Source organism: Canis lupus, chromosome 33 (assembly GCF_003254725.2).
Source record: "Canis lupus dingo isolate Sandy chromosome 33, ASM325472v2, whole genome shotgun sequence".
In the NCBI taxonomy this organism is placed as follows: domain Eukaryota; kingdom Metazoa; phylum Chordata; class Mammalia; order Carnivora; family Canidae; genus Canis; species Canis lupus.
The window spans coordinates 1,447,743-1,519,831 of NC_064275.1; the positions used below are offsets into that span (position 1 = coordinate 1,447,743).

At 38.2% G+C, this 72,089-nt stretch overlaps 1 long non-coding RNA gene and 1 pseudogene across 1 annotated transcript; both read right to left on the minus strand.

Moving 5' to 3' along the window:
• Nucleotides 1-15,359: 15,359 nt before the first annotated feature.
• On the minus strand, nucleotides 15,360-32,339 carry LOC118353230 (uncharacterized). The gene is made up of 3 exons (XR_004811780.2): nucleotides 32,301-32,339; nucleotides 28,931-28,996; nucleotides 15,360-15,545 (listed from the first exon to the last, which is right to left on the minus strand). It is a non-coding gene; the product is annotated as an uncharacterized LOC118353230 (long non-coding RNA).
• Nucleotides 32,340-35,140: 2,801 nt separating this feature from the next.
• LOC112641424 (60S ribosomal protein L21-like) lies at nucleotides 35,141-35,717 on the minus strand (annotated as a pseudogene).
• Between the last annotated feature and the right edge of the window lie 36,372 nt (nucleotides 35,718-72,089).

Genomic DNA, 72,089 nt, shown 5'->3' on the forward strand with positions numbered 1-72,089 from the left:
ATTAAACAATGCTATAACACATAAACTTAGAAATACATATTGCAGGAATGCAATGGATGTTTCCTTTCTAGGTAATACTCTAAGATGTTTATTTCTGGTTCGTAAGAGGTGCACTATTATTAATGTCAATATTCAATGACCCAGGCTCCTTATACCTTGTGGCTCTCCTCTAGCTGCTTCATCCAGCTATAGCAAAAGGGAAGAAAGAACATGGAGAAGACAAACATCCATCTTGAAAGCCTTGTCTCAAACGTGATTCACATCATGGCCTCTCTCATTCTATTGATAAGGTCTAGTCATCTGGACTCATTTACCTTTGAGAGAGCCTGGAAAACATGTTTAGCCATAATATCAGCTACAATCCTACTACTGTGGACGGGGAGGGTGGGTTTGCTGAGGGCCAGCAATCTCTGCTATAGGTCCTCACTGTCCTCTGACAGCAATTGGTGGAATTGTATGCAGTGATTTCACAGGACAGCCATACACCTCTGTCTTCTTGAACATATCATTAGAATGTAGATGTAGGTTTGGACAGTTGGGAAGCAAGCACCGGGAAATACTTGAAGATATGCAAAAAGATAAGGGTGGGTTAAACGTGTTAATGTATATAAATATATCGGTGTTCACCGTACTATCAAAATCTCACACTTGAATACATGGGATCAACAATGATTTGGCTTCGAAAAATTATACTGAAATTAAACTGCAAAATTTGCATTAGAATGTTTAGACATCAGTAAAAACCAGAAAAAAGTGTTGTTTTCTATAACTTTTAAAAGATTTTGTATTTCTGTACATTCTAATACATTGTCATGTAGCATCTCATTACTGCCAACAACAGGAGCAAATCCAAAGAAATCAATGATTTCTTATTACGTTAATGCACGTTAGAAACTCCAAAGGAAAAATGTTGATTATTTTCCACTTTGAATCCCACATATTCTAATAGTGGCATCTCAGGATGTTAGAATGGAGTAGAGGTAGTGATATTTCCAATGCCAAGAAAGCCATTATCTGAAAAACCACCTCACAGAAGCCCAGAAATAATTATAAATACATGGGTCACCGGGCATACATGGGAAGAAAAGGGCTGGAAAGCAACACAAGAGCAGCATATATGTTTTTCGGCATACAGAAAGCACCTGATAAACATCAATGACTGTTAAGTGTGGGAGACTATTTCTAAACATAGAATATATTCGTCTTTATTTTCAGAATCCTATGAGAAATGTAAAGGCAAATTCTAATATCTGCTCATGGAAGAGCAACCACTTCCGAGTGGTCCCCATATCTGTTTGCTGCACCAGCACCTCATCAGGAAATGAAACGCACACCCCCCTACGCTTAGCACGTGAGAACTCTGCCAGCACGGAACACATTAGGCCTCATCAAAATGCTTTTGGAGCCCATAAAATGCTCTGCTATACGGAAGCCACCAGAAGCAATTATTAAGTGACTGGGGAGATAAATGTAGCTATTAATACTGCACACCTGCCGCTCTCCCCTCTGCACTTTGATCTAACAGATGATGATTTGTAATGGCACAACCTCAACACCCACCCACCTGTAGTTTATTAGGAGACCAGCCAAGTAACAGTATTGCTTAGTTACCGGGAGCAGGGAGGTAGACACACACCGCGAATTTTTGTCGTTTCAGAGGTGATACCTTCCTCCAGAAGTCACCCTTAGCACCTGTGCTGCCCTTTGGTGAGCAATATGCAAATTAAGCATCCCGGTGGGCACATATGCCTCTTCCTATTCAAAAACTCAGGCTTTATGGATTATTCTATTGTTTTAAAATAGATGATAGTATATGTTATTTTTGCACAGTGTGTGTTTGCCCAGATTATGCCCCAGAAAAGTCAACCACATTATATATTTTTTCCTGGTTAGCGTTTTTTTACACACTCTTTAAGCTTCATCTACAGGTGGAGCCTTTAAAGATATTTGAAAATATTAGAATAACCACATAACTGCCTCTTTAGCTGTAGGAGAAAAGCTATTAAGTTATTTTTGCATTGAACAATATGGGAAACATCGTCACATGACAAAAAGTTCAGGTGTCATGGAGCCTTTGAAATGACTCTGCGGTTTCACCTTTTAGATTCTAGTTAGGCTTTATTTGCCTCAAAATACCCTCACCATAAACTAGCACTGCAGAAGCAGAGACATTTTTTTGTGGCTCCATCTTTAATATTTTGTTGTCATAGAATGAGCTTAAGAATCCAGGGACAATAGACAAAGAAACACCAGGAGCATCAGGAAACTGAGTCATTTCAAACCAAAAGACTTCAAAATCCAGGTATGCCTGCTAACATTTTGTGAAAATTTATCATATATACTTCATGTCTCAGTGATCAGCAAAATAGATATACACAGAATGATGCTTTTTGCAAAGCATCTAAGATATGTATGAATGTCTCCTCTTTTTAACATATCTTTTCATTTGTAGATAATATTTTCATCATTATCATTAAAATTCCAAAACTGTGAGGTAAGTTAATTTGTAGTGTGTGGGGGTATGTTTATTTAAAATAATCTTCTAGATTTATTGTCTATGTCACTTGGAAACTTTTAATACTTGTACATTTTTTCCCTCCTAGAGCCATTTAAATTTTTCCCATATGAAAAAAAAGGGGGATTAATTCTTTAATTCACTTTACAATGATTTATCTGGTCATTTCCCTTTTAGCTGTGAAATCACTGAAGTAACAAGTTCTTCATAAATTCATATTCAGATGCTTCCGTGGAAATTTCAGTAGTTTCTGGGGGGAGGGGGGGCAAGGGGAACGACTAAATACAGGGATTTGAGTGATTTAGTCTATTTGAGTCTGATAAACTTCACATAGGAAATAAACCTACATAGTCTAAGTTAAGTTTGTGAGAGGGACGCCTGGGTGGCTCCATGGTTGAGTATCTCCCTTTGGCTCAGAGCATGACCCCGGGGTCCTGGGATCAAGTCCTGCATTGAGCTCCCCACAGGGAGCCTGCTTCTCCCTCTACCTGTGTCTCTGCCTCTCGCTGTGCCTCTCATGAATAGATAAATAAAATATTTTTAAAAATTTTAAAAATAAGTTAAATTTCTGAGAGTAATCTTTGATACATAGTCATAAGCCTTAATCAGCAGAGTCTATTATATTACAGTGGCTGAAGTAACATAAAGATTTATTTTTGCATGTCCATCATAGGTCGGCTGAGGTCCTATACTGAGCAATGTTTTCGTCAAAGATCAAACCATCAGGGTAGGGACATGTAAAATTCCCTCAGGAAGAGTCTTATGAATGATGATAACCTTTAATGCCTGGACTCTGCTACAATTTCATAAGGAGCAAATGTTATGTATTTATAAGTAAATACATAGAAGAACATAAGTTATTCCTGTTTGAGAAGCTTGCTAGCTGATCATTTTAAAACTCATTTAAATTATCTATAGAAAATATTCTAAGAAAATACAGTGCTGATTTACTTGACTGCATGGAAACAATGTATTAAAAAGGCAGAGATATATGCATTAGAAATTTTGAAAAAAGCAAGATAGTTTATAAGTGTGAGGTAAATCAGTGAGAATAAATGTGTGAAATGATGGATTTAAATTAAAATAGTAGCAATGTTAACAGTAAATTCTTTTTTTTTTTTAAGATTTTATTTATTTATTCATGAGAGACACAGAGAGAGAGGCAGAGTCATAGACAGAGGGAGAAGCAGGCTCCATGCAGGGGCCAATGTGGGACTCGATCCCAGGACCCTGGGATCATGACCTGAGCCAAAGGCAGACACTCAACCGCTGAGCCACCCAGGTGCCCCAGATTTTTTCTTTTAAATGCAACAATCAGTAATCTCCAATCTAGTCTATAAGGAGGTTGGAAGTTGCCTCTCTGACCTAATAACAAATAAAAAGCTGAACAACTCAAACATCCAACAATTCTTCTTAGATTGTCAGAGCAGTGACCCGGCAAGGTGCTTCCCCCCAAACTGGAGAGACAGAAAAGCAGAGAGAGAGAAGCACAGTGAAAGCAGAACCTCCCACACAGAAACCACCACTGGCACCAACACTGAGGTAGCAAAACATGTACTATAACTGATGAATTGCTGCAGGTTTGGTGAGGACAAGATTGAGCGCTAAACACTCCATGGAGACCCAATCATAGGCGAGCCCTCACATTTTTTGTAAGTCTTACCTCCAGAATTTAGAACAGGTAATCAGTGAATTTCAGAGAAAAAAATTCCCCCCTGCTTTTGCCAGGGGGAGGAAAGAACCATTGTGAAGTGCCCTAGAACATTCTGCTTTTAAAAAGACCTGCCTTCAAGGACACCATTTGCCAGAGACTAAACTATTGGTGTCATCAGAGCCTAGCTGATCTGAGGAAGGAAAATACCAAACTCCAGCCCACTCTACCATCCTGTCTCACTCTAAGGTGGGAACAAGGAGAAGCACTTGCAAAGTTCACTGTTCAGAGGCATGGGTTCACTAGAAAACTAATCACAGGACTAGAGAACACTTTCCCTCCCTCCATCCTCACCACCAAGTCACTTAAGGACCATTATCACCTCCATGTGACCCAGCATATCATGTTGGCCATCAAGAAAAAAACTACAAGGCAAAAACAAGCAAACAAACAAACAAAAAACAGAGTAGGAAGAGACAGAGATGCATCAGGTCAGACATTGTAGGGATACAAGAATTTTAAGACTGGGAATTTAAGATAACTATGATGAATATGATAAGGGCTCCATGGAAGAATGCATATATTAGAAAAGAAGAAAGATATAAAGTCAATAATCTAAGTTTCCACCTTAGGAGACTAGAGAAAAAAAGAGCAAATTAAAGTATTTAACAAAAGGTAGGCAGAAGAAAAGAAATAATAAAAATTAGAGGAAAAAAATCAGTGAAATTCATTTCTAAATTGATTAGTAAAAAAAGTATATTTTTTTTAAAAAAGAATGATCACAATATGATCGTTTTCTAAAGAATTTGTAGATATTTCTAAAATTAAAGGCAAGATTCTCCTTATGTTTGATACAAACATTTAAAATCCAAAATTCTCATTTCAATAACAAACTTTCATGTGGAAATACTAAATTTAGTGATTAAATACTAAGGCAATATAAGATCTGTAAGCTTCTTTCCCAAGAAATGTGATTTATGACTAATTAGGTTTGGGCATCATTAATACTCAAAATTAGAACTTGGTACAATTACATGTAAATATACTTGATTTCATTTAGGTCTTGCTGCCTGACAAATCCCCCCTGTTAATTTACAAGCCCCTCTGGAGCTTCCCAAGCATAAGCTGAAACCAGCTCCCTGAGCCCATCATAGGAGGAGGGCAGAGAGAAACAGAAGACGCAGACCGGTCCCAATGCATCGGTGGCAGGTTTCTTAAGCAGGGGAACTTACCCCTAGGTTTGTTTTGGGGGCGACAACACGAGACGTTCTCTGCATGCACTTGTCAAACCTTAAAAGTTTACACAGAGGCCTTACGTGGGTTCATTCATATACACACTCCAGATGGTCTTGTCGCCACATTACTGTCTCAAGGCTGTATCCCTGCACAGCTTCCGGGAGGCAGGGGCAGGCAAGGGAAAGGCACGGTCCCAGGACAAAGGAAGCCTCCAGGAGCCCTGGTCCAGCTCTCAGGTCAACCAATAGTCATGTCCTCTCAATGACCATCCCCCAAATCCCAGTACTTTATTAGCTTTAACAATCAACATTTTCTTGCTGAATAGTTTGTGGGTGAAGAATTAGGGCAGGGCTCAGTGGGGACAACTTTCTTCTGTCCCATCTGTCCTCGGCTCTTACAGCTCCATTGGAGATTGAGAGCTCAAGGCCTCCTCCACATGGTTAGAACATTGATATTGGTTGTCAGTCTGGTTCCTCTATTTATTGCCACACGGCCTGTCTCTGTGCTGTCTCTCCAATAGGATAGTCCACGCGTCTCAACATGAGAGCTCAAAGCACCAAGTAAGAAAAGGTAGAAACCACTGGATCTCTCATTTGAGGCTGGCACACGGTCACTTCCACCAAATTTTATTGGCCAAAAGATGTCAAAAGCCCAGTTCAGAACAGATTAGAGGGAAAACTGTCCTCTTGACAGAGAAAGAGGCATGCACAAGCAGGAAGTGAAGTAACTGTCCACAGCCATTGCTTCAGAGGGAGTTCTCACACAGCTGAATTTAAGACTGTCTTTGCTTTACTCCAAGGACTCCTTAGACCTTGGACAAGAAAAAGACAAGTTGTGCAAGCAATGGACCTATCGTGTGCAGCTTAGATTGTGAATCTCCTCTAGCAGCACGTGGGTCTAACTGGTCTATACTGTTTAGGGATCTACAGGGGGATGGTTTACACCCAGTTAAACCTATTTCACCTGGTGTGGTTACCTGACCAGTAGGGTGTAACAAATCCCTGCTGGAACCGTTTGCCCAAGCTATCTCGAAACCAAGATTCCTCACGCATATCTCCGTGGCTCACAATCCAGAGACAAAGTACATCCTGTGTGACGGAGGAAGGAACCTGGGGAGCTGCACCTGGAAGTTTCTGGGGCCCCGGATACGTGCCTATGATTTCTTTCTCCTTCTTTACCATATTATTCATTTTTATTAAAGCTTTACATTAGTATACTCAGTGGAGTCCCCTGAGTTCATCCAACTATCTAACTCTGTGTAAATGACTCTACATTATTGTAGGCAATATATTAAAATGTACTCTAGAAAATTGAAACGATATATCCCTTCACTTAAATAAAGCAAATACACAGAGTCCCTAGGGAACCACTTATAATCTAACAACAAATTTTTGGTTTAAAATTAACTTTTCATTTTCTACTAGATGGAAAGTTCAGAAATACCTGCTTTCGAGTGAAAAGCAATTTTACTCTTTCTGATGATGATAGTAATAATAATGCCTAAAATTTAAGTATTTACTATAGGCCCAGCATTTAAATCCATTATATCAGTTACTTGTCATGAAAATATTGATATAAACAATACTGCCATTATTTATAAAGTGTGTGTATATTTATATATATTTATAAATACATATATTTTCCCCAAACACATTAATTCTGGAAATATATATTTCATTATAGCTATATACTTAGTATCTCTTCACTCTTCTTTGATAGCATTTGTATTTATCAGCCTAATAGATTTTATGAACTTTTTTTTCAAACCATGCTACCATGGGTTATTTCTGAAACATATTTCCTTCTAGAGAGTTTATAAGAATAATTAAATTGTTCCTTTAGGATCTACTTCTGCATAATTAATTTTGTTTTTCCAAGACATATTTCATCCTAAGTATTTTTTCCACATTTGTCATTATGGAGTCTTTATTAAAATATTAATATTAAGTTATCAACTGGTTGATGGAGCCCTAATTTTATGAACACAAAGTTTATATCATATTATGAACACAAAAATTACATTATGAACATAAATATTATATTATGAACACAAAAATTTCTAGAGGTCCATACCTCTAGAAAATCAAACTCCCTTAGTTACTATCCTTCTTTATCCAAGGCCTCTCTCTTTTACAGTGCCCTTAAACTGAAATCTTTATTTTCTTTCTTAATTATAAAAGGAATACTTTTATTACCCCATTTCTCAACACACTTTGAATTGAATCTGTGAAAAAAATTCACTCAGGGCTGCATATTTTTGCATCCCCTTGGATTTTCAGGCACTCCCTTTTTCATAACCTTATAGTTATGAGGGTTTCTTCTATGTTCCTGGGAGACATTTGCATATCCTGGATTGACAACAAAATCCCAAAGCAAAGGTATATCAGAGAAAGCAGATCAGGTCATACATTACAAACATTACGCAGAAAATGCATAAAACTGAGGACTAAATCCATCAACAATAGGAAGGACAAAAGGAACTAGAGCTTTTTGGAGAAATAGCTGGTTCTAGGACTAGGGCAAGAAGTATATAAGATGAGCCTGGACCACATTTTTGTGCCATAAAATAAGGAAGTTTTCAAAACACACAGACTTTCATGAGGGTATGTCATATGGACATAGGAACCTACAGAAAATACTCTCAATGACCAAAATTGGAACAATGTGAGCAACAAAACAAATAAATATGAATGTGTTTAAATAAATTATGAATAAATACATAAATAGAGAAAAGAGAAATCTCACATGCAGAAGAATTCCAAATAATTTATGTACATAGTCCATGCTCAAGGAGATTGAGCATAAACTTCCCACTTCTTAAATGTAGACTGTGCCAGAGTGCCATCTTTCAAAAGAATACAGTATGGAAATTTGGAGTGGAGGGTGATGAATAACTTTATAGTGGAGAAACCTGACAAATACCAGCTTAGGTAAGTGATGAAGGTTAAAATGATCAAGGGGAAGTTGTAAGTCATGCTGTTAACGTGCATCTTTGATAAAATGTGATAGAAATGACATTCTGTCTTCGTGGTCCTGCTCCCCCAAACCCATACCTCAATCTAAATATGAGAAAAATATCAGAAGAATCTCAATAGAGGAACATTTTTAAAAAATACCTGTTCAACACTCCTCAAAACTATTAATGTCATGAAAATCAAGGAAAGTCTAAGAAAATACTAATGGCCAAGGGTCATCTAAGACCTAATGATAGACAGCATGTAAACATACAGCATCCTGGGTGAGATCCTGAAACAGAGACGAACAGTAGGTAAAAACTAAGGAAATCTGAATAAAATATGAACTATAGCTAATTATAATGCATCAATGTTGGTTTGTTATTTGTGACAAATATACCATACTAATGTAAGATGTTAAAAGTAAGGGCAGCCTGATGTAAAGTCTGTACTGTTTCCATAATTTTTCTGTAAAATTTAAAACATTCTAAAAATGTAAGTTTATTAAAAAATCAAAGCCCCAACACAGACTGAAGTGCTTAGAACAGGGGAGAGAATCAATGTATACTCCTGAAGACTGGCTAAACAATGAATAAACTAAAAAATCAGAAGGTCAGTGAAAAATTAAGAAGATCTAAAAATATCTAATTATCTGTGTCTGTGAGTAAAACTTTGGAGACACTTCAATTGTCATAGTTCACGCCTTTATGAATGCTGCAATTCAAAGCTCTGCCAATTTTAATAGTTATAAAAAGTCAATAAACTTACATAGTTTATTGTTAATATTAACAATATTATATAACTTATAAAGAATTGTATTGTTGGTATTTTAAAACAGGGACATTTCAAAAGGACCCGGGAGCTAGGGTTAAGTACCTTTCACTAGATGCATTTGTAAAAAAAGTGATTGCTAAAAGAACATTAATGGCTTGAAAAAAAGAATAGTTTAAAAACACTGAATATATAAAAATTCTCAAATCCATAGTAATACCCTGAGCAATAAAAGGAGGCTAAAAAAGGAGGAAAGACATTGACATAAAAATCGTATTATACAAAGACATAAAGTTCATATTATACAAAGACATAAAAATCATATTTTATTAACAATGAAGCAATAAAGTATAGCTTATAAATTAAATGCAAAAAGGAAAATAAAATCCATTAAGCAAAAAAATAATTAAAATCTAAGGATGCAAGGGTAGCCCGGTGGCTCAGCGGTTTAGTGCTGCCTTCAGCCCGGGGCCTGGTCCTGGAGACCCGGGATCAAGTCCCATGTCGGGCTTCCTGCATGGAGCCTGCTTCTCCCTCTGCGTCTCTGCCTCCCTCTCTCTCTCTCTGTCTCTCGTGAATAAATAAATAAAATCTTTAAAAACAAAACAAAACAACAAAACCATATTACCTAATGACAGCTAGCCCCAGCATAAGTTGACTTAGCTATTTTTATTTTTATTTTTATTTTTATTTTTTTTATTTATTTATGATAGTCACAGAGAGAGAAAGAGAGAGAGGCAGAGACACAGGCAGAGGGAGAAGCAGGCTCCATGCACCGGGAACCTGATGTGGGATTCGATCCCGGGTCTCCAGGATCGCGCCCTGGGCCAAAGGCAGGCGCCAAACCGCTGCGCCACCCAGGGATCCCGACTTAGCTATTTTTAAAGTAATATTTTGAAACATGCTAAAACCTTAAAATAGTCTAACCATTAGTTAACTATAGTCTCAGTGAATCCATTTTAAACTATTGGTATTTGTCTGTAGAAAGTAATCCTTAGTAAAGCAGAAAAAATGCTTATGGTACATTCTCTTGATGAAATTTTAGTAATACAATATGTAACAATTAAATACTTTAAATAAGTATGTAATAATGAGGGGAAAAAACATAGTATCAAGAAGAAAACTAAGTCGAAAATTGCACTTTCAGGATGATTATAAGGATCTATTAACTAAGCATTTGAAAATGAAAGGCAACACCAGCAATTCAGTAATATTTTCTACTGAAATTTTCTGTTGGAGATTTTTTTAATGTGTTTTTTAATGTGTTAACTTGTTAAATTTAATTATTTATTATATTCATATAAGATAAGCAACCTTTAGAATCATCAGTATGATCTGATATTGTATATTTATGTATATTTATGAATATTTATGAATACAGCATAATACAGAAATTATTTAACTGACTTGCTCCAAAAAATGAAAATTTAAAGAAATTTAAAGAAAAGTAAAAGCCAAAATGAATAAATTAAAGAAAACAGATATTATTCTAATTAGAAAATATTCCTTTAGTTTTTGCTTTTTTCCCTCACATAAAATATAAAAATATGATGTGAGATTCTGGGGGAAAAAAAAACTACAAATGTTTCAAAGCACAAAATAATAAACCCATTTTTATTCCCCAAGTCATATTCCAAAGAAAGGAAAAGAATAATGAAGTAGATACTGATCATTAAAAAAAGGAATTAGCTAGACTGACATTATTCCAATATCCTGATAGAACATTAGACTCCTAGGAGATTCCTGCATTCAGTGAAGATGCACCTGAAAATACTTTTCAGGACAAACATGTAGTGATAATCAGTTAATAAGGAAATGTGTTTTCTAAGAATCATAACTTGTTAAATACTCAAACTGAGGAATTAGTATGTCTACAAATAAGACAGTTTGAACAAGCTTTACTTCTGAAAAATCATGTGTGTGGATGGGTGGGTGGAAAGATGGATGGATGAATGGTGGCTGGAGGGATGACTGGATGGAGGGAGGTTGGAAAGGATGGAAGAGGGAGATTGAGATAATAGAGATGAAAATACAATATATTAACTTACATGGAAACCAGCAAGGGTTTCTTTTGAGAGAACAATATGTATCAGTCATCTTACAAGCCACAAAACTACATTGAATCGGGTAAAAAAAAAATTCTATAAAACTTTTCTTTGAGTTAAATATAGCAAAAATGAGGGTTGCAGACTCAGAAAGGAAATCACATTTTTTTTCTTAAGGAGTGTGTTATAACTTTTTCTTTTAAAACAGCAACTTATTTTTGCAAATTGCAGTGTACATAATAATGCTAATGCAATAAAAAGTCCTATAGAAATTTTACATAGAAAATGTGAGAAAATGCAATTAGAGCCAAATAGTAAAAGTGATAATAATATGAAGTTGTACTAATAAGAATACATGAAAGCAGGCTTGTACACCTGACTGTAATTACATCACTAACACCTGAGGAAATGAAAGTTGATTAATGAGAAACAGATGCTAATTTTGAAGCCTGCAAATTCAAATATGTTCAATAATGTGAAGAAATGGTATGCAAAGGAGTATAGAATGCATCAGACGCCATAAAAAAATTAAAAACTAAGATATTTTAAAGAATTGTGTAAAGTATAACATACATGGTGAAATGAGCAAGACACATAAAATGTGAGAGGTTCCATTTTTAGTTATTTGAATGCTATTTTATAATGGTAATCAAAACTAAGAATTTCACAGCTGTAAGAAATATTAATGTGGCTCATTTTATGTCAATTTTGCTAATTATATATTGTTTAAAAATTAATCTGAATCTTAATCTATAAGCAGAAGCTAAGGTTTAAAAAAAATACCAAGTCAACAGTTTTTTTAGAAAGTGCATATTCTGCATGTGACTGAAGCTCCAATAAACCACATCAACTTTGATAGAAAAAAAAGAACATGTCACAGCATTTCAACATGAGTATAGGGAGAAATCCCATTTGGATTGAAGAAGGCGTTATGAGCTGATTTTCTTGATTTCTTAATCACCCAACAAAGTTGCTTTTTTTAAAAAAATTTCAGGCGAAGTCCCTCCACTTCTCCAAGATCTAGAGGCAGATGACACTGACCTACTTTTCAACCTCGGAATAACATCTGCAATTAAGATGTGACTCTGCATCATCTACATCATTACATTATGCAGATGAGCTTTCAGAATGCTAACAAGGATCCTTTACTCCTTGAGCACCTGTGCTACAATTTTATTCTTTGTATCAGGAACTGAAGCACCTGCACTTCAGTGGACCAACAGTATCAGATAAAAACAGAACTGTCAAATTATAATAATCCAGAAAAATCTATGATATTATGTCATTTGGGAAATTTGATTCACGAAGATAGGAAATGTTTCATCATAATTGAGTCAACTAAAGGGAAAAATAGTATGGAAAATGTGTTCAATTCATCTAATGCCTTGAATGGTCAACATCCATTAAAGAGCCAGAGAATGTCCTTCGATTCAAGGTCCCTGCTTTCCTGGAGGCAATAAAATGCATGACACACAAGGAGTGATGAATTTCTGAGGCTCCTGGAGAACACCAAGTCCTTGTAGTCTTTTCACATTTTATCCTTTAAAACATTAGCTCTCTATTTATATCAATTTCCTAGAGAGTTTAGTGACGTTATTTAAAAAATTAAGTATTTAATATGAGACTAAAATAATGAAATATATTTCCTTGAAAGACAAGTTTAGTGACAGCAAGGGAGGCTAAATTTATTGAGAATCTTTCATTCCAATAATGTTTTAAAAAGCATGTATTTACTTGGAGGAAATACGACTTTCAAAAAATGAAGACAATGGTTTTATCAATAAAAAGAAGTGCTTTGTCCATTTCTTTGGCCATTTGAAATTTCATATAATTTTGTCAATAGCAGTAGTTTATATCAAGGACTTTAAAAATTGAGTAAAAACACAACATACCAACCCAGCCCATTTCTACAAAGGCAACAGATACAAAAGGAAGCATAGGCTTTCCTTCTCCCCACGTACTAAAAGTAATGTCCTACTTATTTGAACTGGTTTCTAATACAGCAGGAAAAATTCTAAGTGAATTCCCACTTCCAAAATAAGAAAAAAGAATTTTTAAAAATTAAATGTATCATAAACAGAGTAGAAAATTTTTTCCTGCAATTCCAACCGCTATAAATAAAACACTCGTAAGAATTTTAAGCGTCCTAGGTCGGTGTGGGAGCTGTGCCTGGAGACGGGGCTGCGCGGCCGCCGCGGTGGGCTGAGGTCCAGCGCGCAATCCTCTCCGCGAGGGAAGAAAACTTTGCCTGATTTGATGCCTGAGCAGCCCGTGAGTGAAGTTGAAAGATCCTTTTTATTTTTTAGTTTTTTTTTTTGTATTGGAGTTCAATTTGCCAACATTTAGCATACGCCCTGTGTCATCCTGCCAAGTGCTGGGGTGGGGGTTGCTGGGGTGCTGGGGGTTTGGGGGACTGGGGGCCTGGAGGGCTGGGGGGCTGGGGGACCTGGGGGTCTGGGGGCCAGGGAGCTGGGGGGCTGGGGGCTGGGGGGCTGGGGGCTGGGGAGTGGGGGGCCGGGGGCCCTGGGGGGCTGGGGGGCTGGGGGCCTGGGGGGTTGGGGGTTGGGGGCCTGGGGGCCAGGGACCTGGGGGGCTGTGGGCCCGGGGGGCTGGAGGCCTGGTGGCTGGGGTGCTGGGGGGCCGGGGCAGGGAGCTGGGGGGCTGGGGGTCTGGGGGGCTGGGGGGTCTGGGGATTGGGGGCCTGGGGGCCAGGGCCCGGGGGGCTGGAGGCCTGGTGGCTGGGGGGCTGGGGGGCCGGGGGCCAGGGAGCTGGGGGGCTGGGGGGCTGGGGGTCTGGGGGCCCTGGGGGCCTGGGGGGCTGGGGGACCTGGGGGTCTGGGGGTTGGGGGCCAGGGACCTGGGGGGCTGCGGGCCCGGGGGGCTGGAGGCGTGGGGGCTGGGGGGCCCGGGGGGCCGGGGGCCAGGGAGCTGGGGGGCTGGGGGGCTGGGGGCCCTGGGGGTTGGAGGTCTGGGGGACCTGGGGGTCTGGGGGTTGGGGGTCTGGGGGCTGCGGGCCCGGGGGGCTGGAGGCCTGGGGGCTGGGGGGCCGGGGGCCAGGGAGCTGGGGGGCTGGGGGGCTGGGGGCCCTGGGGGCTGGGGGGCTGGGGGACCTGGGGGGCTGGGGGTCTGGGGGTTGGGGGGCTGGGGGCCAGGGACCTGGGGGGCTGCGGGCCCGGGGGGCTGGAGGCCTGGGGGCTGGGGGGCCGGGGGCCAGGGAGCTGGGGGGCTGGGGGGCTGGGGGTCTGGGGGCCCTGGGGGCCTGGGGGGCTGGGGGACCTGGGGGTCTGGGGGTTGGGGGCCTGGGGGCCAGGGACCTGGGGGGCTGCGGGCCCGGGGGGCTGGAGGCCTGGGGGCTGGGGGGCCGGGGGCCAGGGAGCTGGGGGGCTGGGGGGCTGGGGGCCCTGGGGGTTGGGGGTCTGGGGGACCTGGGGGTCTGGGGGTTGGGGGTCTGGGGGCTGCGGGCCCGGGGGGCTGGAGGCCTGGGGGCTGAGGGGCCGGGGGCCAGGGAGCTGGGGGCTGGGGGGCTGGGGGCCCTGGGGGGCTGGGGGGCTGGGGGCCCTGGGGGGCTGGGGGGCTGGGGGACCTGGGGGTCTGGGGGTCTGGGGGTTGGGGGTCTGGGGGCCAGGGACCTGGGGGGCTGCGGGCCCGGGGGGCTGGAGGCCTGGGGGCTGGGGGGCCGGGGGCCAGGGAGCTGGGGGGCTGGGGGGCTGGGGGACCTGGGGGTCTGGGGGTCTGGGGGCCTGGGAGCTGGGGGGCCTGGGGGCCTGGGGGTCTGGGGACCTGGGCGTCTGGGGGTCTGGGGGCCGGGGGCCGGGGGGCGGGGGGCTGGCGCCGGTCCCCTCGCGGGTGCGGTCTCCGTGCTGCTGCGGGGCAGCCCCGGTGCCCAGCGCAGAGGCGGGGGCGGTTCCCAACCTAGAGGCCGGCACCGACTGAGAAAGGACCCCAAGGGCAAGGCCCACGGGCCTCCCAGGGACTGTGCATCCGCCCCGGGCTCTGGGAGCAGGGGGGCCGCCGGCGGGAGGGGCCTGGGGAGGGCGCCTCAGTCAGGGTCTAAAGGAAGAGCAGGAGGCCTCGTGGGTGACAGACGGGGCGGGGGGGGGAGGGGCAGCTCCAGGGCCGGCTTTGAAAGTTGCGTGACCTCGGGCGACGGCGGCGGGGGCTCTTGGCCGCCCCCACGTGTCCCTAAACCTGGACGGAGAAGCGAGGACGGCACGTGCGGCTCCTGCGGCTGCAGCCTGGCGGCACCACCCGGCGCCCGCCGCTCCCCTCGGCAGGGCCCTCGCCCTGGGCCCCGCACCGCTGGTGACGTGCAGGGCAGCAGCCTACCAACTGGCATCCACGCATGGATTCTCCGAAGTAATGAATGGACCTGACTGAAGTAAAAAAACAAGTTAGGGAACTACCCTTATAAAGCAGGATTGAGTGTCATTTCTTTGACGAGGACAGGAAAGAGAGAGAGAGCTCCAGAAATGGAAAAATGTTTAAATAAAAGTAAATAGACTTAGTGCCTGATCTCTATTTCCCAAAAATTAAAGGAAAAGAAATGAATAAGTCAAAGACGACTCCAAGATTTAATCCTTAAGTGACTGGGAACTCAATAGGGAGAGGAGATCTGATAAGAAGCGCTGATTTCGAATGGGAAGTATATGTTTGTTTTGGTATCTGTTAAGCTTACGGTGATGGAATCCATCCAAGAAGATAATGTTCATTGGCAACTAGTGACGGAGCTGGAACTTGGGTAAATGGACTTGAATGGTTGTTAGAAATATAAATATGTGACAACTGATGATGAGTTGCTGTAATTTGAATAGCCATTTGATCATTTTATGCACTTTAACCATTTCAAAAACAATAATCAGGGATGTCATAAAAATCCGAGTATTGTAGGGAATGTTTTTATCTCTTTGTCATTTAATCCTTACACCAAAACTTCCATCAGGTTCTTATTGTTATTAACTATCTTGTAAACATGAGGCACAGAGATGTGACTTGCCCAAGTTCATATAGCTACAGACAGAGAAAGGTCACATGTGGTTTCTGGATCCAGAGCCTGAACAGTAGGCACCATGCAATACCTACTGCAGATACAAAGGGTAAATATGCTCCAAACAGTCATAGTACGGAAATTAGTTGATTCTGCTACAACGGAAAGACTGAATAATTCAATTCAAAGTTGTCTGGAAACACCATGAAATAAAATCCGTAAGATAACTGGCAAATAACATAATGATAAAATTGATTTTCGTCTTCCAGAAAAAGGAAACACTTCATTTATTCAGTGCTTATTCATTAAGGAAAGCATATCTAAAGCAAGAGCGTAAATATGATCTATGTTTATGCAGATTTAATTTTTATGAACTTTAGCTTAGTTCTTCATATGTTTTCAGAGACCAAAACAATGGTTTTAACTTTGTACTGAGCTATATGCAAATTTTTGCAGTTACTGACTTAGAAGTATTTTTTAAAAACTATACATTTTTTAAAAACTATACTATACTTTCTTAAGATATCTCTATGAACTACAATTGAATAAATAGTAAATATGCTTTAAAAATAAAGATCTTTGTTTCTCAGATTAGTAGGAGTTTATCCATAGGATTTAGCAAAAACTAGAACAAACGTTATCAAAGATTAGATTTAGTTAGAAATTTAAATGTTTCTGGCACTGATAAAGTGAATAGTCAGGGTAACTTGGTAGAAATGTGCATGCTGCTTACAGAAATCACTTTTTTTAATGCCTAGAATAGCTAAGTTCTGTTTATCCTTGAGTAAATTAAAATAGAGACTGTAAGAGGTTAAGTGTGTATGTGTATGAGATAGTAGCCATCATCTTACCCTCACTGGATTTAATACTAAGAGCTATTGGCCTTAATTCTAAGGAACTTCTGCCCCTAATCCTGGACTGTAGGGCAGATTAAAAAAAGAAAAAACAAAATACACTGTTAGGTAATTAGAAATTTTTTTTTTTACCCTACCATCTCTGTGGAGCTTCCAGATTAAAAATATTAGACTTACCAAAATCACTTTTTAATATTTTGAGTTAATATCAGTTTCTCCTATTAAAGAAAAATTATCTACTTCTACAGTAGCAGTGTGGAAATATTTAGGTCATTATATATCTTCTCGGGTTAAACAAGAGGGCATTATACAGTGTTTAATTAATAATTAATCTTTATCCAAAGCTTAATAGTCCAGGGGGAAAATATACTAACCAGGAAACTGAGCCATGACATAACTGCAAAACTTCTTTGCCCACCTTGCCCGAATCGTCACTATGTCCTGCTAAGTCCACTTCCTAAAAACCAACATGAAAAATATTTGTTCCTACTTCCCAACTACCCACCAAGTGACATAACACACTACTATAATGCAGGCCCTCATTATGTTTTACTTATGATTATCTTATTTTAAAAGTTATTTTCATGGGGCACCTGGGTGTCTCAGTTAAGTGTCTCTTGATTTCGGCTCAGGTCATGATCTCAGGATTAGGAGATCAAGGCCCACCTTGCACTCCTGGCTGGGCTTGGAGCCTGCTTAAGGTTCCCTTTCTTTCTCTCCCTTGGCCCCTCCCCACCTCACAGGTGCTCACTCTCTTTCTCTCTCTCAACAACAAAAAAAAGAAGTTATTTATACTAATATATTTATTTGGGATTATTATGCCTATTATTTAATATAATGTCTAAAACAAAAATAGGGGGCAGCCCCAGTGGCCCAGCGGTTTAGCGCTGCCTTCAGCCCAGGGCATGATCCGGGAGTCCCGGGATCGAGTCCCACATTGGGCTCCCTGCACAGAGCCTGTTTCTCCCTCTGCCTGTGTCTCTGCCTCTCTCTCTCTCTCTCTCTCTCTCTGTCTCTCACAAATAAATAAATAAAATCTTAAAAAAAATAAAATAAAAATAAAACAAAAATAAGAAACCTCTTCATCTAATCTCCAGAAGATATAACCAGTTTCATAATCTTATACCCATTTTCAACATAAGCACAAATATATATGTATGAGCATTCATATTTTACAAAAATCAATTCACGCTTTATTCACTGTTTTCTATTCTATTATATGCGTGCATACATGGGCGCCTACATGCATGTGTGGGTTGTTAATATTAGACTGTAATTTTTTTATGGTCTTTGGATAATACTTTGTGTTCAATACCTCAGTGTTGAAAAATTAATTTAAAACAAAGTAATACCAATAATGTTAAAAAAAAAAACTTCTAAAACTTCACATAAAATTTTGAGTGGATAACTTCTGATAGGCCATTTTTCCACTTTACTATGTGGGCTTCTAAGAATCAACTGATAAAAGACAACTTTTTACTTCCTATGACATATATATAGTGTGTGTGTGTTTAAAGATTCTATTTATTTATTCATAAGAGATGCAGACAGGGGCAGAGACAGGCAGAGGAAGAAGCAGACTCCCTGTGGGGAGCCCGATGTGGGACTCGATCTCAGGACCCTGGGATCACGCCCTGAGTCGAAGGCAGACACTCACCCACTGAGCCACCCAGGCATCCCTATAACATATATATTGCAATCCCATTTTCCTATTTAGATATTCCTTAATAAATTTAAAACTATTGGCTTATTTCTGAAAGTTATTATATCCTCACAAAACAGATAATTTAGCAAATTGGATTTTGGGGAACTGTTAAGGCAAATAACCAAAATGTGCATAAATTAAAATAAGCTATTCGGCATGCCAGATTTACATTCTGTGGTATTATAAGATCATAAAAGAAAATATACTTTAAAATACTTTTGGGGGAGAAGGATATGCACTAATTAACATCCTTTAACATGGAATATAGTTTTTGTTGAAAACCAAAGGGGGACCATTACTGGTTGTCGTGGTTGGACCTGGGTAGAAACCAGGGTCAGGGCCAGTGATATTTTCTTAAGTGTCCATGATATGTTTCAGATAGGACAGTTCCCAGAAAACTAAATATCTAAGGACTGATAATATGAAGCTTTCTACTTTCATCCACCTGATGATGTACAATAATACTATGTGCATATTATGTACAATATTAAAATTCTTCAATATTATAAATACAGGCAAAGTTTGAAGATATTGCAGGTTTGGTTTCAGACCACCACAATGAAGCAACTATTACAATAAAGTGAGTTGATTTTCTTGTTTCCCAGAACATAAAAAGCTAGATTTACACTGTACTGTAGTCTAAGTGTGCAATTGTCTAAAACTTAATGTACATTTCTTAATTTAAAAATATTTTATTGGGCAGCCCCGGTGGCACAGTGGCTTGGCGCTGCCTGCAGCCCAGGGTGTGATCCTGGAGTCCCAAGATCGAGTCCCACGTCGGGCTCCCAGCATGGAGCCTGCTTCTCCCTCTGCCTGTGTCTCTGCCTCTGTGTGTGTGTGTGTGTGTGTGTGTGTCTCATGAGTAAATAAATAAAATCTTTAAAAATATATATTTTATTGATAAAAAAAAATGCTAACATCATCTGAGTCATTGTTGGTGAGCTGTAACCGTTTTGCTGGTGGAAGATCTTGCCTTGATGCTGATGGCCACTCACTGACCAAGGTGGCAGTTGCTGAAAGCTGGGGCGGGGTGGGAGGAGGCCGTGGCAATTTCTTAAGACAACAATGAGATTTGACACATGGATGGATTCTTCCTCTTACAAATGATTTCTCTGTAGCATGTGCTCACTTTGATAGCGTTTTACCCACAGTAGAACTTCTTTCAAACTTGTAGTGCATCCTCTCCCACCCTGGCGCTTCTTCACCCACTAAGCTCACGTAATGTTCTTAACCCCGCGCTGCCATTTCTGCAATCATTACAGCGTCTTCACCAGGAATAGACTGTATCTCAAGAAATGACTTTCTTTGCTCACTCATAAGAAACAAAATCTCATCCATTAAAGTTTTATCATGAGATTGCGTCCCCCTCTGCAGGCTCCACTTCTGGTTCTAGGTCTCTGTATTCCCACCGTCTGCAGCCACCTCCTCCACTGAAGTCTGGAAACCCTCAGAGTCCTCCATGAGGGCTGCAATTAACCTCTTCCAAACACTGTGACACGTTGCTATTTTGACCTCTTTTCATAATCACAAATGTTGTCAATGGAATCTAGAATGGTGAATCTTTTCTGGAAGCTTCCCAGATCCATAAGTGGAATCTGCATGGTAGCTACAGCTTTGCAAAATGTATTTCTTAAATAAGGAGACTTGAAAGTCAAAATTACTCCTGTATCCACGGGTTGCAGGGTAGATGTGTTGGCAGGCAGGGAAACAACGTTCCTCTTTCAGTCCATCTCGCTCAGGGTTCTTGGGCGACCAGGTGCATTATCAATGAGCCGGCATATTTTGAAAGGAATCTCTTCTTCTGAGTTGTAGGTCTCAACAATGAATTTAAAGTATTCAGGAAACCATGTTGTAAACAGATGTGCTGTGATCCAGACCTTATATTTTTTCGTTTGCAGAGCACAGGCCAAGTAGATTTAACATAATTCTTAAAGGTCCTAGGAGTTTTGAAATGGCAAATGAGCATCAACTTCAACTGCAAGGCACCAGCTGCCTCGGCCCCTAACAAGAGAGTCAATCTGTCCTTGGAAGCTTTGAAGTCAGGCGTTGACTTCCCTTCTCTAGCTGTGAAAGTCCTGGATGGCATCTTCCAATAGAAGCAGTTTTGTCTATCTTGAAAAATCTATTGTTCGGTGTCACCACCTTCATTAATGCTCTGGGCTACATCTTCTGGACAACTTGCTGCAGCTTCTAGACAGCACTTGCTGCTTCTTTTTGCACTTTTATGTTACAGAGACGGCTTCTTTCCTTAAACCTCATGAACCAGCCTCTGCTGGCTTCAAACCCTTCTTCTGCAGCATCCTCACCTCTCTCCGCCACACAGATTGAAGAGCCAGGACCTTGCTCTGAATTAGGCTCTGGTTTGAGAAAGTGTTGTGGCTGCTTTGATCTATGCAGATGACTAAAATGTTGTCCATCTCAGCAATACGGCTGTTGGCTTTCTCGTCATTCATGTGTGCACTGGAGTAGCACTTTTAATTTCCTTCATGAACTTTTCCTTTGTATTCACACTTGGGTAACTGTTTGGCACAAGAGGCTTAGCTTTTGGCCAATCTCAGCTTTCAACACATCTTCCTCACTAAGTTTAATCATTTCTCACTTTTGATTTAAAGTGAAAGATATGCAACTTTTTCTTTCACTCAAACTCTTGGAGGTCATTGTAGAGTTACTAATTGGCCTGATTTTATTTATTTATTTTTATTATTATTATTTTTTTTATTTTAATATTATGTCTTGGGGAACACGGAGGCCCAGGGAGAGGGAGAGACGTGAGGGAACAGCCAGTCTGTGGAATAGTCTGAACACACTCATGTACTGGTGGAGCTCGCCATTTCATACGGGCACAATTTGTGGTGTCGCAAAACAACTAGAATAGTTACTTCAAATCATCCTAATCAGATCGCTATAACAAATCACCATGACAAATACAATAATCATGAAAAAGTTTGAAATTTTGTTGGAATTACCAAAATGGGACACAGAGACAGAAAGTGAGTAAAAGCTGTTGGAAGAAAAGGTGCCGATAGACTTGCTCAGTTCAGGGTTGGCACAAAACTTCAATTTGTAAAAAAAAAAAAAAAAAAAAAAAAAATGCAGTATCTGCAAAGTACAATAAAACAAGGTCTGCCTGCAAGTGCATCTCTACAAAGCACTTCCAAATCTCTACACTGTTCAGCCCCAGGCAAAGTCACAGTGACCTCAGTAGTCCTATTTACGTAACAATGTCTCTGCTTCCCCAACTGATGTCTAGAAAAAGTGGCCCATTCCTACTGTTTCAGTTCTCAGCCTCCTTTCCTTTTTTGTGAGTTGTCTCCAGTCAAAAGTCTACCCTACTCAACTCACAAAATGCTTTGAAAAATAACCAGAGAGAATCCTCAAATTCTCCAGATATGTTCCACAGCCTTTCTTTTGTTTGTTTCCTTATTTTATATGGCACTCTATGAGCCTGGTATAGGCTCATACCTATGGCCCCTTCATCATCAGATTTGCTTACTTAACATTCTCCTGTGCTCAACAGTTTGGCCTTTATCCTTCTTTTCTTTTTTCTTTTCTTTTCTTTTCTTTTCTTTTCTTTTCTTTTCTTTTCTTTTCTTTTCTTTTCTTTTCTTTTCTTTTCTTTTTTCTTTTCTTTTCTTTTCTTTTTTTTCTTTTCTTTTCTTTCCTTTCTTTTCTTTTCTTTTCTCTTTTCTTTTTTCTTTTCTTTTCTTTTCTTTTCTTTTCTTTTCTTTTCTTTTCTTTTCTTTTCTCTTTGTACACTTCTTTTAATAGCTCCCTCAATCTCATAGCATGTGAAATCACACTCTACACCAAGGGTTCAAATCTACAGTCTACTTCCATTCAGAGTCCCTGTCACCCATTTCTAATCACTTGTTTGCTGAATATTTCTGTTTGGACATCTTACTATCCTAGAAAGCACAGCCTATGTTCAAATATTTATTGTCTTAATCACACCTCCTCTCTCCATCCCAGCCTCCTTCACTCTCTCACTGCCTGTACAATAAAGTCTAACTTCTCTAGCCTATCATTTTCAAGTAAACTTCCATCCTTATTGCAATGTTTATCCTTATTCCATTCTTCTGCTTACTCATCTTTCTAATAGTTATGTAAGCTTCATTTCACTTGGACATTCACTTAGTGCCCCCCAAGAAATTTTGTGATTCTCTTTCTCTTTTCCGTATACCATTCCAATTACTTATAATTTTCTCCTAGTTCCTGACTTACCTAAAACTATTCATTCTCAAAGAACATCTTAAGTCTCCAAATAAGTGCCTCTATTATGCTATCAAACTCTATATATCTCTTTAGTATCATTTATCACAATCCTTAATTACCAAATTTGTATTTATGAATATGTGCATTCATATTTATGAATTTATGACTCATATATGTAATATATATAATTTTATATATAACCTACATATAAAATCTATGTTTTGGAAGACCAGAAAGACCAGTATAATTTAAGCTTTCCTTTACCAAGATACATATCAGGAAATAATTCTCACTGACTCTCATTTTTGTGAATGTCTTGTGAATAGAAGTGTCCTAAAATGACCCTCTAATTAATTACATTTCTGTGTAATTCCCTCCTTGTGAGTGTGAGAGAAAACATTGACTCATTTCTAGGTAACAGAAGATAGCAAAAGCAATGGAATACTCATGCCTCGCCTAGATTGTGTTATACGGTAAAGATGATGGAATAGTCATTCCCATGATTATGTGTAAGACTCTATCATAGCACACTAGACTCAGAGACTCCTGCATGCTTTATAAAAGTTAGCCACCGTGGGGGTGCCTGGGTGGCTCAGTCAGTTAATTCTGACTCTTGATTTTGGCTCAGGTCATGATCTCGGGGTCATGAGATCGAGCCCTGCACTGGGCTCTGTGCTGGACATGGAGCCTGCTTAAGATTCTTTCTCTCCCTCTTTGCCTGTCTCCCTCTTCTTGCCTGCATGTGCATGTGCTCTCTCTCTCTCTCTCTCTCTCTCACTCTTATACCATAAGAATCTGATCTCGGCCAACAGCCAAATGGGCCTAAAAGAGAATCCTGAGATACAGAAAAGAACTTAACCTAGTTGACACTTTGAGACTTTACGCAGAGGATCTTGTTACCATGCGCAGACTCTTTACCTATGGGAACTATGAGATTATAAATATGTTTTACAAAAAATAAAAAAGTTTAAAAAAATAAATATGTTTTACTCCACTAAGTATGTGGTGATTTGTTGAAAAGCAATAGAAAACTAATACAGACACCAATGGCTTTTGTTCAGAACTATCTTGTCCAGAATGACTATTTGGCAAGTGACTCTGGAATAATAGTTTCTCTCTACAAATGAAGACAGAGTCATTTACTAATCAGTATAATGAATGTCTCCTCCTAGAGCAAAGGGCAAATTTGCTTACTGGCCATAGTAATAGATTCAAGGTCCCTAAGCCCAAGGTTCCTCAGCCATGATGCAAAGCCACTACCTAAGAAGCATCTACTTGTCTCCCTTCATGTCACCTCCATGAGACTTGGAATACGAGGAAAACTAACCCATATATGAAGATCCTTCTTGCTGTGCTGTTAAGTATAAAGACTTCCAAGAACAGGAGACTCATACCCTCTGCCATTATCCACAAAACTGGCAGGGTAACTTATTAGTTTGCACATAGGGTAAAATCTCAGAACCTTCACAGTTCTTGACAAGCTCTGCCTTATTCACTTTTGGATTTCCAACATCTATTATGAGGCTCACCATAATGCTTAACATATAGCAGGAGAGCAACATAAAACTTTTAAGGTGATAAATTAACTAATGAATCCGGTACAACTTCTATAATCTAAAGGAACTTTTCTCCATAAAATATTATGTCTTTTATAATCTGTGTAATTAACTTAAAATTCAATTTTATATAATCTTTATTAATAAATTTTAAATACATAAATTTTAGATTTAATTTTTTATTCCCCAATAAATCATATACTTTTTGAGAACATGGATTTTTCCCCTAATCTTTATATATAGTGGCCACAGAAGATAGCACTGAATAGATTATGGGTCTCTAATAAATGCACTCATTGATTTATTAAACTTGATTTTTAATATTGTCACACACAATTTCAGAAAACAGATCTTTCTACATCATTTGCAGCTCACCTCCTAACTAATATGCCCTTTTAAAAAAATTAATAAAAGGCGATCACTAGCTATTTGAATAATATTCAACTTTTTAAATAAAAAGACTTCTGGTGGTAAGCAATTTCTTTGGAAATATTTAGATTATCAATATGAGTGTTATTAATAATATCCTCACACTTACCTATGGCATACAGGCCTAGGATACTATGTTCTCAAGAAGGCTAATTTGAGAATGTTATTATGTTAGAATAAATTATACAAAATTATTTTTCTCCTTTTGTATGTGTTGAATGACATTCACATGAAGTATCTAATAGTCACTAGGTAGGATAGGTAATTTGCTATGAATGAGGAAGGTAAAACATATGAGTCACACACACACACACACACACACACACACATGAAAGACTACTACTAAAAGTAGGTGTGTCAGGCCATAGCCCAGAGAATCTTTAGGTATGATGTCTGTTTTATGAGCCATATGAAGTAAAGGAGAAACCATGGAAATCTTAACTGCAAAGTTAGAGAAGTATATACTTTGGGCTTAAAATATAGTCTCCAAGTCTCTTTAGTTGGGCAAAATAAGCTCTCTTGGAATTTGTTAATGGTCTTGGTATTTTCTATCTTCATCTCAAGACTTCAGTTTAATTTGGAATCCCCTGAGATGAAGCTGAGAAGGAAAATTTGTTTCAGTATGCACCTGTATCTAAAGAAAATGCTCATCAGGTAAGAGACAGCTTAAGTGTAGCAATTTATCTAATTTGAAAGTTTCCTCCAGTAAGTGCCTTTGTCATTTTACACCTGATGCTTAAAATTCAAAATGGCAGTTGCAGCAGCAGCTCAAACCTACTAGAAAAATGAGAACCTGGACAGCTCTACCCTAACAGTCCAACACTTCTATCCTAAAAGTATCCAATGACTGACTTCAGGAGGCATTTGAATCCCCTGAAATTTTGTGTATGTGTTTATTTTGTATTATGAGCATATTTTTTTAGGGAAAGTTTTTATAGGTTTGATCAGACTCTCATGGTTTAAGGAAAGGAATTGAGATTATAAGCACAGACTGGCTATCCTAGAATCTGGATTAGAAGGCGACTAAATTTAAGGACATTTTGAAATGAATGAATAATTTTCATTCTTGTTACAAAACAGTATGTAACTTATTATATCATTTCGCACTGAGGAAAACTTTCTTATAAATCTAGTTATTTAATCAACAGGAATGTGTCCATTCACAAATCCTTTCCTATGACCACATACTAGATTTTATTAATAATAACTGGACCATCTCCAAAATCTTGATTTCAAGCATTGAATTCTTTCACTGATCCTCTAAGCACACCAACTACACTGCCTACACTCTAAAGACTCTTCAATTTCTTCGGGGTCTCCAATGTGCATATTCCCTCTCATCTCTCACCTCATGTTCATGCTTCCCTTTGTAATCAATTTAAATTTCATGACTCATTATTATAACCATTTCTGTGCACATTCCCACAACTACTTTGCTCATTTCTCTAATAATTTATATTTACTTGACCAAAGCCTCACCCCTGAAGATACTAAAGCTCAAGATGCCTGGTTCAAGTATGGATTGTTTATAAGATATCTCAGGCCCACTGTTGCACCTGTGCATGATCCTGTTTTCCATCACCTTTCACCTAACCCAATAGCTTGTTCTTAAAATCTTCACTTTCTCTCCTGCATCATGGTTTTCCATATTTATCAGGCAATATTTATAACTGTATAGATGTGCCTTAGAGTAAGATTGGGGATTTTTCAGTAGAAATATATTTAGGATAGGGCAGAGGAAAAGAAGAGTGCATTTGTAAAGGGTATTTTCAATAGAGATGCATTAGTAGTATATCACAGAATATAAGCTGGGTCAGAAGGGAAAGACAAAGAAGGATCTTGTGCAGTGGAAAAGTGATGAAATCAATGGGTCTCTACTCTTAATGGAGGTCAAAGAATTATTGGATACTGTAAAAATGGGGATGAGCTGGAAGTTGCTGGCCATAGTATAGAATGACTAAAATTGAGACATGAGCTGGGATATAATTATTTTTAATGGGAATATCTTGAGTAGTGAAGAAGTGGAGTAGAAGAAAAGCGACTGAAGGGGTCAGAGTTTTGGTGAATAATTAACAGGGTTATAGAAGACACTAAAAATCAAGGCAAGAGTAATGATGGAAAGAAATGCAAAAAGCCTTCCACAAATGTGGCATGAAGGTGGGAACTGACATAGAAATAAGCTAATGACATTAACAAGAAGAGTTCAGACTGGAGCTTGGTCTCATAGCATGCACTTCAGAGATATTGAGATAATGTGGGAGAGAAAGGAGAATTTGTTTGGAAAAACAACAAATGGAAGCACAGAGGACACCACTCCCCATAAGACCTGAAGTCACATGAGAGCGAGAAGGAAAAATGTCTCCACTTGACAGAACTGTAGGGGAGGTGTGTCCTCAGTGAACAGCTGAATTTCCAGAAGAAAAAGAATTAGAAGGGATATTCAAAAGTAGGTTGACAAAGACAAGGTTACTAGTCCTCCACAGATCTCAAGGGGCTCTGGGAGTTAAAGTGTCATGAAATCCTTGGGTCATCTATTAAAATGAGCTGTTCTAAGTGGATATTAAAATTATCCCTCGTTTATATTCACCAGCCCCAGGAATATAATCTAGTCTTTTTAGTGCATTCATAAGCCATTTAATAATTTTACCTGATTAAATATATTTATGTTTGAATCCCAGCCAAGAGAGTGAATCAGAACTTACTCATTTGTGTGATAACACACTTACAGGGAAAAATAGAGCTGTACTGTGTGTTGTACTGTTGAATTTATCCTTTATAGATTTATAGATTTATAGATTCAACTTGAACTAATTAAATTTCTATCCAATCTGAATAGCAAATCCAAAATATCACGATAAAAAATATAGTAAAGGTTTTGCAGACTTGCTTTTGTCTTGAATTATTTATTACCAGTCACTTAATGATAAAATTGAATCAAAAACAAATTTTTCATTGTTTCAAAGAACCTACTTAGCATTCCATCTACCAAAAACCTGTTTTATAATTGATACTCAGCCCTAGGAATCAAGAGTACCTATACAAGGGAATGTGTAATTACCAGTTTATATTCTTTTTACAACTGAAAAGTCATTTGTGAAATTCCTTAATGCCAGAAAGTGCATGATGAATAAAGAATTGGAATAAAGGTGATGGTATCTGCTTACAGGATTGTGTCATTGCATTGTGGTAACCTTATGGCCATCTTCCTGCAATAGTGTGTATCTGTCAAGGGACTTTAAGATTCAGCTGGTAGGCTGCCTTCTGGAAATTTTACAGTTGAAGAAGGATAACAAAACTATGTCACTAAACAAAAGAAAGTATTCTCAATTTGTTTTGGTGGAGACAAAAAATAACCTATTAATTTTATGTTTATTTTTAGTTAGAACATTTCCCATAGCCAGTGCCAACTTTGATTCACCTAGAGAATGAGCATATAAAAAAATAAGGGCAAGAATAGTTAATAATTGCATAGTAGCAATAGAAAACTGTATTAATATCTTCTCTAAGGGAGGCATTATTATCTCCTCTATTTTACACATGAGGATCAAGAAGGTTAAAGAAATTAAATTATTTGTTCGAAACCTTAATAGCCAGTAACAAGCTTTTCTGATGCTACGCCTTCACATATCACAAGAACATACTGTTTATACATCTCACCCTAGGGTGTTTCTAAAGCCATTTATTTAAAATATTAATATGGTACTTGAAAATAAGAGGCTAAGTGTGAGAGATAAAGAAATGAGAGATTACAAAAAAAGGAAAAGTGAACATTACACAAAAAGGTTTGTCAACACTGAGAGAAGCTTGAAGAATGCATGCCTGGGAAAACAGATTGGTTCAGTCTGAAAGCTATGCAAAGAGAACTGGAGCTTAAAAGGATTTAGTGGGATAAAGAAGTTTAGTGGAATAATGTGGAGAAGAAACATAAAGAATAGCAAGAAGAAGCCAAAAGCTTTCTTTATTGTGTCAGTTTTCATTTTTGACTGTGGAAAATCAAGGATATGCTATGCTGACTCACCTGGCGTGTGGGCTGACTTCTCTTTGGAATGCCCAGAACCGACCCTCTGACTTTTGGCCTTCAATCCTGGAAAGACAATTAAAAACCCTTAACTGGAGTTTTCCATTTTTTGACTGGGCATTTCATGTTTTTAATGGATTGAGCTGGAATAGAGCCAGGTAATTTCCAAATGACAAGTTATTTCCCTAGAAGAGAAATAATTTATTCCGAGGAGAGGGCCTGGCAAGTATGAATCTTAACAGTGGAACCATTTTTCTTTTTTAAAATTGTCTTCCAAAATGAGTTTTAGGGTTGAGAGGTTACTTTTCAAGTTTTTTTTAAAGTAACACAAGTCGGAAAAACAAATAATTTATATTGCTGGTTATAAAAACATGTTTTTAAATATATAGCTATCCATTAGCTCAGCTTAAACTAAAAATAATTAAAACAAGTATAGAAAACATATTAATAAACAATACTAGGTACCTATCTTGATATTAAGAGGAATATATATTTTAAAAGACTTACATCTGAAAAGTATCAAACTTTGAATTAAATCATTGGCAATAAATCTGTAGCAGCTTGAATCATGGAAGAACTAATGTTCGAATTACTAGTAAATAAGAGTGTTATGAAGAGGGAGGGGACCTTTTGTAAAGTATAGTGTTCAGGGCAACATTATTATTGCAATCAACTGTTCAGAAAGACCACAGTTCAGTTTAAGAAACAAACAAGGATAGGGAAAAAGAGAGAGAGAGAGAAGTAAACCATAAACAGACTTAACTATAGAGAATGAACTGATGGTTGCTGGAGGGGGGTGGGTTAAATAGAGGATGGGGATAATGGAGAGCACCTCCGATGAGCACTTGGTATTATATGCTAAGTGTTGAATCATTAAACCATATACCTTAAACTAATAGTACACTGTATGTTAACTAACTGGAATTTAAATAAAAAGTGAAGAATAAATAAATAAATACAAGTATAGTTGAACACGATGGGCCTGGGGTAGATCACTGTTCACTTATATTTATTTTTCATTCTTAATACTTGAGAGTATACTTATTTTCCTGGTTTATTTTCTTGATATAGCAAATGGCATTTCCCGAAGGTTTATCTTATATAACAGTTTTTGCTTTATTCATCAAGATTTATAATAGAGAAAAGAATACTTTTACATCCATGAAGTCTCACTGCCCAGGTAAACTCCTTAACAAAGTTCTGTTGGAGTGATTTGCTTTTTTGTGACCCCAAACCCGTGCATGAGATATTAGTAAAGTATAATTCTAATTAGTAAAGTGTAATATTCTAAACTGAAAAGATGCAAATGGTTCAGAACTATTTGTTTTACCTTCTAAACAATTACCTAGAATGAATTAAACAAATATATTGTTTAATGCAAACAAGTAAGTAGTTGATTGATCATTTTTTACACCAGGTAAGCTACCGCACGAAGTTGGGACAGTGGTTTTTTTGTCTGTTGTTTTTTTTTCTTTTTGACCTACCGAGCATCTGCAACTTTACTTTGTATCATATTCTCCAAAATACTTAATTAGACTTTTGGACCACTACTTAGGAAGCAGGTAAAAACCTGCCTTCATGCAGTGGTGCTTTTATCAGTTTCATTTCCTATATTGGGGATATCTAGGAAGTTCATGTATTTGTACTTTTTCCAAAACTGCTTCAGAATATAGAATACAATTGCTTTGCACAAGAAGCACTGACTGAATGGTTTGTTTTTGCTGTTGCCTGAAAGCCAGTTTTACTCTTTCCCTGGAAAAACTTAAAGATCTGAAGTAACTGCAAAAATCTCTTTTGAAGTTGGTCAGAGTTCTGAGCTGAAGTAAATTCTCCTGGGAAAAGACCAAAACACAAAACCTTCCAAATAATTTCTAGAATTGTTTTTGCTCTATCATATGTTCAGCATCCAAAATTTTATCAAATTTTTAAAGATATTGTTGATATAGAGATACTTTTGAAAAATTTATCAATTTGTACACCTATTAAATAGCTACTGGGACCAAGTATTCATTAAAATATTTAGAAGGCCCAAACTTTGAAGGTTATTAATATTTGAGTATAGCTGTTCTGCCATTTACACAGTAAACCACAATCTTTGATAATCTTTGACATATTGCCAACTAGTATGTACTCTGTAAATTACTTCAACATGTTCACCTAAAACATCCATTTAACTGGAACTGTTGTAACATAGACAATACTTAGCACTATGCAAAGTAAAATCAGCTTTTTTTCTTTACTGTTTTTCTGTAGAGAGAGTCATTAATTTATATTATTGGTTGGTACAATCATATTGGTTGATGAAATTATAGTTCCTCTCATATTTCCCTTCATTGTGAATCTTGAGCTATTACATTAATTGCCTTTTAAATAGAAGTAATAATTGTTTTCCCATTTTTATCATGATACCTCTTCTCTTTCTTTTTTTACTTTTTTTTTTTTTATCTTGGCCCGTTTTGCATTTTGACTTTAGGTGAATAAATACAAGAAACAGCCTAAATGGAAACATTAATTTGATGATAATGTCTTCTAGGTGTAGATCTTTCTGCTCTGTTGGAAAGAAAGTAAATATTAAAGGCAATGGACACTCAAAAATACTGTTTCATCATTCTGTTTGAACCCTCGAGGTACTAAAGGTAAGATACCAAGGGGAAAAGATTGGAATCAAAATGTACAAGTGACTGTACATATTTGATGTCACTTTGTTCTTTGGAATTTCTGCTTATTGTCAGAGAAAGCAAATTCTTTCAAGGCATGAAAATTGAGTTTTATTTTGTGATATTGTTTTAGTGGGGATTCTTTTAACAAAGTATCCAAGACTTTCAAACTATTGAAGTTGCCTTAAAAAGCAATAGGGTTTATCCTGGGGCCAACAGGTAAAAATCTATAAAGACAGGCTAAAAAAGATTAAGTGCTCCCTTGGGAAGAACATAATTAAGAAAGATTTCACTGAAATACACAGAACTGAACATGATAGAAATAATGTCAAGCAGACTATTTTCCACTTAAAGAAGATAACAAGATGAGGGTTCAGGAATGGGACTGGGGGAAAGAGGAAATTCAAGGCAGATGTCAGGAAGTACTTTTTCATAAAATGGACCACAAGTACTGGGGGAAGAAGTCTGAATGGAAAAACTAAAGGTAGAGTGAAATCATTGGCTGTAGTGGTTGAAGAAACTTGAATACATGTTTTAAATGTGGAATATAAAATAAGAGAATACAGAATTATTTTTACAGTTTGACATGCTTATTTTTAACTTCAATTAAACAGGTCAAAATAAACAGTCATGCAAATCAAACTAGATATAAATCATTAAAAAGAAAAAAAAAAAGGCCTTACTAGTTTTACTAAATAAATTCCTTGACCTACCCCCTGTAAGTCACTAACTCCAACTAATTCCAAAGTGACTTTAGAATTGACATTGTCCTTTTTATTCCAAATGATTATGACAGGACCTCTCATCAGGCACCAATGTTCTATCTCTGAGTTTTCTTGAATATAATCACTTTACTTAAAGTCATAGAATCATACACTTTTGAGACTTGCCAGTATCATAAAAATCTTTGTATTTAATTCTTTATGCTCTTTATTTAATTTTTTTATAGAAATTAAATTAATAAAAGTTAAACTGCAGTTTCCAAACTGCAGTGTCCAAAATCAGAACTTCTAACACCTTTTCATAATTTCATGTCCTAGGGGAACTCAGAAACAACATGTCCAAGACTCTTTTCTTCCTTCTGTTTCTAAACTGTATTGATATATTTTGCATATTTCTATCCCCAGACCCAGAATCATCAGTTATTCTTGGAAACCCTTCTTCTTTTTAGTGTGGAAGAGGTTTTTTTTTCTTTTTATAATTAATATACAATGTTAATTTAGTTTCAAGTGTACAGCATATTGATCCAGCAATTCTATGCATTACTGAGTGCTCACCTGATAAGTGTAGTCACCATCTGTTATATACAACATGATTACAATATTATTGACTATATTTCTTATGCTGCACTTTGGGGAATAACTTTTGCAAAACATAATCTTGGCTTTGTTATTAGGCAGAATTAGAAACTACTTAATTTAAAAGATTGTGAGCTCCTGCTGGACTCCATTTCATAATACCATGCAATCATTTTGATTTTGAAATCACATTTCTTGTATCTTATGGGTTCCTGACAATATTAACAAAATTATTTATATGCTTTTTTCTCAGCACACACACAAAATTTTCAAATAAAAATATCAATATTGCAACCTACAATGAGTCTTAGGCTGCTTTAATTTTTAGAATAGACTCTATTAAGTATGAGATTCCCAATCTAAATTCTGAAAAGCATCAGAAGTAGTTATTTTCTCCATGCAGTATGTCAGCAACTTGAAAAACACATTTTCCAGTTGGCTTTCTACTTTTAGGAAATTTCTTCCATTGAATTTTCCTTTCTAATTCCATTTTACTTTTTGAATATTTAGAATGGTTTATTATTTCAAAGTCAATATTATATAAAACATAATAGAGAAATATTCCCATCCTGCCTTCTCTCCCATGCTCTCCTTTCACAAAGATAATGATTTATTAATGTTCCTCTTTCTAATTAAATGTTGCTATTTGCAAACTTGTGGTTTGCATTATGGTAACTCTACCTATCCAATTGTGAAAACCTAGAACCAGAGAATCATTTTTTTTTACTTGTTTAAAAACTTCTTCTCATAGATTTTTAAAATCTTTTCTCTCATCTTAAAAAAAAGGGGCGGGGGGCAGCCCTGGTGGCTCAGCGGTTTAGTGCTGCCTTCAGCCCAGGGCATGATCCTGGAGACCCGGAATGGAGTCCCATGTCGGGCTCCCTGTATGGAGCCTGCTTCTCCCTCTGCCTGTGTCTCTGCCTCTGTGTGTGTGTGTCTCTCTCTCATGAATAAATAAATAAAATCTTCTTAAAAAATCAAATAAAATCTTTTTTCTCCACAATTTATGCAATAGTGGTTTTTTTTACATCTAACAGTCATCAAACTATGACCCTACCAACAATCATTTCTCCCTCCAAAGTATCATCCACAGAACCCAAAGTCATTTTTATTTAAATACATACCATGATTCTTTCATTGATTCCATATTGCCTCCAGAGCCAAGATTTAAATTCAGATTTTCACTGAAAAAATAAATTCTTTTTCTATTATAGATATTTGCCTAAGTCCAAGATGTCTATTTTTAAATTAATTAATTGATTTTTATTTGAATTTTGGTAGTTAACATACAATGCAATATTAATTTCTGGAGTAGAATTTGGCGGTACATCACTTACATATAATAATACCCAGTGCTCATCACAGCAAGTGCCCTCTTTAACACCCATCACCATCTAGCCCATTCCCCATCTACCTCCCTCCATCAACTCTCTGGTTGTTCTCTTGTTAAAACTCTCTTACAGTTGTTTCCCTCCCTCTCTCTCTTTTTTTTTTCTTTTTCCCCTTTCCCTACATTCTGTTTTCTTTCTTAAATTCCACATATAAGTGAGATCATATGATATTTGTCTTTCTCTGACTTATTTCCCTCAGCATAATACACTCTAGCTCCATCCATGTCATTGCAAATGGCAAAATTTCATTCTTTTTATGGTTGAGTAATATCTATATATCTATATCTATCTATCTATCTATCTATCTATCTATCTATCTTTTTTTTTCTATCTATCTATCTCTCACATCTTCTTTATCCATTCATTAGTTGATGGACATTTGGGCTCTCTCCATAATTTGGCTACTGTTGATAATGCTGCCGTAAACATTAGGGTGCAACTACCCCCTTTGAATCTGTATTTTTGTATTCTTTGGGTCAATACCTAGTAGTGCAATTGCTGGATCATAGGGTAGCTCTATTTTTAACTTTTTGAGGAAATTCCATACTGTTTTTCACAGGGGTTGTATCAGTTTGCAGTCTCACCAACAGTGTGAGAGGGTTCCCCTTTCTCTACATCCTCATCAACACTTGTTTTCTCTGTTGTTAATTTTAGCCATTCTGACAGGTGTGAGGTGATATCTCATCATAGTTTTGATTTGTATTCCCCTGATGATGGGTGATGTTGACCATCTTTTCATGTGTCTGTTAGTCATCTGAATGTCTTTTGTGGAGAATGGTCTATTCATGTCTTCTGCTCATTTCTTTTTCTTTTTTTTTGCTTTAAATATTTTTTTTAAGTGAAAGGACACCAACCACACTCCTACTCAATTAAGAGAAACACTTTTACAATCCTGAGGTCTTTTATTTTCTTTACAGTTATCATGCCATGAATTCATAGGGAATGGGTTCCAGCAGTTCAGGCTCCTTTCCATTGGTTCTCACAAAGTGTGCTTCTCTGGGTGGGGCAGGCTGGCACTTCAGTTGGACCCAAGTACCTTTCTCTTTGGCTTCCTTCTTTTTCTGATCATTTTCCTTCACACGCTTCAGGAAGCTATCTCGGCTCTTTGAGTGTGTAATATGCTCAATGTGGACATTAATTGTCTTGGCAAGAATCTTGCCCTTAACTTGTTTGTTTACAACAATGCCAACAGCATGCTGAGTAACATTGTAGACCCTTCCAGTTTTGCCATGGTAACATTTGTGGGGCATTCCTTTTTGAACAGTGCCCATTCCCTTGAATGTCCACAATATCACCTTTCTTATAGATTCGCATGTATGTGGCCAAAGGAACAACTCCATGTTTTCTAAAAGGCCTAGAGAACATATAGCGGGTACCTCTCCTCTTTCCCTTTGTGTTGGTCATTTTGGCGAATTACTGGAAGATGGTGGTTCCGGCCGAAAGGCCTTCTGCTCATTTCTTAACTGGATTATTTATTTATTGGATGTTGAGTGTTATAAGTTCTTTGTAGATTTTGGATACTAATCCTTTATCAAATATATCATTTGCAAATATCTTCTCCCATTACATAGGCTAGATACCTTTTGGCTCTGTTGATTGTTTCATTTGCTGTGCAGAAGATTTTTACTTGATAAAGCTTGTATGGAACCACAAAAGACCTCAAATGGCCAAAGTAATTCTGAAAAAAGGAAAACAGAACTGAAGGATCATGATTCTGGATTTCAAGCTGTATTACAAATCTGTGATCATCAAGACAGTATGGTACTGGCATAAAAACAGACACATGAATCAATGGAACAGAATAGAGAACCCAGAAATGGACCCACAACTGTACTGCCAACTAGTCTTTGGCAAATCAGGAAAAAATAACCATTGGAAAAAAGACAGTGTCTTCAACAAAAGGTGTTGGGAAAACTGAACAGAAAAAGAATGAAACTGGACTTTCTAACACTATACACAAAAATTAATTCAAAATGAATAAAGATCTTAATATGAGTCAGGAAATGGTCAAAATCCTGGAAGAGAAACCTCTTTGACCTTGGCCATAGCAACTTCTTACTAGACATATCACCACAGGCAAAGGAAATAAAAGCAAAAATGAGCTAAAATGTCTTAATACCCAATGCATTTCTAAATCACCTTCCTTGCTACCAATTTTCTTGTGTGCAGAAAAAACTTTCATACTACATAAAAATCGCATAATATATTGTACAAGAATAAACATTGCCGTACAACAACAAAAATAACCTTTTATGAGCTTTAATAATGTTTTGAGTTGCGTAATACATATCTAATGATAAAATTAGCAAGCATAGCCCTAAATTTTTTAGCCACTGATCTACAGAATTTGCCTAAATCCCTATATAGCCCATTTGGGGTGGACCCATGAATTTGGGTTCTTAATCTAAGACCTTAAGCAACATTCAAAAAAATTGAGATTTCATGTAAAGGTGGAGATACATAATAGAATGCATGGATTCACACACACAAAAAACCCCACCTTCCTACAAACTCCTTTATATATTTCATACTTTGTAATTGAAGTCTTTTTTTTTTTTTAAGATTTTATTTTTTTAAGTAATCTCTACACCCAACATGGGGCTCAAACTCACAACTCTAGGAGGGTGGGTTGCATGCTCCACCTACTGAGCCAGCCAGACATTCTTTGTCTTTGATGTCTTGGACAGAGTTTCCTGGTGAATAGAATTACCATTGATTTCATGTAACTGTTGTGATTCATAAAACACAAATGTTTGTGGGTCTTTGATTTAAAGTTTTAGCCTAAAGCGATGTCTTTAATGGGACATAATTTGGTTTGATTATTTGTGGTGTGTTTATATTCCTAATACCCATTTTATTATTCATGAAACTTTCAAGTTGAGAGACTGCATATACACACCTAGCCTAATATTAAAAACTTACTGATATTTTATTTTAACTGTCCTAACTTGGCAAATAAAACCCTGGGACAATAATCTAGTTATGTACCAATTTCCTTCTGTAAGTACAAACCATGCTCATCTAATGTATTTTGGGCTTATAAAAAGTAGTAAAGTGCCTATATTGAAATCATATTACACACTTGGTGAATGTGCAATAATTATGTTAATTACATATTTAAAATTTATTCATTCATAAAGGGTTTTACTAATCATTAAATTCATGTAATTATTCCAGGCTATGGGGGATAGAGGGCATCAAAATGAATAAAACTTGCATTACTATTTTTTTTTTGCATTACTATTCTTAAGGAGTTTACAATACAGAAAGGGCAAAAGCATAATAGTAACTGGCTGTAAAGTAGTATAAAACAAATGCTATAAAATTCCCTTACTCCTCCCTACCAAAGGAACCAAAACAGATGAGGGGAAAACAAAATTACTTAAGATTTTTGTGGTGGGATTTCAGCTCTTAGAAGAGAGCTTGAGAGAAACAGCATAGGTAATAGTGTCCAAGGGAAAGCTAACGGATGAAGGAGGAGTTGCTAGAGCTGAATAAAAATATTATGGGAGAGGATTGCAGGTGAAAGCGGCTTATACCAAGGATAGTGATTGTGGATGTCACAGTCTGAATGGTACAGTTTACAGTTAACAGAATAGGAGATGTTTTTTGGGGAAAATGTTAACTTAGAAAGTGGACTAACTATGGGTCAGCCAGTCTTTATATTTTACATGAAATCTCAATATATGATTCTGGGTCTTACTAAAACTCAAATCAAATGAGAACGTTTATTGAGGTGTTGCTGATAAGCCTCTCCTGGAAAAAAGTATATCAGTAACTGTGAAGGGCCTGGGATTTATCTTACTTGTAAGGTAACAACTTAGCTTGTCACATTTTTATGGATTCGGGCAGAAAACACAAGACTCTGGGGCCAAAGACAAAGGACATCATAATCCCCTGTAATAGCAGTAGCAAAAGTGTCAGTATTTTCTTGAGTTGGTTTCTCAAGCCCTAATTCTTGCAAGAAGATCAAGTTTTAATAATTGACTGGATCCAAAATGATACACTAAGTCCAATTACGGGCATTGAGAAAAAAAGTTCCACAGATGATTTTGGTTTACATTCTTTACTAAAAACAATTCAATAAGGGGTAAATCTGAAAAACATCTACAAGCTTAAATAGCATTGTAAATAATCAATTAATAGTCAGGTCTTTACTGTAAGTAAACTTTGTATGTGTCCAGCACCATACCAAAAACAGAGGGGAAAAGAAATCTTAAATGAAGTCTGTGTTTTCTAAGAATTTATACTTTAACTGGGAATATAAAAAATGTAAGTCTGAAGTAAATAATTATAATTTAGATAAAAAGTTTAGAAGGCATATCAATAGAAACATTTCAAAATAATATATCAGATTATGGTTTATTATTAAGAATTGGTTATCACATGTGAAAAAGAAGTTACTTCAACATTCAACATGTGTGTTTTTACCTACATGTAATGAGAAGCAATAGACAGTCATTAGCAGTATGCACCCTGGAATCAGAGCACCTTAGATGCAATCCAGCTGTTTGTCCCTAGGCTTTGCCTGACCTCTACGTCCTCATCCATAAAATGAGTATAATAATTGCATCAAATTCATGGATTAAAATCAAGATTAACATGTTAAGGGTTTTAATATATCTTTCTTCTCCAAAGAAGATATATAAATAGCCAGTAACACGTAAAAAGGATGCTCAACATTATCAATCATTAGGGAAATGTAAATCAAACTTGTGATGAGATACCAGTTCACACCATTAAGATGACTATCATAAAAAAAATACAATAACAGGTGTTGGCAAGAATGTGGAGAAATGGGAACTTTCATACATTACTAGTGGGGATATAAACAATAACACAGCTCTGAAAAACAATTGGCCACACTTTATACATAAAGTCTGACCAACTTTATACATAAAGTTGCTATGTAACCCAGTATTTGCCTCCTTAGGTATGTACATATGAAATTTATGAACACTTATACACACACACACACACACACACAACTTGTACATGAATTATGAAATAACCCGAATGTTTATCAACTGATGAAAGAACAAAATGTGGTCTATCCGTACAATGGGATACCATCTGGCAATAGCATACGATGGAGTACTGACACATACAAAGGGATGAACCTTGAAAACGTTGTGTTAACTGAAGAAAACCAGACAAAAAAGAGCACAGAATGTATGATTCTGTTTATATGAAATGTTCACAATAGGCAAATCCATAGAGATAGAAAATAGATTCGGGGTTGCCAGAGACTAAGGGAAGATGCGAGGTAGGAGTAAAGAGTAACTATTACTGGGTCCAGGACTTCCTCTGGGCATGATGGAGGGATCTAAAATTAGTTTTTGGTGATGGTTTCACATTGAAGTGCATGTACATCTTAAGCGAGAGAACTCTGTAGTGTGTAGATTACATATCAATAAATGTTTTTAAAAAGATTAAAAAGTCAGTATGAGTAAAATTCGTAGAAGTGTCTATGACATGGTAACGACTCAGTATATTTTAGCTTTTACTGTTATTCCTAACTGCCAAATAAATAAATGTTTATTTCTTATGAGATGGTAAATACTATGAAATTAGGTGCCATATTGGACTTATCATCTCCACAATATCCACGCAATGTACGTTCTGTTGTCGATGTATTATAGTTACTTAAAGAGAGTGTGGTGGGGGGAGAAGGCAGGAAAGTGCGAGAATCGAGAATCGCAAAAACAGCAAATGAAACTGGTCCCTTCCCTTGAAAAACTCACAACTGACCAGGGAGAGAGACATGCCTGCATCTGATTAAAGTACAGTTGCAACATTCTGTTGAGGAGTAAGTAAGGGGTGACAAGCAGAGGAGGCTATCCGAAGAACGAGAGGTTTGCAGAGGTCTGGGCAGATTGTGGGTGGCAGGGAATTTTGTGCAGGCGAAATAGCAGACACATAGATGGAGAGATGTTGTTAAAAGGCATAGGATCTCTAAGGGGGAACGTGTTTACTGTGGCCTCAGCATTTCATTCATGGAGAAAATTGAACAACACGAACCTGTAGTTGGAAAATTAAAGTCAGACTTAGTAAGACTTGGTATGTCATTATATATATTTTTTATCAAACAATGTGAACTCGGGTTTCTTTCGGTTTCTGTTTTGTTGTTGCTGTTTTTATTTTCTTAAGTATCTATTTTACGTTTCAGGTATTTTTAGTTGTTTGGAAGAAAAAAGAAAGGGAAAAAAGACTTTGCCTTAATTTTGCTAGCCTTGAGAATCTTGTATGGCGACTATTTATGTAAAAGTGATGGTGTGGCACATGTTCTATCTCTGCTGTGGGACATTTGGGCCAGTCCCCATGCTCTCAGGCCCTCTGAGTCATCAAGACGAACTGAGATCCGGTAAATCCTAGTGCGAGCTCGGGGGTCGGAAAGGGCCTTAGGTTTTCCTACCCTGTCCTCTGTTGAATCCCCTCTACAACATCGCCACCAAGCGGCCAGAGAGCCCCAGGCGGGGCTGCTGGCCTGGGTTTACTCTACAAATAAAACTAGGCAAGGCCACACTTTAGATATAGTCACTAAAATGTAGCATGCTTAGGTTAAAACCTGGACAATACTTCAATTCGAGGCCCCCAATTTTTAAAGAAGGCTCATTTTCCCAGGTCGAGAAGATGTGAGACAGCTGCTTTCTGTTAACAATATTCAGGTTTAAATATTTCTGTCCGTACAGTGTGTTTTGGACAAAAGACAGGAAAGAAAAAGAAGCCAGGAATTAACGCACATGGCGGAAGTAGAACAAAGGGAAAATGGGACAGAAGGAAAGGAACAGATGACACCCTAAGGATGCCATGGCGCCCCTCTTCTGTTTGCCTTCGCTTCAGGGGTGGAGCGTCCTGTAACAGAAGAGATTTATCAGTGTCACAAGTAATGTTAGATCAGCTAGTGTTTTCCTCAACCCAAGCTATAAACACTTCCACGTTCAAAACACTTGGCAACAGAGGCAAGAATTTTTAGTGAGTTGGAAGAAACCATCACAAATACTGAGGGATGAGCTGCTTGCTCCTCCACGCCCAGAGTTCTGGCTTCTTATGCCAACTCCTTGTCCAGGGGGTGACCGAAGCCAGCCCATGCTACATATCCTTGGTGGCTTCGTAAAACAACTATGATGACAAAAACAAAAGTAAATAAAACACTCAATCCATTTCTGAACCCAAACACAACTTCCTGTGTGTGTGTGGGGGGGGTGGGGGGATAACATACATCATTTACCCTATGAGACCAGCAGGTAACAGCACTCATTCCTCCTCTCAGCAAAGACAGAATTATTCATGGGTAAAAAATGATTTTCTGTCTCATTGAATAATGTATAGAGTTGCTGAATCCCCGGGTTGCACACCTGAAACTAATATACCACTATATGTTGACTGCACGAGAATTAAAATTTAAAAAAAAAATAGAGAGTTTGTCCTATGTCCTGTTTTAGAAAGTGTTCCACTATCAGAAGGGAGACCATCAAACCATAGGTAACCTGAAATGCCGAGTCCACATACTATTGGCAAAATTTTATTCCTTCATGCACTGCAACATTATTTCTTTTCACTTACATATTTTTAGTCCCTGCTTTGCACCCCCTCCCCACCTCAAAAGGATTCGGTGCATAGTCGAGTGACATAGAGCAAAGAGAAAATCAGAGAAGGGAAATTATGAAACTGGGCCAACAAACCATATCAGGTGGTCCAGGGAAGTTGCTAAAAGCAAGAGATGGCCATTACGTGAGCCTAAAACTCGCCTCTAAAACCTTTCCTCTCAGACTCTTTGCACCATAATTATTGTCATTTCAAGACTGCTCATTACAGTGACAGTGTCCCCACTCCCCATGGCTGCCATCCGAGGTCATTAGAGTCTTTCACCACAGTTTGTCAAAATCATTGGATGTTGCTCGTGGGGGCCCCTGCTGCTGGGCAAAGCTGGCTTGGCTTTTAGACCTGGCCGTGGAAAAGTGCCCCAAAATGATGGGCTCGTGCTTCTCCTAGAAACCAGGTACAGAATGTACCCCCATCCCAGCCTTCTCTCTGAGAACCCACCCTTCATGAGCCTGCAGTCAGTGCACTCCAACTTTCACAACTGGCCTGGAAGCATTACTTTTTCTTTTGGTGTCATGGGATCTATATATATATATTATATATAATATAAGATAGATATCTATAGGTATCATATATATATATATATATATATATATATATATATATATCTCAGCATGCATTCTGGGATATCACCACACAGTTGCAAACCAAGTTCTGTATGGTTTTGTTCTGTTTTCTTATGGAGGAGGAGTAGAGCAGATGCTTAGCCAAATAGAATGAAAAGAAATTTTGGATTATAAATCCCCTCCCATAGAATTCTCAACTTATTTGATTAAAGGAAAAGGTATTTTAAGTGTAGCCTATGGTTACATACAATGGAAAATTTGATAAAATTTACCAAATGCAAAAACGTGGTCTTCCCCATATGATGTCAGTCACAGCACCTCATCTAAATATGGTCCCTACAAATATCTGGTGCTCTCTGTCCAATAGGAGAAGCCGACTATGTATGGCAAGTACGTCAGCATAGCACTTATTTATGCTGTTTGAGGAGTTTACACATAATAATCCACTTACCCTTGCAAAAAACGTTGAGATAGGAATTACCCTTATGTGACAATTGAGGAAACCGAGGCACAGAGAAATTAAATAAGTTACCTAGAGTCACACAGCTGGCTAGCGGCAGCGCCAGTGTCTACACACACCCTACACTCTGGCTCCCAAGCCCCTGATCTTGTCCCCTAGACTATACTGCCTTTTAGGTATGAAGTTTCTATGTTGACATATCTTCTGGTATTGTTTTGCCTTAAAATAATGTATTTGATCCCAGAGCAAGACCATTGTGACTGTATTTGGATGCCATGTAGATAATCTGAGATTATCCGGGGAGACTGACAAAACAATCAACCAGAATTAATCTGGGTGTGATATGTCTCTTTTATAGAATTAGTGAAGCCAGTTCAACATTCTGTGGCCTGTTTTTTTTTTTTTCCATTTATAAAGTTGGAATTTTTGTATGTTTCCCAATCATAAATGGAAACTGAGCATGAATGTGATTATATAAGCCACGGTAGTTAAACTCCCTGCAAGATCAATGTTGTATGAAGCAGTACTCGAGTGGGTAGGACATCTCCCTCAGGACTCTGCTTAATTCGTGCTCAACTAACATAGCACATGGACCATGGGTATAGGATCCCCTGGGATGCTTTCAAAAATGTGATTATGGGATCTTGACTGAGACATACTCTATCGAAATTTCTGGAAGGTTAGCACCAGAATATACATTTATTAAACTCCCATATGATTCTTATATACCAGAATTTGATAATCGTTGCCTTTGAACAAGTCTTCTTGTCCAAATTCTGGCACATTTAATTCACCTTTGAAAAAAAAGTGAATTAACTTTGAAAAGTTAAACCAAATGAATCAGAATCTTAGGTCAGCACGGGACCTGGGCATCTGACGTTGTTAAAGGTTGCCAGCTCTTTCACCCCCTAATGCACTCAGGCCTGAGAGCAACTGCCTCCCTTCAAGTTCATAGAAAGCCATGGAAAGGGAAATTCTGAGGTCAATAATCTAGAAACGATTATTAAATCACTAAGTCTAAAAATGATCATCTTTGCCCGATTATTCCTTCCAGTGTGTGAAAATGCTAATGTCTAAATGCATATTCCAACCTTACTTTCACAAGAACAAGTGACCCGGAAGCTACTGTATTGTTTTCGTTTTTACTATTACAGTGGGAGCCTCCAGGTCCAACGAGATGGTGTGATGGCAGGCTTGATTACACGGCTTTTGGGGTTGTTTATATTGTGTTTGTGGAGTTTCCTGCCCTGACAGTATATGAACATACTAGGGAATGAAATGCTTTTATATACCCTAATCTTCAAACCCAGTTATGCTCTCGAGACTTAAATACTATTCATGAGTGATGCTGTACAGCCCGCTAAATCCCCTCACTCCTTCCATATGGAAATGCTTTGCTTAAAACTGTTCCCTAGGGACAGAGGGGGAAAAAAAGAAATTATTTTCAAAATATGTTGGGATTTTTACAGGGTCGTTCTATATACTGTATACTCAAGTGACAATTCTGAATGGACCGTGATGACCCAAGACTTTAGTTTTGTGATTTAGTCTGACATTAACATCTTAACTTCCCCAGTTCAACAAATTCAAGTTCAATGGCTAATGAAGGTGAATGCCACACTCAGTGCTGCTTTCAGAATGTACTTTAGGGAAATTGATTTAGGCCTTTTTTATCCTTAGGAAATATGATTTTATGCTCCTAACTTTGGAAATGAAAACAATATGTAATAGGATGAACACAGAAATACACAACAAAAATGAATGTGGCCTAAGAACCAGTTGACTAGAGACACATCCCTGAGTCACTCTGGTTACCAAAAGCAGCGGATCTCTAAAGAGCAAAAATGATGATCAATAGAGAAAAGTGAATATGGTGTTGCATGAAGAAATATTACTGCAGTTTCTGATGGTTATCTTAGCTTGAAAGTTCGAAGAAACATGCTGTACTTCAAGATAAGCCAGAGGAGGAGTTGCGCTGCCTTGCACACAATGGAGGACAAATCGAATTTTCTTAGCCAACAGAGACATCCATGGATTTGAACAGGCTTGCAGATGGAGCTCGCAAATGACACCTTGGAGATGATGACGTCAGTTTTATAGGTGAGGTAAAAATCCAGTGGCTGTGATTTTGACAGCACATGTTCCATTTAATGACAATAAAAACAACTTTATATACTGTATTGCACATTGTACTTAGGATTCTGTGAGAAGTAATATGAAACAGGAAACAAAGGCGGAACAAGTCCATGGATGGTTAGGCAACGATGTTTCCAAACACTTAGAGATGCTCGTTTTTCTTCGTTTAAATGGCATCACGTTGCTCCATGCCACCTGGTCCGAGCCTACTTAGCACCCATAAATCAGCAATTTCCACAATGACCAGGTATCTTATGTAATGACCCCAACCCCAACCAGCAGAAGTTTTCCATCACTACCATATGAGACTCACAGTCCAATAAGACTACACTTGACATGGCCACGTAGTATCAATTGCGCCAACATATTTTAAAGCTCTACTACTCGGAAAGTGCTGGTCCGTGATGCAATAAGGAGCTTGTTCTAGAAAACCAATCAATGTACCATTTCTGTTATCAAAAACTCTTTCCCCCTAAAACGTTAGCCGAACCCAATGTGGTGCTTTGTAATGAAGTTGCTTGACATCCTGGTGCGAGTGAGTTCCTTGTCTTTTTGTGGACCAACAGCAGACAGTGGACCAACTCGGTAGCCGTCTGAGAACTGGAGTTCGAATAGCACCGCGTAAGGTATCTGTTTCCATCTATAATGTCTGTTGTGAGTTGGATGGCAGCTCCCCCAAAGTTTGGTCCGTAACTAACCCCCAGACCCATAAAGACATGACCGTATGTGGAAAACAGACTTCTATAGGTGCAATTAAGTACCTTGGGAGGAGGTCACACTGGATTACCTACACGGGCTCTAAATTCAAGATTACGTGTTCTTCCAAGAGACACAGGAGGAGAAGACAGAGGGAGAAATCAGAGAAGATCGTGTGACAATGAGGGCAGAGATTGGATTGATGCCGCCCTGAGCCAAAGAACACGGGGAGCCCCCAGAAGCCAGAAGCAGCAAGAAGGGATGTTCCCCTAGTGACGTTGGAGGGCATGTTGTCTCCGGAGCTGTGAGGCGGTTAATTCCTGCCATTGTAAGCCACCCAATTCATCGTAATTTTTTACAGTGGCCCTGGGAAACTGGTATGATGCCAAAGGTTTTATTGTCATATAAACTTTTTAAAATATCATACATGTTCTTTAGGAATATATTTTTGTAAATTAAAATGCATTATACATATGCATATATGCTGATAAATATATGTAAATGAATATGTACATTATATATATATATCAAGGACAGTGATTTGATAAGAAATTAAAATCTAATGGTTGCAATTCATATTTTTAAAACTTTTTATAATTAATCAAGGCTTTCCCTCCCATTTAACTCAACTACATTTAGTTGTCTTCCGAGCACAAAAATTAACTTAGCCACTTGTCACAAATTTCTCTACCTGGTTTTTGTAAGCAGAAGGACCATTTTCATTTCCACAGAAATGTCATGCTGTGAATTACAATAATAAGGAATCAGATAAGGAATTCACGGTATGTGTCCAATATTTCTGGGTTTTTCAGGTTTCTTCTAATCTTTACGTATGCTTGTAAATATACCTAAACATATAGAAATATAAATACCGACCCGGCGGTCAGGAGGGGCAAAAATCGGCAAGATGTTACTATGAGGATTCTTGATTTAAGTGAAAGAAATGTCAATATTTTACTTCCAAGTGCAAATCGATTTGGAAAATGATTGCAAGGGTACGGGATAATTAGCCCCACCATTTTAGTGTCTGTTCCCCCTTTCCATAGGGTAGGGATAGTTTGAGTCACATCACAGCAGACCACCGTCCACAGGCTCCAGATTTCTAATCCATCAGGAACAAGAGCCTTTCAGGGATCTCTCACCAATATCACTTTTCTCTTTCCCAAAGCATTTATCCTACAATTCACCACGTACAGTTGCACCTGCATGGTATATTCACAGTCACTGCTGGGCCTGCCAAGAAGTGACTTGCAGTCACCGTGTTTCTGTTCAAATTAGTGGGGCTCTCTCTGTCTGCGGAACATCTGCTTTGAGTGATGCTGCAGCAGCTGTGATGAGCTAATAGTAAGCTGAGTGCTTCAGTATTCAGTCGGACAAAAGGGGCTTTGAGGAGAATGATAAATGACCTAAATTAGATGACGATTTTTAAGTACCTAATTTTAACCTTTGCCATAATGAATGCTTTTTCCTCAAGCTTCTTTGCACCTGTCGCTCTTGGAAAGCGAGTAAAATGTGCCCGCTTGTTGTTTAGTTCAAGTTGCATTTTCAACAGATTGTTAAGCGATGCCTGAAATGCTGATGCGAACCAACACGTTGTGCCTTTTAAGAGTTTCTCTCCCTCCCTCTCTGTCTCTCTCTCTCTCTGGCTTCCTCTAATTTCCTATGGTCTTAAAAAGCAGAGCTTTCTCCAGAGATTCATATGTGCTGTAGAAATAAATACCCTATGCGCCTACATACCATCTCTAAGAAATTCTTTCATATTTTTAACATAGTTTATTTTTGGAGTAATCATTAAGTTTTCTTTAAAAGCTTTCGTATACGAGGGCTCCTGGGTGGCTCCGCGGGCTAAGCATCTGCCTCTGGCTCAGGTCAGTCTCAGGGTCCTGGGGTCGAGCCCCACGTGGGGCTCCGCGCTCAGCGGGACTCTGCTTCTCCCCTCCGTCTTCCATTCCCACCGCTGGTGCTCTCTCAATCTCTCTCGCTCTCAAATAAATAAAAAAAAAAAATCTTTAGAAAAAAATAAAAGCTTTAATCTACAGAAAGACGATGTTTGGATTCGTCTTGATCAATGCGTTGATCTTGATTTCGTATTAGCAGGTCTGCAGCGTGAGGCAGGTGCGAGCACCGAGGTGGCAGGGGCTACCCCGGAGGCGCTCAGCCGCCTCCAGACCTCGGGCAGGGGCCTTCCGCGCCCCCCTCGCTCTCTGCCCCCCCCCCCCCCCCCCCCCGGGGCCTCGGCCGGGTCTCACCGCCTTGCCAGCGGCGGCGCAGGACTCCGTGCTGTGGACGGGAGGCTTCCGGAGGGGCCACCGGGGGCCTGGGCCGTCGCGAGCCCCGCGGGGACCGAGCTCTGCGCACGCGCACAGCCTGCTTGGGATCCTCCCCCCTCCCCCTCCCCCGTCCCCCCCCGTGTGACTTCTCTCTCTCTCTCTCTCAAGTACCTAAGTCAACCCTTACGAGTACCTCCAGAACAACAGACTACTTTTGTCCCTCCCAGTGCGATCCCCGAGGTGGGCTTTCCCCGTGACACATCCCACGGGTTGCACACGAAGCCTCAGCTCACGCGCAGGCGGCTCCCGCGCGGTGCTCCCTCCTCCCTCCTCCCATCGCTCGCTCCTCCCGCTCCTCTGCCTTCTCCGCGTGAAAGGACGTGACGGACCTCACTCTCGTATTGATTGTCTTTATTAAGTCACTTCTCCAAGCCCGTCCGTGTAAGTGCACACAACTGGTAACCCCGCGCACGGCTGCACGAAACACCTGCTGCACACGCTCCTCCGAGCCTTCCGCGGGTGCCACGGCCTCCCGCGGGGCATCTGTGCGCCCACCCGCGCGCCTCACTCTGCGCAGCGCAGGCCTCTGTGCGCCGAGGGTCTTCTTGCTCCCGTGCCTTTTCGGAAGCTGCGTTCGTGCCGCGCACGCTGCGCCCCGCTTGCCCTCCTTTCCCGATCCCACATCACTCGCACCGGTGACCCCGCGCGCAGCCTAAGACGCGCCCTGGCGGGCGGGCCTGCAGGTCCCCCGGGTCCTTGCTCCGGCCCGTGCTGTCCCCCGTCCCCCCGCCCCCGCCCCTGCCCCCGACCCCCCGGGCCTGCAGGTCCCCCAGGTCCTTGCTCCCGCCCGTGCTGTCCCCCTCCCCCCCGCCCCCGCCCCCGCCCCCCCAGGCCTGCAGGTCCCCCAGGTCCTTGCTCCCGCCGGTGCTGTCCCCCCTCCCCCCGCCCCCGGCCCCGACCCCTCCCCCAACCCCCCCCCCCCGCCCCCGGGCCTGCAGGTCCCCGGCCCCTGCTCCCGCCCGTGCTGTCCCCGCCTCCCTTCGACCCCGACCCCGGCAGCCCCCCTGTGTGTACCCGGCCCCCGCTTCTCCGCCTCTGCTTGCACGTCCCCTGCTTGGCCTTACCTTCTGGCATCCAGAGCGCACCCTGCCTGAGGGAATACCCCCGTCCTGGGCAGGTGCCTGCTCCTTAATGGATTATTTGCATCGTTTCCAGTTTTTTGCAAAAAGACTGACTACAAGGAACATTCTATGTAACATGAGGTGATAGGAAACAGGGGAGAACCTACTCATTCTTTAAGCTTTTTAGTTTCCCAGGAGTGGGACCATCAGATTTATGTCAGCATCCAGACCTACTGTAGAAGCGTTACTGCTTTTTACAATTTTTGCCATTCCTAAAGAAAATTTTTATCTCGGCTTTTACCTTGATTTCATTATCCCGACTACTAATATTTACTATTGAGCTTTGCTCTTCTGTGATTTTCCCACTCATATCATCCCTTCTTTTTCTTTGTTCTCGGATTTTATTCTTCCACCAACATTACAGATAGTAATCCTCTGTGCTGCAGAAATATATGCACGTAGCTTGTTTTTCTGTTGACATTCAAAACAATTTTTTTTTGCAGCTTAGTAAAAAATTATGTTGTTTTTTTTTTCTGGCTTCCATGTTTCTGGTATTGTTTTAGAATTCTTTCCTGCCATTTTTTTAAATGTCTTTTAGATTTATCGAAGTATTTCAAGTGCTACTTGAGGGCTTAGTCTGCTAAACGTCTGACTCTTAATTCCAGCTCGAGTTGCAATCTCAGGTTGTGCCATCGAGCCCCATCTTGGACTCTGCGCTCAGAGGAACCTTACTCCTCTTCATCTCCCTCTGCACCTCCCCTTGCTCATGCATGCCTACAGGCTTACATTCTCTCTCTCTCTCCCTAAATCATATACATCTTTTTAAAAAAGGAAATATTTCAATTATTTCAATGTATACATAATTTATCATAGGATGCAGTATCTTGGGGTCTGTTTTTATTTCCTCTTAGGGGAACAGTTAATGTTTTTAATGAGTGTGTTGAAATCTCCAATATATTTGTTGAGAAAGTCAACCCGTTGTGGGACCTGAGCATCCCTGTATATTCTTTTTTTTCTTTTTTCTCAAGTTTTTATTTGAATTCCAGCTGGTTAACATACAGTACAATGTTAGTTTTAGGTATAGAATTTAGTAATTCAACAATTCCATACAGCACCTGGTGCTCATCGCAAGAGCCCTCCATAATCTCTAACACCTCTTTAACCCACTCCCCCCTCCCCGTCTCCCCTCTGCTGACCATCGGTGTGTTCTCTGTAGTTAAGAGTCTGTTTCCTGGTTTGCCTCTCTTTCCCCCCCCCCCCCATGTTCATTTTTTTGTTTCTTAAGCTCTACATATGAGTGAAATCATAGGACATTTGTCTTTCTCTGGTTGACTTATTTTGCTTAGTATTATTCTCTGTATTTCCATTCATGCTGCTGCAAATGGCCAGATTCCATTCTTTTTGATGGCTGAGTAATATTCCATCGTGTGTGTTCATCACTCAGTGAGCATTTGCATCACCCTGTGTTCTTGCTGAGTGTCCTAAGAATGAAAAGCCCTCACTGCTCTGAATCCAGGTGATTTCTCCAGGTTGTATCTGCAGCAACAACCTGGCAGGATGAAGCCCTCTCTCTCTCTGTCTCTCGATAAAGACCACGTTTACTTGCCTCTCATTATAAAAGTGGTGGATTCCTCAAATGCAGTCTTTTTGACCCATGATACAACCCACTACAAGGGCAGGCATGCACCTTCATTATCTGTCTCACCCATGTAAAGAAGCAGAAAATACAAGGAAATGATTCAAGCATGCTCACATGCTTTATTATGGCATCAGAAATGAATCCTTTTTCTCTCAGCCAGGAGTCTGATGTCTTATGCAATATTCACTTAACAGTCATAGGCTAAGTTAGCTTGTAACTAGAGTGAAACCCCAAAGCCAATAGCACTAATACAGAGAACAGCATCCATCCATGCACAACCGTACTTACACAAACACGCAAGTTTAATGATTATATTTCAAGGTCTCATGTTCTTTTTAAGTTTCTACTTTAGTTCCAGTTAGTTTACACACGGGGTTATATTATTTTCGGGTGTGATATGGTAATTCAACACTTCCGTACAGCACGGGGCTCGTCACACAGGCCCTCCTTGACCCCCATCACTTAGTTCACCCATCTTCCATCCTTTGCCCTCCGGTAACCATCAGTTTGTTCCCTCTAACTAAAAGTCTGCTTCTTACTATGTCTCTCTCTCTTTCCCTTTGCTTATTTGCTTTGTTCCCTGAATTCCACAGATGAGTGAAATCATGTGGTATTTGTCTCTTTCTCTGACTTCTTTTGCTTGGCATTATACTTGCTGGCTCCATTTGCATTGCTGCAAAGGGCAAGGTCTCATTATTTTTTACAGCTAAGTGCTGTTCCGCTGTACATAGAGCACCCTTTCCTTACTCGTTCCTCTGTCAGTGGACGAGCTGCCTGCTACTACCTCATGGCTACTGGAGGAATGTTGCAATGAATGTGACAGATACACATACCTTTTTGAATTTGTGTTTTCATTTCCTTCGGAAAAGTACTCAAACATGGAATTACTAGACCATATAGTAGTTCTATTTTTTATTTTTTGCGGATCTTGATAGTGTTTTACATTCTCACTAACAGTGAATAAGAGTTCTCTTTTCTCCACAATCTTGCCGACACTTGTTCTTTCTTGTCTTTTTCATAGTAGCCGTTCTGACAGGGGTGAGGTGATCTCCCACTGGGGTTTCGATTTGCATTTCCTCCGATCATGAATGACATTGAACACTTCTCATGTGCCTGTTCATCATCTGTATGCATGTCTTCTTTGGAGAAAATGTCTATTTAGATCTTTTAAGAGTCTACTTTGTACCAGATTGTTTCTTGACTTAATTTATTGTGTTCCTTTTGTCCTCCTTGCTGATTTGGAAGTTTCTGCTATGGCTTATCATTTCTACAAATATTTATGTATTAGTCTGCTCAACTCTCATAACAAAACCCCAAGGGCAGATGCCTTAATGACAGGAATTTATTTTCTCACAGTTCTGAATCCTAGAAGTCCTAGATCAAGATGCTGGCCCACTCAGTTCCTGGTGAGAGCTCTCTTCCCAGCTTGAAGATGACTCCTCCTTGCTGCATCCTTACGGGAGACAGAGAGAGAGCAAGATTTCTGCCACCTCTTCGTATAAGGACACTGATCCCATGGTGAAGACCTTGCCTTCCTGACTTCATCTAACCCATAGGGGCTCCCAAAGGCTCTGTCCCACCATGAGAGTTAGGTTTTCAATATATAAATCTGGGGAGACACAGAAATCCAGCTAGTATGTGTTACTTTTCTTTTTTCTTTTTTTTTTTTAAACATATTTTTTTAATTTTTATTTATGATAGTCACAGAGAGAGAGAGAGAGAGAGAGAGAGAGGGGGGCAGAGACATAGGCAGAGGGAGAAGCAGGCTCCATGCACCGGGAGCCCGACGTGGGATTCGATCCTGGGTCTCCAGGATCGCGCCCTGGACCAAAGGCAGGCGCCAAACCACTACGCCACCCAGGGATCCCACGTGTTACTTTTCTATTTCCTGTATTCATATCTAAAACTAGATTTTTCTAAATTTAACTATATGGAAATAAATTTAAGATATTATTTCAATTAGATGCCTCATTTATCTATGTCATTCCAAACCCACTAGTAAAAAACCTTTAGAATACGTTTATTTCCCCGTTTTCCCACACTTGCCCTCTCAAATATTAGATTCTATGACTTTTGTTGAAATAATTCTTAATTCTGAGCTCTTGAGATTTACACTGGTGACGTGCCTCTGCTGTTTTAAAAATCTCTATCCTTAAAAGTGCAAAATCTCAGTCATATTATCATCCATTTAAGTTTAACTACACATACAAGAGTCAATGCGTATTACTGACTGTTAAATTTTAGATTATCCTTCAAGCATTTTCCATAGATGAAGTGGTGTTTTTTTATTAATTTGTGCTCATCTTTCTTTTGCCCTGTTCTATAAGTGGTTTTCAAATAAAAAAAGCCAATACGTTTGATGGTGAACCTGGAACAGATTCTGCATCTTTCTGAGACACTTTGCAGGGTACCTCAGTTTCTTCATGTATAAACTGAGCATAATCAAATAACCTGTCTCAAAAGATTGACATACAGTACTTTAAATATGTAAAACAATGCTTAGAATATCGAGCACAATGTGTTAGCTTATATTAACTGGGCATTAAACTTTTTTTTGAGGGAAGGAGCAGCAGAGAGAGGGGGAGAGAATCTTTTTTTTTTTAATAAGTATTTTTTAAAGATTTTATTTATTTATTCCTGAGAGACAGAGAGAGAGGCAGAGACCCAGGCAGAGGGAGAAGCAGGCTCCGTGCGGAGAGCCCAACGCGGGACTCGATCCCGGGGTCACGCCCTGGGCCCAGGGCAGCCACTTAACCGCTGAGCCCCCCGGGCGCCTGATAGGACCCCAAGTGCAGATCCAGTCGTAATATATTAGTAGCTTGAATCCTCAAAAGCCAGAGCAGGTCACCCAGGAGCAAGGCAGACCCACTGAGGCCCGCAGGGAAGCGTCAGGGCCGGCGGAGGCGCGGCTGCAGGCGGAGGCGGCGGCGGCCGGGCCCACGCCCCGCTCTCGGGCCCAGGGCGCCTTCCACGCACCGTGTCAGAGGAGACAACCTGGACAACCGCGGCCCGTGTATGCCCAGAGATGGGCACTTTTCAGTTCCTGCCGCAGGTTTGTGTCTTTGGGTTTAGATTATTCTAAAACATGCCTATATCTTCTTTTCTAACATAAAAAAAAAATTACAGTGGGAATGAGTTTTAAAACTGTAACAGTCACAATGTTATTTTAACTGGATACATTTAATTAACTTCTATTTTACCTTGAGGGTATATATTTATAAATGTCCTTCATCCCTTCTTCCTCAGCTTTGTGTGCCTCATGACCCAATAGATTTTTAAACAGCTACAAGGTGTTTTGGGGTTACTCATAAAAACACCTTGATGGCCCCAAAATGTACCTTCGTTCCACATGGAAATGTGCAACACACTGTGCTACATTTTTTTTTTTTTTTGCTTCGTAACATCCACTTTTATTTATTTTTTAAAAATCTAGGTATTTTCTTTTTTAAAAGGTTTTATTTATTTATTTTGAGAGAGAGCAAGAACAAGAGAAAGAGAGCACAAAGGGAGAGGGAGAGGGAGAAGCAGACTCAACGCTGCGTGCGGAGCCCAACGCAGGGCTCGACCCCAGGAACCTGAGATCATGACCTGAGCCAAAGGCAGAGGCTCAAACACCTGAGCCACCCAGGTGCCTCTCAAATTTATTATTTATTGAAGAATAGTTGACATGCCATATTATATTAGTTTCAGGTGCACAAACATAGTGATTCGACATTTCTATATTTCATGAAATTGTCACCACAGTAAGTCTAGTTACCATCTGTCACCTTATATAAAGTTACTACAATACTATTGACTCTATTCCCTATGCTGTGCTTTTGCATCCCTGTGACTTATTTCACAAATGGAAATTTGTACGTCTGTTCCCTTCACCTTACAGTCCATACCACAGCTCTAGCATAGGTGGTCATTTTAAAACTCATTCTGGAGGATTATAGCCTCATTCTCATTTGTTTCACATTAGGCAAAACACATAGCTAAGCAGCTATCCAAAGGCTTCGTCAGTATAGGAGGATTTGGCCATTCACATTAACACTTTTTATAAAGAATGCAATTTGGTCAAGTGCTCAACCATCCAAATCCAAATAACAGAGAATATTAATGCGTAGTATGGTAACATAAAAGATAAACCCGAGGAGACTAATCATCTGTCTTCTTTTTGCTAATCCATAGTCACTTTCTCCTTTTTGAGTTGGAGCAGATACGTAGTCTCATCAAGATATCAAAAATAATGGGATGTTGACAAACATAATATAAAAGTGGGTTAAAATGTCTTGCCACTTAGCATATTACATTGATCATATGTAAGAGAAAAATCTTAAAATAATATCTGATCTCGAGTCAGAAAAAAAAATTCCTGTATTTCACTAAAGGGTCTTACTTTCTAAAAATGTATTTTCTGAGCCACTGAATAAAGAAGGTTTCAAGAAAAATCTCATATTGCTCTATAACGAGATGAGAAAATACAATGGAATTTGGTGACAAATAATTTATTAATTTATAGTTGTAGAGCTTTGTAGCAGAATGCATGAGAGCAGCCTCATGGGCCAGATTGCCAGGCTAAACACTGGCTCCCTCACTTAACAATGATGTGACTTTGGGCAAATTATTCTACTGTTTTCAGCTTCTGCTTCCTTATGTTTAAATAAGATGATAATAATAATATTTACCTCATACAGCTTTTGCCAGAAGTAAAGGATTAGATATATTTAAAAAGCTTAGAATAAGACTTTGCCCATAGCAAACATTACATCATCATTAATATCTTCATGGAAACATAAAAATCCTTTACATTTGCCAAATCAATCTGTTACTGCACAATATGGAATTTTCTTATCAGAGATGAGGTCTTACTCAGTAACATTTCATTGCAACCTGAAATATCCATTACTCCTTGGTGTTCATATTTTGACTTCTATCTTACTTTCTTAGAAAAATATTGGGGCCTTACACTTGCAAAATGAACAGTAGAAAATATCATTATTAAACTCAATTATTTTTGCCTTTTTTAAACTCAATTATTTTTACCTTTTTTCCCTTTTATTCAAAACATGAAATAATAAAGATAAGGAATTTCTATCAATTAATTCATTTTTTGTCTAAAATGAAATGTTAGTGTAAATGCCATAAAAGAATAAACACACAAATATAACAATTACCTAAGATGAAAATGCTGTGTAACTGTACTACTTCCCCTTAACCACAGAGGACACACTTCAAGACCCCCAGTGGATGTCTGAAACCATGGGGCATACTGAACCCTATATATGCCATATGTTTTTCTATACATACACACTGATGGTAAAGTTCAACTTATAAATTAGGCACAAGTTTAACCACAGTAACTAATAATATAGAACAATCATAACAATATATTGTAGCAGTGTCTGGGTGGCTCTAGGGTTGAGCCTCTACCCTTTGGCTCAGGGTATGATCCCAGAGTCCTAAGATCGAGTCTCATATCAGGCTCCCTGAATGGAGCCTGCTTCTCCCTCTGCCTGTGTCTCTGCCTCTATCTCTGTGTCTCTCATGAAAAATTAAATAAAATCTTTTTTAAAATCCCCACAATATATTGTAATAAAAATTATGTGAATGTGGTCTCCTTCTCAGAGTATCTCATTGTACTATATTCACCCTTCTTCTTCTTATGCTGATGTGAGATGATCAAACACCTGTGTGATGAGATGAAGTGAGGTGAATGACATAGACATTAGACACAGCTTTAGGCTACAACTGACCTTCTGATAATATGTCAGAAGGAGAATCAGGTGGAAGCAGTGGTTGGGCATGACTGAAAGTGTGGAAGGCAAAACTGCAGATAAGGAGGGAACACTGTATTTTGCTTGAGGTGATATTTATTCAGCAGCCAATCCATGCAAAGTATGAATTTCCAGCTTTGTGATAAATACCCACCTCTTTGTACTGCGCTTACTTTTAAAACTAGCTTATGCAATTTTATAGCATCCTGTAAGGGGATTTTAAACAGATGCCCCATAAGGATTAATTATGTACATTAACTCAACCAGGCCTTTCATTCCCGGATATCTGGTGAAACATTATTTCTAAGTGTGTTTGGGAGGATAAACACCCTCAGAAGAGATTTGAATGGGTGGACTGAAAAAAGAAGGTAGTCTTCCCTGATATGGAATGAGCATCATCTAATTCATTGAAGGTCTGAATAGATCAAGAAGGAGGAAGAAGGTTGAATTTGTGCCTGATTGCTGAGCTGAGACATCAGTTTCCTACTCTGCTGCTCCTGGTTCTCAAATCTTCACCCTAAGACTGAAATCTACACCATCAGCTCTGGATCTCAGGCCTTCAAACTACAACACTGATTTTCTTGGGTCACCAGCAAATGGTAGACAGTGGGACTTCTCAGTGTTTATAATCATTAAGCCAGTTCCTTATAATAAATCCCAAAATTGGGATCCCCAGGTGGCTCAGCAGTTTAGCGCCTGCCTTCAGCCCAGGGCATGATCCTGTGGTCCTGGGATCGAGTCCCACATCGGGCTCCCTGCATGGAGCCTGCTTCTCCCTCTGCCTGTGTCTCTGCCTCTGTGTGTGTGTGTGTGTGTGTGTGTGTGTGTGTGTGTGTCTCATGAGTAAATAAATAAAATCTTTTCAAAAAAATCCAAAAATTGAAGAAGTACTCAAAGGGTAAATGAAACATATCAAAATGATACAGAAGCCAGACTGAAGAGGCTCCCCAGGAAGGTCTATGAGTTGACCACCAGAATACACAACAAATTTACAAAACTTCATCTAACTTATACTTAAAATGAATAGATGATTGATATAGATAGATGATAAATATTTAGTAGACAGCAGAGATTATAAGTTAATAAATACAATACAGTTTCATGTGTTCACACAGATAAAACAACTAGTAAATAAGAAAGAAGAAAAATCTCACCTGTATAGCAGAATAACAAAAAAACATGCAGAATGAGTTGTGGAATTTTTTTAAAGATTTTATTTATTTATTCATGAGAGACACAGAGAGAGGCAAACACACAGGCAGAGGGAGTAGCAGGCTCTTCATGGGGAGCCCAATGTGGGACTCGATCCCAGGACCCTGGGGTCACGCCCTGAGCCCAAGGCAGACACTCAATCACTGAGCCACCCAGGCATCCCAAGTTGTGGAATTGGATAATCACCATTTTGCACCAATAATTACTAGCATTTATTGTTAATTATTTCAGAATCTTCAGTAAAATTAAAACATAAAAATTCAATAAAACTTAATAAAATTCAAAAACTAAATGAAGTAATTACATAATCTCAAGAGATCTACCCACAGATTATTCATTAATAAGAATGAAGAAAAATAACACACAAAGTCATTTTATCATGCGGAGACTTGGCCATCACTCTTAATCAAATCCACATTCTACACCACCTGATAGGACACGGCGAGAACCCAGCATCAAATGCTATGCTATCCCTGGGCCAAATAGATGACATGAGGTTACATGAGAAAACATCAGACAAATAGAAATCGAGGGATATTCTACAAAATGACTGACAGCTTCAAAAATGTCAAGGTCACGGAAATCAAGGAAAGATCAGCAACCGGGAGACAGGGGAACATAACAAGTGGGAGCCTTGCATGCTCCAGGATTGATTCCATGACAACCGAGGACACGGACAGAGCATGAATGGGGCCCTGTGGGTGAGTTGTGTGCAATTCTTTGTGCTATTCCTGCAAACATTTTGTAAATTTAAATTGTTCCAAGAATGTACTTCTTTAAGAATTAGATGAAAAAAAAGCATTAAAATAAGAGTTATCCACATTTTGGGGGTAGAGTACAGTGTCTGTGCATGTGGAAAAGAAACTGAACAGAAACTAGAATTCTCTGTGTGTGCTCTATATGTCAATTCTATTTGGGACTTTAAACATATATAAAGTGAAGTTACTTTTTGATAAGTTATCCATAAAAAATTAAAAGCAAGATGAAACAAATGAGCCAAATTGCATATCAAGTTAGTGGGATAGTCACACAATGACTTTAAAACACAGAGGTTTGACTATAGATATACCCTAAAAAGGGTATATCTAAGGGTATTTCTAAGAAGAAAAAGAACTTCACAAAACCATTGACCTCTTTTCTGTAGTATGTATGTATGTATGTATGTATTTATTTATTTTATTTATTATGGTAGAGATGTTAGTTTTATCCTGAGTCCAGTGTGTAGGTGTGTATATGCTGTGGGATAAAACAAATGGGTAATTGTGTTAGCATCATTGAGAACACAATAATGGAGTTAATAAATGTAAGATGGATGAGTTTAATAACATCTCTCTGCTCCTAATTTGAATTGGAAGTAATAGTAAGATCTCATGATATATTTTCTCTTAAAATATTCATATTTTGTAGTTCAGATGGCTGAAAAAATCATTTACCAACTGTTTCCCATTTAATAAGGATTTGTATCCATGGAAAACAGTGTGAAGCCAAATCTGAGTCAGGAGATGTCCACGATGATTCAGCAACATATTGTCACGGCAGAAAACAAGGAAGCCACCAGAACTATTTCAAATGGATTCAAGAGCCAAAGATTGAATTGTTTTCTCTTATAAATTTTTGAAAAAAAATTATCTTTTACATAGGAAAGTGGATTTTTTCAATTAATAAAATTATTTTCATAACTTTTTAGTATAAATCCAATATTTTTTCCAGATTAATCTTCTTAGTGTTTCTGAAATTGCATGATGCGTTCTTCTCTAGTTTTCAAATAGTTTATCTCTAAAATATAATCATGGTTTAAAATAATTTATACAAATTTAGAAATAGGTTGTGTGTACACTTGTGTGTGTATATGTATACTGTACAGTGATGAGTTGTGTTCCTGAATAGTGTTCAGAAAAGGAATATAGTTGGGACCTTAGTTGTATTATCCATCTAGAGAAAGATGTGCTCCCAACCTCTGAGACCACAGGAAGTGTAAATAGGCAGGTGCATCTTAACGAAACAGCACCCATGCAGATAAATAGGCAAGTAGTAAGGCTTTTATGAAAACCTTATAGATTCACAACATACACTTAGACTTTGCAAAAGATGAGAACTATTAAAAACACTAGAGGGTAGTTTTATCAAGAAAAACTTTTTTTTCCTAAAAGTAGTTTAAGTCAGTATCTGAGACTCCATGCATATAATATTTGTGGCAAATGTGTCTAAACTACAAAAATCATGCCTTTGAATAAAAATCTGCATTTTAATCTCATACTGTGAAGAGCTGGTACAAACTTCAAACAATTCAGAGAAAGAGAAAAAGAAAGAGAGAGAAAAAGGAAGGAAGGAAGGAAGGAAGGAAGAAAAAGAAAGAAAGGAGAAAAGAAAAGAAAAGAAAAGAAAAGAAAAGAAAAGAAAAGAAAAGAAAGAAAAGAAAAGAAAGAAAGAAAGAAAGAAAGAAAGAAGAAAGAAAGAAGAAAGAAAGAAAGAAAGAAAGAAAGAAAGAAAGAAAGAAGAAAGAAAGAAAGAAAGAAAGAAGAAAGAAAGAAAGAAAGAAAGAAAGAAAGAAAGAAAGAAAGAAAGAAAGAAAGAAAGAAAATCTATTTTAAGTGACTAATTTAATAATCTTCAAAAGTTCCTGCCCATAATTTACTGGAGGTGGGAAAGACTTTTAATCTTAGATTTTAAATGTGGCCCAATCTTATCACCTAAAATTTTCTGATAGGCATTGTTCAATGTATTATGCAAAACGAACATTCAGTCGCTCAGTCTCCTTACAGAGTCAACTTTCTTCACACATGCTTACCTGCCCTAAACGGTGGGTGGAAGTAGAGAACCAAGAAGGTGTGTTTATCTTATTACTACGGAAGAGGGGTCCCCTCCAGCTCCCGTCTCCTCCTGTGTCCCTTGTCCTTCTGAGTTGCTCCATGCGGCTGAGTCTGTAGCTGCTGTAACCCTGACCTGAGCTTCAATCAAAGCCAGATGGCCTTCCTCCAAAGCCAGCTCTTGGAATGCCACAGGCCCTGGAATCTGGCTGCACTCTCCTCTGGCCTGGCCTCGAGGTCAGCTCTGTGGACGCAGGCATATGGTCACCTCATCTCATCCTCACACCCTCCCTCGGAATCTCCCGGCCAGAAGGCCTGCTGCTCCTTGTCGACAGCCCAGGAGATGAAAGGACACAGGAGATTGCTAACCCTCAAGGCTCTGCTCTACTGTCAGTAGTACACCATGCAGTTGGCAACCCCCTCCCAGCTGATACAGGGGCTACCTTGTGATCACATCCTTTTAGAATTCTTAGAACCAAATGGAGACACAAGCCTTCAACTCCATCACTTGTCTGACACAATTTTATCTTGTTTGGGACAAAATTGGGATCATTTTGCTCCCCAGCATTTGTCTCCCCTACCTCCTCTCTCTCTCTCTCTGACTACAGGTCAGCCGATTGCCCTTGTAACAAATCCTGTTTCAATCAGATACTTCAGTCATGGACAGGATTCTCTTTAAGATCAGATGGAGATACAAATTGGGGGAGAAACTTGTTTTGGATAGCACCCTGGCCTGAAGGTCTTATAATCTAAATTTGGATATGAAAATTACATTTTATGGAGCCCCTGAGAGGCTCCGTGGTTGAGCGTCTGCCTTCGGCTCAGGGCGTGATCCCGGGGTCCTGGGATCAAGTCCCTCATCGCGCTCCCCATAAGGAGCCTGCTTCTCCCTCTGCCTGTGTCTCTGCCTCTTTGTGTCTCTCATGAATAAATAAATAAAACTTCAAAAAAAAAAAAAAAGCAAAGCAAAGAAAATCACATTTTACTAGCTGTTTTTCTTTGTTTCACCAAGTCTTTGTTCCTGCTCTGGCAAATAGGTACCTCAAGTGTACTAGGATAAATGTCTTATGTATAAAAAAGTTAAAACAGAAAAGCACAACAAAATATGAAACCGTTACTCCTTTCCTCTTGTTTACTATAATAGACAGTCTTTTGAACACTATTTATTAGGTACAGCAGGGGAGCAGTGATTTAGTATTTCACTGTGATAATTGGAGTTCTTATTTTTTGCTAGTGATTTACAAGTAGACAGTAAAATGTTGTTTGTCTCCTGTATTTTATATGAGCACAGAGCATAAACATCTTTTAATGGCTAAAATTCTTTTCCCATAACCAAATATCTTACAAGATTTTTTTTTCTAAATTTTATGTTTAGCATATTGAAGAGAAATGACAAAAATCAGAGAACCATGGAAATTTTAGAGCTGACAGAGACAGGAGACATAATTAAATTTAATCTTCCTCCCAAATATTTATTTACTACATGTAAACAGCATGGAAAAAGTCCAAATTTCTGGGTTGTTAGCCAAACTTTTAAAAAATATTTATTTATGCCAGAACTTTTAAAATGTAAACCTAGAGAATATTAACAAACTTCACTTGATCAGTCAGCCACACTGAATGTAAGATTTCCTTTAATATTTTGCTATAAATATAGAATATACGATGGATGTAGTGAGATTAATTGAAAAAGGAATAAAGGAAAATTAATATAAAGTAGCATTGAAAAGAACACACCTTCCTGATTTCTTTTAAGAATACCTCTGTGTTTACTAGGGGCAGTCAAAAAAATTTCAGCTGTACTAGTTCATAATCTAAACAAATATCATTCCATAAAATATGTGATCACTTATAATTGTGGGTGAGAAAAAGACAAAATTCTGAGAAAGAGTCCTGCTTATTGGAAAATGAAGGAAAGGACAGAAATAAAAGATAGTCATATATTATAGGTTGATTTTACCACATTTGCAATAAAAGAAAGTATAGGGAAGTTTTTTTCCATTTTCCTATAAAATATTAAGGAAATACTGTAACTGAATTCTAAGCCTTTGTCTAAGTCATAATTGCAAATCATAAATATAAAAAGAAATTTGCTGATGAATTTACATAGTTTTAAATTCTATAATACTGTTTTCAGTAGAAAACAGTTAAAGTGCAGGAAAATATGTTAATATTATATCTATGTTATATATTATATACTTTAATATGTTCTGAATATAGATTATGTAGGACAACACAAATACAAATCCCATTGATCAGGTCAATAAAGTTGTTTAATCAATTTTTAAATGCATAGTATTTGTCATAAATAGGTATTAAGGGCTAGGTCTAGATCTATGTCCTCATGGAGTTTATGAAATAATAATAGTGCAATGTAATAAGTGTACTGAGTAGTTAATCATTTAAATTAAAGATCTACTTAACATGTAGTCTTCAAAATCTCAGAGTTATAGCAACAAGAAAATAATTTAGATTATCCTAAAAGTTGGACAAAATCAAATTGGCTACCAAGACATTTTTTATTATTATTTTTTTTTATTTTTATTTTTTTAAATTTTTATTTATTTATGATAGTCACAGAGAGAGAGAGAGAGAGGCAGAGACACAGGCAGAGGGAGAAGCAGGCTCCATGCACCAGGAGCCCGATGTGGGACTCGATCCTGGGTCTTCTGGATCGCGCCCTGGGCCAAAGGCAGGCGCCAAACCGCTGCGCCACCCAGGGATCCCCCCAAGACATTTTTTAAAACAGAAGCAAGTATATCAAATCATCATATTAAAAAAATCATCATATTATATACTTTAAATATACACAATTTTGTCAATTTTATGTCAATAAAGCTGGGGAAAAAATAAAATAAAAGCAAGTATTTCTGTGGCAAATGTCTCACTGGTGTTTTCTATTCTTTCCTCAAGCCCAGTCAGTATCCTTATGATTGCTGCTTTAGATTCTCCATCAGGCATGTTACTTATACTTGTTTCACTTAGATCTCTGGCTGTGGCTTTATCTTATCCTTTCATTTGAGATAAACCAAAAAAATGAATAATCTAATTTTTAAAAATGGGCAGAAAACATGAATAGACTTCTTTCCAAAGAAGAAAGCAGATGGCCAACAGGCACATAAAAAGATGTTCAACATTACTCATCATCAGGATAATACAAATCAAAACTACAATGAGATATCACCTCATACCTGTCAGAATGGTTAAAATCAGTAACACAAGAAACAACAGGTGTTGGTGAGGATGTGAAGAAAAGGGAACCCTCCTGCACTGCTGGAGGAATGCAGGCTCGTGGAGCCACTCTGGAAAACAGTATGGAGGTTCCTCAAGAAGTTAAAAATAGAGCTACCCTATGACCCAGTAATTGTAATGCTAGACATTTACCCAAAGAAGAGGAAGATGCTAATTCAAAGGAGTACATGTACCCCAATGTTTATAGCAACACTATCAACAATAACCAAAGTATAGAAACAACTTAAATGTCCACCAAATGTCCAAAATAAAGAAGAGATGGTATGTATATACAGTGGAATATTATGCAGCCATAAAAAGAATGAAATCTTGCCATTTGCAACAACTTGGATGGAGCTACAGAGTATTATGCTAAGGGAAATAAATCAATCAGAGAAAGACAAATACTGTATGATTTCATTCATATGTGGAAGTTAAACAAAACAAATGAGTAAAGGGGGAAGAAAGAGAGAGGGGGGCAAACCAAGAAACAGACTATTAACTATAGAGAACAAACCAATGGTTACCAGAGGGAGGTGGGTGGGGGGATGGGTGACATAGGTGACGGGGATTAAAGATGATGAACACTGGGTGTTATATGGAAATGTTTAATCACTATATTGTACATCTAAAATTAATATTATACTGTATTTTAACTAAATGGAATTTAAATTAAAACTTTTAAGAAAGACAAGTATTAAGGGTGTTCCTTGACTCTCTCTATGGTGTCATATGAGCAGGTACCAGGTACAAGGAAGGATAAGGCTCCCAGAAACATGTTCTACATGCATTTCAACAAGATGCCATATTGTATTAGTTTTCTCCCAAAGACGTAAAATATTGCATAAGTATACAAAAAACAGCACCTGCTTTCTGCTAGAATCCCACTTGCAATAAATCTGAATCTGACAGATGAAGAGTAAGGACAAGTGTAAAGTCTCCAGGAAATATGAACCACCAGATGTGCTGTTTTGCCAACCCTTCTATCCCACGAACCTACCCTCTGACTGCAGAAATCATCATCCTCAGAAAACAATGGCTCACTAAGCATCTCCTTGGAAATTAAAATTATAATCATACAAATAGTACTTATTCAAGTCTTCAAAATATTGAGAAAATAATGGGCCGACAATTGTTCAAATATAACTATATATTATCACCATAATAGAGTTCTGTAGCTGTAAAGGGGAAAAGTTTGATTTCTGCAATTACAGACATGATCTCGGAAAGATTTAATTTTTTTAATATTCTTGCTACTTAGATATCACTGACTGGCTCCTAAACCCTAAATTTGTTGTTACGTTCCTAGTTTTCCATCTGTAAGTCCATTTTTTGGTATAACTCCAGTAAGTAATAATGTGACATGAAAGATGGCTCTGTTTGGCAAACAAATGCTGAAAGTTTTGCCAATACTGCTATTTAGTCCTTTACTTTTGCCTATGTGGTTATTCAAATAAATGTAGAACAAAAGTTAGGTCAATACTTTAGGTCTTTCTTAAGCATGTCTAAAATGGGACATATTCTGTATTGACTGCAGAAACACTGTAATTGATTTGCATCATCTCAACATTCATATGGAAAAAAATTTCTTTTCTAATGTTACACAATAGAGTGTTGAACACGAACCCCTCTTGGAGAGACATAACTATTTCCATATGCAACATACATCTGGTTAAGAAATAGAATCTTTCTATGCACATTTATCAAGACCAAGCCCTTCTATCGACTGGCTCCTGAATTTTTCCAAGTTCATCCCTCATTACCACCCAACAAGCCCATCGTCTTCTACTTACTATTCAACTAGAAGGAATGAGTAGTTACTGAACATGATTGACTGGGGCTTGGCCTATGGTGTAAGGCGCATTGTGTTTTGTGATGATTTGCCTTGCCCTCATTTCCTTTTGGGAATAAATGCTAGGGAATCAAATTAGCCCTAAGAAAGTTTGCCAGTGCGATTCAGAGTACAGTTTTGCCTCTCACGAAACTTGCTTAGAAGTCCAATTTCTTGAAATTTTCATATCCTACAATTTTAGTATTTTCAGCTGTTTTAGCATCATCTGATACTGAGAAATGATATTAATCACTGCTAGACTCACACAGGCTAGATTACACTTGTTTAACATCTGAAACTGGAAATAACAACAAAAATACTACCATTAAATGATTCTGCATCATCATAATATATCAGATACCATGCTGAGATCTTTAAATACATTTTATTTTTATAATGTATCTGTGAAATAGGTAATAATTTTTGGCATATTATAAAGAAGGAAACAGACATAACTGTTTCAGTAAGTGTATAAATAATTTAAGGGTACATTGTTCAAAAACAGAAATACCCAGATACAACCTCAGATCTTTCTGTCATTAAATCCAGGCTTTTAATCATTTTACTATACTACTCTCCCTACCTTATAACCTCCATCTCAAGCCTAGCATATTAGAATTGATTTTTCTCATGCTTATTTAAAAGCTATTCATTGCCAGTTAACATTATTTTAATATTTTAGCCGTTTCTTTTAGGGCCTTGAGGATTATATTTTCATTTTCTTTTCTTTAAAGATTTTATTTGTTTATTGATGAGAGACACAGAGACACAGAGGCAGAGACACAGGCAGAGGGAGAAGCAGGCTTCCTGCAGGGAGCCCAATGTAGGACTTGATCCTGGATCCTGGGGTCATGCCTTGAGCCAAAGGCAGATACTCAACTGCTAAGCCACCCAGGCATCCCTATGTTTTCATTTTCTATTGTATTAATTTTCATTTTATTCTTTATTTCTTTCTATATTAGAATTCTATTGTGCCATTATTACTGGTGTCTTAGCTAATGCATTTTATTTCTAGTTATTTTTATATTTTAATCTTTTTATATTTAATAATTCAATTAATTTAGCTTTATTATTTTTCTTATAATAATTACATTATCCTTCCTGTGATTTTAGATAATTAATGACTATCAGGTAATGGGCACACTACAAAGGACAATGACTTTATCTGTGTATCTGTTTAATCATTGTGCACAAATCCCAGGTAATCTATTATTTTAGCTTTATAAAGTCTATAACAAAAAGTTGCTATAATTTGTTGAACGTTTAGCAGTATTAATTATACCAAAGGGCTTTATTTTCACTGAGCCAATGCTTACAATTAAATAGTAATGAAGAATTAACAACCCATTTATCATATGAGGAAAGGAAGGGCCATAGAGTTCAAATAACTCATCTAAAGTCATTTAGCCAGTAAGAACTCAACCCGGAATTGAACCTAAATGGATTCAACTACAAAATGATTATCTTTTCCAATACATGGAACTGTCATCCTGGTAGCATGATGATATTTTCTACACAGAAAGATTTTAATTTTCAGGCTAAGAAAGTACAAAGCTTCAAGAAGCTGTGGATCACTTTCTAGAAGTCATTCTGTTACCTGATATTATTGATGTCTTCAATTCAGTCCTGAATATTAACAAATTATGATATTACAAACTATGACCACAAGTAGTCAAAGACTGTTATAATGTGTGCAATAATACATCACTATTCAGATGGTAGCTCAAGCAAAAGAGGCCTCAACTTATACCTGCATTAGGAAAAAGTGAGAACTTTGAAATTGCCGTCAGCAGTCTAAAGGCTGGCTAAAGTTCCCTGGATATCTCATTCTTCTCTTTGGTGTGTGAGATCATTTGAAGACTCATGTCACTAACAAATAACAAAGTGAAAGTCATCAATTCTCTGCATTTCACAAATCCCACAAGGATAATCGCAAGACAGAGTGAAAAATAGTACAAATTTTATTTGTTACCTTATAAGTATCAGACTGTCTTGTTGTTCTTATCAATGGTATTGCCCTGGAACTTCCAAACAAACGCTAAATATGAAAATGTTGTACGATAGTTGCCCTTATAAACTTGAAAGCAAAAGAGCATTTTCATTTTGCTCCCTAAAAGAAACTTAAGTACTTTTTAATATTACTTATCTTTCTGTCAATAACTACAAAAGGTAGTAAATTAATAAGCTTATAAAGAAATAGAAACAGTTGCTCAATTAAAAACATACATACCCACTCTATACCTGTCAGAATGACTTAAATCCAAAACACTCACAACACCTAATGCCGACAAGAATATTGAGTAACAGGAAGTCTCACTCATTGCATGCAAAATAGTAAAGCCATTTTGGAAGACAGTTTGGCAATTTCTCACAAAACCAGACACACTTTTAACATATCATCCAGCAATTGTGCTCCTTGATATTTACCAAATTAGTTAAAAACGTAGGTCCACACAAAACACAAAAACCTGCACAGGATGTTTGTAGTAGCTTTATTTATAACTGCCAACATTCAGAAGCACTCAAAATATTCTTCAATAAATGAATGGATAAATAAACTCTGGTGCATCGATACAATGGGCTTATACCCTGGAGTTAAAAAGAAATGAGCTATCAAGCCATAGAAAAACATGGAGGAAACTTAAATGAATATTACTATGGAAGGAAGCCAACCCTAATGTCTGCATACTGTATGATTTCAGCTATTTGACACTGGAAAAAGCAAAACAATGAAGGCAGTAAAAAGATCAATGGTTGCCAGGGGTTGGGGGGTTTAGTGATAGGAGGGATAAATAAGTGAAACACAAGGGATTTTTAGGACAGTGAAACTATTCTTTATGATAGCACAACGATGGGTACACGTCATTACATTTGTCAAAGCCCATAGAATGGAGTGACACACAAGGAGTGAATCCAAGGTAAACTGCAGACTCTGTTTGACAATGGGTCAGTGTTGGTTTATCAGGTTGGAACAAATATGCCCACACTAGCTCAGGATGTTGATGGTGAGGAAGGCTGTGTGTGTCGGGGGAGGGGATATGTGGGAACTCGCCATACTTCCTAACTGATTTTGCTGTGAACCCAAAACTATTTTTAAATTGGTCCATTAATTTTAAATAAAGCATATATGCTGTATATTTCTTTATATATAAAGCATAATATGGGGGGAAGCTCAAGAATTAACACATATACTTTGAAGAATAAAACTCACAAATTTAGAAACTTGGGTCAAAATTTAGTTATCTGTAAGATCTTCTGGTCACTTAGGGAAAATTAATCAAAATAAGATATTTGAAGAGAAAAAGAAAAACAGTAGAAACTCACAATCTGTTTTAGGACCCCCTGATTGAACAAACTAACTCTCTAGATTAATAGAGCCACATAGGTAAAGAAAGTCCTCAGTTGTTCCCTCTTTCGAATTTCCTTCCAAATATTAATCAGGTGATTACCTTGGCTCTTTGACGATATAACTTGTAAAAGTAAAATCACAAAGTCATAAAATCACAAAATCTCTTGCCATATATTCTGGATCAAATGATCCCAGTTTTAGTTCACAAATAAAAATATTTCATATACTAATTTGCATAGAAAGTATGCCACTTACAATTTTTTGCCTCTTGATTCCAAATTCAACCTGTTAGATGTCTCTATCAATATGGATATGGACCTTTTAAATATATTTTTTCTCTTTACCAGTGAGCACTGAATGTGGAAAGATATTGAGAGAGGGAAAGATGTTTGCTTCCTGGCTCCAGTGAACTCAATTAGCAAGATCCTGCAGCATGCAGAGCTGCAGCATGAGCTTCCAGTGCCCAGGTCCTACTGTACATGGTGAACAGCGGCACACAGCAGCCATCATCCCATGGCTGCATCTCTCTCAGGCAATTTTGTTGCAGACTATCCTGGTGAAGCACCTCCTGCAAACAGCTTTCCCCCAGCAAACCCAGGGTAGACTTCTGGCAAGTTCTGCCTTGGGGTACTGTTGAGACTTCTGTGCTATTCAACAAAGCAAAGTACTACCCTCTCCAATAAGGTCTAGGTCTAATGTCTAGTAATCTCCTTCTTGGATGTATTACTTTAGCCCTAGGGCTAGGGGATGCTTCTTACATCTGATATTTTATATTAATTATAATTCTCTTTATTTCTTACTACTCAATATGTTATTTCTCCAATCCTCTGTTATAGTTGATTATTCTTTATATTAAACATTGTCTGCTCAAATTATTGTGTGGTTTCCCTATCTTTATTGGGGTAAGTGTGATAAAGAAAGGTTTAACAGCACAAGTTATACATTAGCTTAATAATCCATACAAACTTATTTCATTAAGCATTTGGCTTAATATAATGCATTTAATAAATATTTAACAAATGCCTGCCACATGACCAAAAGTAGGACTATAATAGTAAGTACACAAAACAAAACAAAAAACAAATTCCATCCTCACAGAGTTAAACTTCTGGTAATGGGAGACAGGCAATAAAAGGTACATAGACCAAGAGATTAAGGCAAATTTATGGATAACAAGAAGACAGGGAATGCTACAGAACAAGGTTAAATCCTTACCATATACTATATACAAAATTAATTCAAAATGGATCAAAGAAAACATAATAATCCATAAAAATATGATGGAAAATCCTGGGTAGTAGTAGTAGAGGGAAAGAAAAATAAGGGATTATTTCTGAATAACTTAAGTTCAAGATACCTTCTAAACATTCAAGACAAATATCAAGTCTGGAAAACTTGATAATTATACTCATTAGCATGAAGGTCATTGGTGACTTTAGTCATTTACTAAAGTGGTAGAGAGAAAAACCTACCTAGAGTATGTTTAAAAGATACACAAAGAGAAGTACTTCTCCTTCTGTTCAGAATGGAGTAATAGGGAATGAATTTACCCTCCCAAATAACACGATTTAAAAAGTGGATAAAGTACATGAAAAAATGGGTCTTGGGACATTTCATAGAGGTTGATAAAGGACATTAATCTTTAAGAGACAGAAAACAAAAATGATTTCTTTGCTATTTTACTGACTGAAGAAAGTTACAAGGGGGTGGTATGGGAAATGGGAACCTGAGCAGAGTCTGCTGTCCCCTGAATTGAGGAGAAAGAATTGGAGGTCTGTGTGGAAGCCAAGGTGAATAGTGTACACGGAAAATAATACCAAAGACAAGAAAGCTTTACAGGGTATGAATTCTGGAAATCATTTGTATATTCAGTTGAATACTAATCAGCATATGCATGTGGGAAAACAACTCAAGGCCAAAGATTCTAATCTAAAAAAATTAAAGAAAATGGCACCCAGGAAACAAAGAATTAAGAATAATTCTTATTCTCATAAAAAAGGGGGGTAGATGTTATTAGGGCCATTATCAAGATTTGCCTACATAATAGGGCAAATTTAGATATAGACCAAATACTTCTATACTTCTCTGTCATATCTAGCAAAACATAAAAATAGCACTCAAGAAGAGCAAACTTTTTCCAAGTCTCAGGATAAAGTTCAAAAATTTTTTTATGAATACAAAATACCCAGCATCTAAGAAGGTAAATTATATGCTGTCTCACATACAAATCAAAACCCACAAGACAGGTAAAAACAGGAAAATACAAATCATAATGAAAAGGGTAAGCAATAAGCCAAAAGTATCCAGAAATGAAATAAAAATTAGAATTTATAGGTAAGGATACTTAAATACTTATAATAATATCATACATGTTCAAGAAAGGAGAGAAAAAAAGATTGAACATATTAATAAAAGGTATGGGAGACTTGAAAAAATAGTCTAACTTCTAAAGGCAAAATGATAATTTCTGAGATGGAAAATACCAAAGAAGAAAAAAGATAAGTAAACTTAAAGAAATGACAATATAAACTTACAAAATGAAGCATAGGGAGGGGAAAAAAAACAAAAAGAAGAAATACGTACAGTATACATGAACTCTGGCCAACTTCATATGGCCTACTATTCATGTAACTGGAGTCCCAGGAAGAGAGAAGAGGACAAGTAAAATTATTTGGAGAAAAATTTCCAAATTTGATATACACTATGAATCATATATCCAAGAAGTTCAATGAACTCAAGCATAACAAATATGAAGAAAACTTCACCAAGACACACGATAGTCAAATTATGCGCACTAGTGACAAAAGAAAGTCTTAAAAGCAATCAGAAAAAAAGTACATTACATTAAGAAGAATAAAGATAGAGATGATAAGAGATTTATCACCAGTAAAAATCCAAGCTTATACTTTTAAGTGAAGTAGTGGTATATTGCTTAAAGGTGAATTATGAAAAAGATATATCCCATAAACCCTAAAGTGACCACCAAAATAACACAACAGAGTGTTAAGAAAAATAAACCAAGGAAAGAGAAAAAAAGCAGTATCATAAAACATTAATTCATAGAAAGGAAAAGAGAAAAAGAGGAATTAGAGAACAGAGAAAAAAACGGGACAAATAGAACACAAACAGCA